General features: G+C 37.8%; 2 protein-coding genes across 3 annotated transcripts; both read left to right on the top strand.

Annotated features, from left to right (window-relative positions):
• The first annotated feature begins 42,696 nt into the window (after positions 1-42,696).
• Positions 42,697-43,227, top strand: LOC118488256 (fasciclin-like arabinogalactan protein 4). The gene has a single exon (XM_035985519.1). The coding sequence runs from the start codon at positions 42,697-42,699 to the stop codon at positions 43,225-43,227; it is 531 nt and encodes a 176-aa protein (XP_035841412.1).
• A 1,756-nt stretch (positions 43,228-44,983) lies between these two features.
• On the top strand, positions 44,984-51,219 carry LOC110944089 (external alternative NAD(P)H-ubiquinone oxidoreductase B2, mitochondrial-like). Of its 2 annotated transcripts, XM_035985197.1 has the most exons (11): positions 44,984-45,272; positions 45,345-45,507; positions 46,060-46,339; positions 47,990-48,184; positions 48,265-48,515; positions 49,050-49,269; positions 49,356-49,460; positions 49,571-49,843; positions 50,346-50,467; positions 50,557-50,676; positions 50,794-51,219. In XM_035985197.1, exons 2-11 carry the CDS (start codon positions 45,419-45,421, stop codon positions 50,879-50,881), a joined length of 1,743 nt encoding a protein of 580 aa, XP_035841090.1. In that variant the 5' UTR covers positions 44,984-45,272; positions 45,345-45,418; the 3' UTR covers positions 50,882-51,219. The 2 variants fall into 2 exon arrangements, with proteins under 2 accessions (XP_035841090.1, XP_035841089.1); XM_035985196.1 differs by having other exon boundaries at positions 45,038-45,507.
• Positions 51,220-72,089: the final 20,870 nt, after the last annotated feature.

The raw sequence follows: 72,089 nt of genomic DNA, 5'->3' as shown, positions 1-72,089 counted from the left end.
CACTACATCGCTAGTGGATGTTTAATAAATGATCATCTTCATTGACGATTTAACCCATGATTTACAAATCATTAATTTGGGCTTTGGGATCCTTAGAAGGATTCTCGTATAAGAATGACGCGTGCGATTTTAACGAATCACATCTGCCAAGAACGTTAACATGTTTACAGAGGTTAACAGGAAATCTGAATCTTTTAATCAGGTCTTACCATCTTGGTCGGGTCTTATAATGACACCTGGCTAGGTTTCACTCTTAAGATTCTTTATTTAGGCAGATTAATTTAAAAGGAATGATTTATTTCCTATATAATATCAAAATGAAATTTATAACATATATTCCATTAATCATGATAATGGTTACACACTGCCCTAAACGGGACTTTTAAATACTCAAATACCTACGCAGAGGCTTACGGAAAACAAGTCCACGCAGAGACCAAATACATAGATAGATGTCCGCACAGGGACTAAAAAGATAAGTCCACGCAAGGACTGAAATGCAATTGTCCATGCAGGGACTAAAAGTAATTGTCCGCGCAGGGACTAAAATACTTAAAACAAATGTCCTCGCAGGGACTAAAATACTCAAGGCAAATGTCCTCGCAGGGACTTGATTGCAATAGTAAATACAATAATAAATAAGGAGACTAATGATCTCGTTTCTTCCTCCCTTTTAGTAGGTTTGCTTGGCCCTTGAGGAATCCACGATTACTCTTACGTTCTTGTTCGAAGTCTCGCTCCACACGGTTTAAACGGTGTAGGATTTCTTCTTGCTCCGGTGGAGAAAAACGTGGCTGCTGCGACGGTTGCTGAACCGGAGGTCTAGGAGGTATTGGATACCCATGAGCTGAGTAATCTGGTCTCCAAGAGGTTCCATGGAGAGCATTGTAATTAGCCACTACCACGTATGGATCGGCATCATAGTTATAGTTGTAGTGCGTGTGAGTCAGCTGCTCAAACGGGTTGTACGCGGTGGAACCGCCGTACGCTGGTATAGGGTTATCATATCCGAATGGTGGCAGAGGTGGTGCAACTGGTGCAGAATTCACCTCTGCAGGGTGACTAGAAGGTTCCCCTAATTGTGGTTCTTCAGGCACTGACGGAAAGTGACTCGCACTCGAGTGGCGAGGGGTGCTGAAATGGAATTCCCCTCCTCGGGTGGACATCCGTGCGCCTGATCTTCTACGCCTTGGCGGATTTGGAATTACTGGTTGAACTGGTGGCGGTTGAGGCGGTGGCGTAACTGCCACGAACCGCGAATCCTCGGAAGGATCCTGTTGTAGTTGTTGGTCGTGAGGCGAGAAATGATGAGAAGGTGTGAAGTACCAATTACATTGGTCAAACCTCGCCTGATAACTATCGGGACCTTGATAGGGTGTTCCATGAAAGGATGACCCATCAGAGATCTCGATTGGATGATTGGGAGTACCTCTGGCAGGTTCTATGGGATCTGTATCTTCATCCATATCTACCGCATTATCTTCGGAGAAATGGTCTTCTGGTCCCAACGGGTTATAACCTATTGGTTCTTGGACATAATCCGCTGGGTTGAATTGTCCTACGAAGAAAGGTGAAGGATCGCCATAAGAACGGTGCGAAGCAGATCGCTGGAGAGGTATGAACGAAGGTTGAGGGTTACTGGGATCGTTTTCCGAATTTGGTCCAAAAGAGTGACGGTATGAAGGTGTCGAACTGTGCGAGGTAGAATGTCTTGCAGGATCAAAGAGGTTTCTTCTACGTCTCTGAGGTTCTTCACTCCTTGTACTGGAAGGAGCTCGCATGTTCGAAGGTCCGGCCTCGTGATCATTGTGAGTGATCGGCCCTTTGCCTCTTCCTCCTCTTCCTCTTCTAATTGCTGGTGGCATATTTCCTGCTTTCAAAACTTTAAATCACAATAAACAATAAAAAGACAAACTGGAATAACAATTCGAATCTGTCCTATGTTCTTGTCTAGACTCAAGTATGTGCAATTGTGTCATTGAGATTAAACACAAAAGACTAGTGTTTAATTCGCTCAACGTTGGCTCTGATACCAACCTGTCAACGATTTCCACGTGTCTCACCGGTGGGCCCAGTGGGGGATTACCGTGACGTAGTTGGCAACAATATAGTCAAATCACACAATATATATGAATGCACAGCGGAAGCATAAAGATAATTATATTTCAACCATTGTTTGTAATATCAATGTATTACGAATAGTCGAAAAGTATCCACAGGGGATCAAATAAAAATATAAGTATTGTTCAACAGACGTAGGCATCTTAAGCTTGCGAGACTCTTTATGATGCTAAGGAGAAATATCCAGCCAATTATGCTTAGTACCTGCATTTAGTCTTTTTGGGAAAATACATCAGTTTACACTGGTAAATACATTCAACCGACACTTTTGTAAAATGTTTATTAAAATTGATTTGAATGCACAAGGCACAAACTCTTTTATAACTTGGGAGAATTATTTAAATTTATAATCTTGTTAACAGATTACATGTTCCTTATGCGTTCAGTAGCCCGGATCTTGTCCGGGTTAAAGATTAATAGACACACCACGTAGCATAAAACCGTGGCGGTAAACCAACGGCAAAACTTTTATAATTATGGACATAATGTCGGGTGTACGCCTACACCCGGATGTCAAGGTCGTGGCCATTTCGTAAAATGCTGCCAAGGATATCCGGGACATGGTCATTAACCCCCTAAAGGCTTTAAGTAACAAGACTGTTTAAACGAGCCGATCAAATTTATTCAATTACCCACTCAACGGTGGAGAGTTTGATGCCCGATCAAGCGGTATGCTATATACCGTAACCCAAGCCCGTATAACGGAAAATAAGTTAAAAGTATTTACCTTTGCAAGTATAAATCCTTAATTGAATAAATTGCAAATAGCTTTTACTGGTCTCCTATTCTGGAACAAAGGTTTAAAATAACCTATTAGAATCCTAACGGGTCTTTAATTTAGCCGTAGCTTAGACCGGTCAGTTTCAAAGGATAATTACGGTTTAATCACGTGAAAGGCGAAAACCGGGAATGGAATGTGATTTGGACCTAACAAGTTTGAAGACTTGTTTTATATGGGTATAATAACCACACTCTGGATTTTGGGGTCAAAACAATATGGTTTGACCCGTTTCGGCTAGTTTATGTAAACTAGTTACGTAAGCCGAACCGTGCGCGCAAAAGGCGCAACGGGTAACCGTAAGAGTCCTACACTGGTTTCCTAAGTCAATATGCTTTAAAGAGTTTGTGGTATCCGTAGGATACCTTCCATAATGCCCGTAACGAGTTTAAATCCATTTTATGCCCCGTAGGGGTATTTCGGTCTTTTTAAAGATTAATAAAGAGGTTTCTGAGTTCTACAGGAAATCTGAGTTTCCTGAATAGTTTATAAAGTCCAAAATACTTTATTTATTATTTAAAATCGGTAGCAACTGGAATCGGGTCAAAAGACCTTGTAGAACTCAAGTTATGTCTGAAAAGGGTATATTCGGTATTTACCGAACCGTTGTCATAACCGCAGGTTATGTGCAGGTTAAATATAATTAAAAATCTTTAAAAATCCCAAAATATTATTTTACATCAGTGTGTAAAAGGTTTGATGTCGAAATCTGGGTTTAGATAGGCGTTATGCTAATTGCGCTATTTAATTACTAAAGTTTCCGTAATTTGCGCTATTTAGCATAACTCCTATTCTGGACCTCGGATTGACATGAAATTTTAGGGACATGTTTAGAAATCAGTAACTAAGGTTATGGTGCTTTCACATGTCCGAAATTCTCGTTTTAAATTGAAAAGGGCGTTACGGTCAACTTTTAAGCATTTAACGGAAAGGTGTAAAAGACTCGGACAAACAACGAACCGGTCACAGAGGGTTATACCATCATGTAACCTAGTCCTAAGAGAGTCCTAAGGCATATCTAAATCATACTTTAACGGGTCAGAACTGAAGTCAAAGCAAAAGTCAAAGTTTTGCGACTTTCGGCTCCGAACCGGGTCAAAACAGTAAATGGTCGGATCAAACAAGCTTAGACTAGTTAATATACTTATTATCATGTTTTATGAATGTTAAAACAGGTTACACACCATCTACATTACTGATTATGCATGAAATCGCAAAATAGCATTTCTGTTGACTTTTTCTAAGCACGTTTGACTCGACATTCGGACTAGTTAGAGTGGGAATCAGAGGGTGCCCTTTTAGGGGTTTAAAGCCCACATGATTACCAACTTATAACCACCTTTGATTCGACAAACCACTGGACCATTTGTGATTTATCGCAAAGTCAATCGTTAATTACGACGGATTGACTTTTAAGCTAAACTATGCATAAACTAAGCCACAAAAGGGTAGGCATACTTACAGAAGCTTGGTGCACGACTAGAGATGTTAAAGGAATGCTTTGGAGCTCCAGAGATGAACTAGAAGGCAGGTTTGAGGTGTGTTGAACAATGGAACACTACCTTGCCTTTTATAGTGAAAAATTAAGCTCAAGATCATTACAACTCACCCTACAATGGTTCATGGATGATCAGCAGGTGTCCCTGGGTGCTAGGGGACATGTAGGGGGCGCCCATGCTTCAATTAATGCATCAATGATCGTTACAAGCTCAAACATTGCATCTGTCCAAACTTTCTGCATCTGGAGGTCGTACGCGGCCCGCATTGAGGATCAGGTCACTTGGACGCAGGCCGCCTGAATCCTCATGTCAGTAAACAGATCTTCAAGTGGCGCGCGGCCCGCATTAGCTTGCTTGTTTCCTTCACGCGGCCCGCCTGGGGCTTGATTTCCAAGATTTTCAAATCTTTTGTAATCATTAACCTGACCTTTCGATTTCGAAGGGGTAACTTTGCGATTTGGCCCTCGATTATTTACAATTAAAGGCCTCGTGACTTTTACCCGCATTGTTAAGTCCCCGGTTAGTTTAATTACTATCCGAAAAGCCTTAACTTTTATTGTTGACGCTTTTAACCCCTCACATACGAATTTGATCATAACTTTCTCGTTTTAAAACGGAACTTCGCGAAATTTATATCGTATATTCTAGTGAGCGTATTGTACTGTTACAAAGTCTCGGGTTCGTCAAAGGGTCACTCAGAGGTATAATTTAAACATGTTGACACATTTGACTCCTGTAGTTTGTAATCTCTCACTTTCTTCCGCGTTTCGCTCCGTACGATCCATGATTTATTCGTTTGAAGGTACGAGCATCATTTAGGGTTACTATACAGTATATTTACCCCTCGTTGACATTTTTAAACCTCGAATTTACATACTTTCAAGGTTTGTCAACTTTAGTCCTTTATTTAGTATTTAATACCACGTGTAAACTCATGACACGTGTCAACACATTATTGGACACAAAATTTCGAGGTGTTACATCTTTGGTCCCCATGTTCCTACAGTGCCAAGCGCTGAAGATACTAAAAAGTTCGTTCCAAAACCAGTTGAAAACTACACTGAAACCGACTTTCAAAAGATCGAACTAGATGCTAAAGCGTTTAGCATCATAGCTTCAGCGCTGCCCAATGAAATATATGCTGGACTGTTACACTGTAACAGTGCCAAAGAGTTGTGGGACGCGCTTAAGGAACAGTTTGGGGGAACCGAAGAAGTCATAGAAAACAATAGGGAAATCCTGAACCAACAGTATGAAACATTTTGTCATGTTAATGGTGAATCACTGACGCAACAATTTGAGCGTTTCAGTTGTCTCATCAGTGAACTGAGGCTTGTTAAAACCACTTTTACAAACTCAACTCAAAATAGCAGGTTCCTCAGGTCACTGCCAGAAAAATGGGACACCATAGCTTTTGTCACCAGAAATTCACCTGAGTTCAAGGATCTGACCTTGACCCAACTTCACGGTCGACTCTTGACCTACGAAAGGGAGTTGAACCAGAAAAGGAAGTTACAAGAGTCAGGAAAAACCGTTGATGATTATACATTCGGTAACACTGCTCTTTTGGGTCAAGAAGAATCTGGGAGTAGTGGTAAGGATCAGGGTTATGATCACTTCATTGACATAACTGCTGGTGCAAATTTTAACAACCCTGATCCTCACTCTACAAGTTATGCATTCACTGCAAACGAAAACCAGATGTCAGACAATCTAAGCTTTGAACTAAATGATCTACAGCATTTTGACCCCACTGATTTAGAGGAAATGGACATCCTGCATCAACTGGCCTTGCTAAGTGTTAGAACTAGCAAATTTTATAAAAGAACAGGGCGAAAGTTCCCAGGTTTGCATGGGAATCTAAGGGTTGGGTTGGATAAATCAAAAATCAAGTGCTACAAGTATAATAGGTTGGGACACTTCGCTAGGGAGTGTAGGAGTCAAACTACTGGTCCCATAATCACTCATCCTAGCTCAAATCCTAGACCTCAAAATCAAGGCACTGTGCACTATGCCCAATATGCCCCAGCAGCTCAAGTGAACACTGCTCACTATGCTGCTGCCCCTGTGCCAGTGCACTATGTCCAAACCACTGTTCCACAAATCCAATATGTTCAAACCCCTGTCCCTCAGGCACAAGTGCAGCCTGCACCTCAAACCACTACTCCAGCAGCAGTACAACCAGATCAACAAAGTTTATTCACTCAAGGGTTTGTTGACTGGAGCAGTATGCCTGAAGACCTAAGTGATGAAAATTTTGCACTCTATGCTTCCAATGTTTCTTCTAATAATGAATTTTGTTTGATGGCATTAGAGTCAATACAGGAGGGGGTTGAAACTGAGGAGGAACAGCTGGATATTGAAACAGTGGATGAGGTGACTGAAGCAGTGGTTACTGCTGTGGCTGGTGAACTACTGTTGGAAGAAAGTTCAGGTACCCTGATTGAACCACTGACAGACCCATGGTCCGAAGAGAACAAGGAAGAAGAAAAAGCAGGTGAGAAGGAAGAAGGAGATGAAGTTGAAGAAAATCCTCAATGTGATTGTGCAATGATGGCTGCTGCCAAGGTATCACCTCAAGTTCTTGAAAAACTGTGTTCTGACAATCGCATTATTGCTTTTGCTAACATCAAAGAGGTGAATGAAAACCTTCGGGATAAAATCTTATCTGATGAAGTCAAATTTGAAAGATCTCTAAAAGAACTTAAAAACAAATTGGCTGAAAAAGACAAAGAGATTAGCAGCATGAAAGAAGAGCAGAGCATAACCAAAACCCAACTCCAAACTTTGGTAGAAAAATACCAAGTTTGCAACAAGGAGTTAGAGTCCACCCAGATCACATGTGAGAGATGGGTGGAATCATGCAAAGGGCATGAGGTTATGCTTGAGAAACAGATAAAAAGCAATGTGAAATTTGGGGTTGGGTATAGAAAACATGATGATGAAAACACTGCTTTTGAAAAATCTGTTTCAACCACTGATGTAACCACTGAGTTCATCCCCACAAACAAGAATGGCCAAGAAGTGAAAATCACTGACAAACTTGGTTACAAAATCACACTTGACAGACCAATGGGATCCTCTACTTTTGAGGAGCTTGAAAATCATCAGTTTAAACCAAAATGGTCTGATGAGTGTGATATTCTTGAAAATTTCAAGCCAATGGACTTTACATCAACTGATGGTGTTAAAGCTCCAAAAGCTAAAGTCATACCTCTCAAGGACATCCCAGCAGTGGTTAAAACCTCTGCTGCAAAGGAGTTGGAAAAGAGAAAGAAGAAAGAAAAAATTGATAACTTGTTTTGTGAATTCTGTAAGAAAAGGAATCATCTAACAAAAGACTGTTTCCACTTAAAAGCTTATGATATAAACAGAACAAGTGTCATAGTTCCAGCTGAAAGTTGCATTGTTTGAGGTAAAACAAACCACAAAACTCAAGCATGTGTGTATATCAAAAACTTTGATGTGAAAAAGAATGAGTACCTTGCTAAAACATCCTTGAGTCCATCGTCATCATCATATGTCAAATTCACCAAGAAACAACCACTGTTTGTACCAGTTCAAACAGCTGTCACAAAACAGCTGAACCAAACATTTGTCAAAAGAGATGTTCAGGTTACTGATGCACCCCCTGCCAATCAGTTCAGAAAAAGCAAGGAAAAACAGTCTTACCAAAGGATTCCACACGTTTATGAGGCCTACAAAAGGCCCTCTAAACCTAAAGTGAATAGGCATGCTTTTGGTTATCAGCAGGTGATTGGTCAAGACCCTCAACAGTGGTTAGCAAGAAACAGTACTAAAACTGTCCAAACCCCTGACCTAACCACTCTCCATCACTCTGCATCCATACCAGACACTACTGAATCCCCATCCAAAGCCTTGTTGGCTTTGGAGCCCTTAATGAACTAATCCTTTTACTTCATGTGCAGGGAGCTTCTACATGCTTTGATAGTCTTTGGTATGTAGATAGTGGAGGCTCCAGGCACATGACAGGATGTAAAGCCCTCCTCAAAGACTTTAAAATCCATGGAGGGGGTGATATATCCTTTGGGAATAATAGTAAAGGGAAAGTTCTAGGGTCTAGTACAGTGCAATCTGGAAATGTAAAATTTGAAAATGTCAATCTAATAGACAATCTAAAATTCAACCTTCTGAGTGTATCACAGATGAGTGACAAAGGGTTTGGGTCATTCTTCACAAAAGATTGTTGTAGGATTGTTGGACCAGAAATGGTCAAAAAGATTGAAGCAATAATCAAAACTGGTCAAACTAAACTTGTTGCTCAAAGAAGTGGCAATGTTTATGTTGTTGATATGTCAAAAGAGTGTCCTAGAGCTGATGCCTGTCTGTTCTCAGCTGCCTCTAACAAAGAGACAGAACTTTGGCATAAAAGGCTGGGGCACACAAATCTTAAGACAATCAGTGAATTTTCAAAAAAATGGTTTGATGAGAGGCCTACCACAAAAATTGTTTTCATGTCCTGAACATTGCATTTCCTGTTTAAAAGGAAAACAGCATAAAAGTTCTTACAAGTCCATTGAAGAGTCCAAAACAACCCAGTGTTTGCAAATGCTACACATGGATTTGTTTGGCCCAGTTCAAGTCATGAGCCTCAAAAAGAAAAGATATTGTTTGGTTATTGTTGATGACTTTTCTAGGTTTACATGGACTTTCTTTTTACACTCCAAAGATGAGACTGCAGGCATTTTGCAAGACTTTGTGACACAGGTTGAAAAGCAATTTGACCTTCCAGTGAAAAGCTTCAGGAGTGACAATGGCACAGAATTTAAAAATAAGAAGTTGGATGCCTTCTGGGTGAAGAAAGGGATTGTAAGGCAGTACAGCATCCCTAGAACACCAGAGCAAAATGGGGTTGTTGAAAGAAAGAACAGAACTTTGATTGAGGCTGCCAGAACTATGCTTGCAGATTCAGGTTTGCCATTAACTTTCTGGGCAGAGGCAGTAAACACTGCTTGCTATGTCCAGAACAGAGTTTTAATAAACCCCAGGCACAAAAAGACTGCTTATGAAATTCTGTATAAAATCAAACCACTGATCTCATATTTCAAGGTGTTTGGCTGCCCCTGCTTTATTTTGAACTTAAAAGATTCCATTTCAAAATTTGCAGCCAAAATTGATTGTGGTTATCATCTGGGATACTCAACCACTGCCAAGGCATACAAAGTGTTCAATACACGGACCAAGGCAGTGGAGGAGACTTTGAATGTAAAGTTCAATGAACTTTCATCAATGAAAATCCCAGCAAATCTTGCAGATCTGTTTGATCTTGAAAAATTTACTTTTGAAAATCATGCTGTCAAGACTAACAGTGCAGGTCCTTCAGAGGATACAACACCAGACTATGGGTATGAAATCATCATCCCTCAAAGGTCTGCCACAAAGGGAAAAGCACCAGCTGTTCAAAACAGTTGTCAAAGCTCAACCACTGCTACCTCAACAGTTGTTGACCAAAGTAGCCCATCCACCACTGCTTCCACATCCTCAAACTCTGCTGACAAAAGTCCTTAAATAGTGGATAAAAGTCATCAGTTGTCCACTTCATTACCTCCTATTCCACCACCTTTTGAAGCCACTGCTGGATCATCAAAGTCACCAGCAGTGGTTAGCTCAGATGATACACATTTGCAGCCTTCACCAACAAATGCCATCATACCATACCAAGGAGATTTAATCTTCTTGAGATCTCATCCACCTGATCAAATCATTGGCAACATCAATGAAGGGGTGCTCACAAGAAGCCAAACCCAAAACATTTGTCTTTTTGCTAGTTTTCTATCACTCCATCAGCCAGTCAAGTACCAAGAGGCACTGAAAGACAACAGCTGGGTAGAAGCCATGCAAGAGGAGCTCCAACAGTTTAAAAGATAACAAGTAGGGGAGCTTGTACCACTGCCAGAATAGGTTAGTCCCATTGGCACAAAGTGGGTCTTCAAGAACAAAACTGATGAAAGGGGCATTGTTGTCAAGAATAAAGCCAGGCTTGTGGTTGATGTGTGTAAAATGCAACATATAAATCACATCAATTAAGGCATAAAACTAACCCTTTTTATGTACTAATGTTGGAAAAAGAGTGTTTTTGTCTTCCTTTTGTATTTTCAGGATGAAATGAGCTCAAATTCACAAAAGAAGCAAAAAGACAACTAATTCTAGCATAAATACAAGAAAAGGAATAAAAGTAGACTGCCCGGACCCTCAACGGCATCCTCCAAAGCAAAGAAGAGAAAGCAGAAGTCTGAACACGCCCCGTGCTCAGCCAGCACGGGGCCGTGCCCAAGAAGCAGCATAAAAGACAAACTTATAGAAGCTTCCATTGCCCACCACGGGGCCGTGTCCAGCGGGCACGGGGGCGTGGTGAAAGTACAGCAGGCGCATTAATTGTAATTGCGAATTACAATTAATGAGGAGAGAGAGTGTCAGACGGGCACGGGGGCGTGTCCAGCGGACACGGGGCCGTGCCCAGCCTTCTGTTCAGCCTATAAATAGGAGTGCTTGGTTTCATTCCATCTCATCCCTTGGCACACCACCTCTCTCACACTTCATCCACCACCCACCACCACCATAACACCATCATCCATTGTCCATCGTGGAGTGTGTGAGTCGTCTCGGGATCCAAGATTGATCGTAAGAGTTCTTGACAATCAAGGCCATGTTTGCCTAAGTCTCTTACATCACTTGGTGAAGACAAGTGTTTAGTATAATACTTTTTATTTTCAATCTTTTGCACTTTTTATTTGGTTTTGTATTAATGACTTTAATAATTAGTTGCTTATGTTGAAGGTGATCTTTCCTTATCGTTTGTCCGTGGTGTCTTGGCATTATTTTACTGTCTATATAAAATAAAAGATTTTCACCATTCATATCTCCACGGTCTATATGGAGGTATGTTGGCTACCTGGTCAGGGGTTAAGGGAACGGTTTGGTAAGGGTCTTGCCCTTGTTCAGCGTTTAGAGGTCCTGCTTGGGACCTGGGTCAAATTTAGTAGGATCTCCTTCAATGCCCATAGGTATTGGATGGCGGGGATCCAAACTCTTTGACCCCCTCATAAGTTAACTACTATTAATACTATAACCCGGCTATTTAGGACTGTATCCCTGCTGACTCAGACTACTTAGCCGAGGGTAACGTCACCGCCGAAAGCGGGGCCTACCACAATTTGCATTAATAACTTAATTCATTATCTTTCAATAATCCGACCCTTTAGGATTGTATCCTTGCTGACTCAAACTACTGGGTTGAGGGTAACGTCGCCTTCAAAAGAGGGGCCTACTACAATAACTAAGATAATCTCTTAAACAAGTGCAAAAGTGCGAAAATAATCAAAGGTTATACTAATACACGTGTCGGATCCAAGTGATTCATCTTGTCTATCTGTTTTTATTTTATTTTATTTTTCAGCATTTAGTTAGTTTTTATTTTCTTAGTTAAAAACATTTTTCTCACTTTTTGATTTGATTAGACGTTGAGGATAAACCGGTATTAAAAGCTCTTGTGTCTTTGGACGACCTCGGTATCTTACCAACACTATACTACGTCCACGATGGGTGCACTTGCCCATATGTGTGTTTAGTGTTAGTAAATATCGTGTTTTATAAATTTAAAACTTGGCTAAAAGTGTAAAAGGGGCTTAAATATACATCTAAAATATAACACACTTCACGCACATCAAGTTTTTGGCGCCGTTGCCGGGGACACAAGGATTTTAAGAAAGGTAGGAATCAACGGCCTAATCATATTTTTATTTTTCTTTTTAATTTTTAGGATTTTTCTTAGTTTTTCAGCTTCTGCAGAGCTCAGCACGGGGTCGTGCCTGCTGAACACGCCCCCGTGCTCAATCATTGGAACTGGCAATCCTGTTTTAAGTCAGACAGTAAGCTGAACACGGGGCCGTGTCCACTCAACACGCCCCCGTGCCCAAGATTCTCTTACTGAAAACAGAACCGTTAGATCCCGGTGGTTGGTAATTTCTGACACAAACATGGGTGATAGTAATTCTTTTTACTTTCGGCACTCTTATGGTATGTGGTGTCGATTATGTGGAGGCGAACATGAAGAATTAAAATGTTATTTTCTAAATTATAGGCCCCACTATATAGACCCACCAATTCCTTATAACCTTAAGAGGGGCGAAAGTAAAAATAAGCACTATCTCTCCCTCGAATGCGCCCAGCCAGATATTCTAGGGGAAATGCTCCTTGACGAGTTATTTCAACTAGAAGAACTAATTCTCAATTGGTCAAAAGAACTTAGGAAGGATTTTATTGATCCGCCCCAAGATGATGACCATGAGGAAATGTTGGAACCGCATTCCGACAACCTCGTTGCTCCCGAAAATACCTTCATACCTAGAAAAGACTTGGACGATAGTCGTCCCTGTGCCGATTGTGCCGTGAAGGACTCCCCATCGACTTCGTTCGATGCATACATAGACCTGAGCGATTCGGCATACACCTTCTTTAACGAGAGCCCGGAAAAGGGTTGGACTTGTCCACCTAAAATGAAAATAGGAATTACCCTCACCGATAACCTCTTGCGTTCTCGCCTTAGTATAGGACAATTAAGGTATCTTAGGCACTTTGGGGTTGTTCCAACAAACCAAGAACCACCCGATATAAATAAGCTCCTTAGGAGCAACAAACTTCATAAAACAGTCCACTCGACACGGGGCCGTGCCCGGCCAACACGCCCCCGTGTTCACCAAAAGATTCTCTTCTGATCAGAACGTCAGAATACGGACAAACTGTGTCAGAATTTTACCTGCACACGGGGCCGTGTCCAGAAGGCTGTCGTTTTCTATAAATGCAGCCAAAAATTCTGCACATTTGGACCAACTTGGGGCAGAGATTTGAAGGAATCTTCTCTCAAACAATCCTAGGTAAGTCTAAAAGAAGTTTCCAACATCCCATCTTGTCCTTTCCTCTTCTAGCCATTTCCTTCTTTGTCATCTTTCTTCAAGAACTACCATCAAAAAGTTTGAATTCTTCAACCTTTGTGGTAGGGAACAATGAGTTTTATTCATGGAATCTTGGTAAAAACATGTTGTATAACATTGTTTAAAAGTTATTAATGTCCAAAAAGCCTACATAAATTCAGAAGATAACTTAAAAAGCCAAGATTCCTTGCTAAAAAATTCTGCAGAAAGATGAACACGGGGCCGTGCTCAATGAGCACGGGGCCGTGTCTAGAAACTGTTTCATCACATAAACTGTTTTTCGGTTTATTTTTCGTAGAATGGCGAGTGAAAACAGCGAAACATCATCCGTTCATTCCTCAAACAGCCGAAGGGGAAGAAGACCCTCCGTTGAAGCTACGCTTGTGCACTATGTGATAGCATTGAGGGAAGCTCTCGACGAAATGACGTCAGTAGAGGAGGTCCTAATTGACCGTATTAACGATCTTACGGTGGGACTCGAAAGTAGCTTCCAAGAAATTAACCTTTTGCACCAAAGGTTAAACATTCTTGTAGCACCGCCAATGGAACCAGTCCTTCCACAACAAGACTGGAACTTAGCACTCGGGGTTAACAACCCTACCGGGTGGGAAGACTTTCCCGCGGAACCTCCCATGGAACACCCACAAGAAATTCCAGCGGAAATCGAAACTCCTCAAACTAATGCAAATGAGCCCTCTTTTCTCCTTCCAAGGGAGGTGGAGGAGTGGCTCGCCGACATATGAGGAGGACCACGCCCGGAAGAAGGAGTTTCTAAAAGCCTTATCTAACCAAGATTAGTAGCTTCTTGGAAATTTTTCTAATTAAAATAAAACATAGGGCTAGAACTCCATGATTTAATATTTATGTATTTTTATCTTTAGTTTTTATGTAATGTCTCTCTATGCAATGATATGATGGTTTCTAAGGTTTGATGGTTATTAATAAATAAAACACGCTCATGGTGGTAATGGAAGAAAAAGGAACGAGAAAAATGGCCCCATGCACAAAGAACAGAGCAACCCGACACAAATCTCCATCACAGAAGGCTCAACACGGGTCGTGCCCAACCAACACGGCCCCGTGCTGAGCCACCTGCAGAAAAACGCCCAGTTCAGGTAACTGGACACGGGCCGTGTTCAGCGGACACGCCCCCGTGTCCAGGCTTCTATCTTATTTCTTTAATTTCTGTTACTGGCACCTGACCACGGGGCCGTGCCCGGTCACCACGGGGCCGTGTCCAGGATGCCAATAACATAAATCTTTGCTTTTTAACCCACTTTTACACATTCTAATCAACCGAAAACCTTATTTTTGGGACACATTGAGGACAATGTGTAATTTAAATGTGGGGGGGATGCTAAAACCTTGAATTTTGCAAATCCTAAATACAAGCCTTACACAAAACTCTATTGGAACCGCTAAACACCCCAAATTTTTTCAAAAACTTTTCGTTTTTTTTACTTGTCTTGGTTTAATTTGGGAATAACAAGTTCTAAAAAGGTTATATTTTTACAAATTTACAACCGATAGCGTCGTGATAACAAAGAACCAACATAAGAAAATTACGAAACGGCATAACAAGTCTAGTTAAAAATTCGATTATATATACTTGATCACATTAAAAACCCATTCCCACAAAAGTGAGTTTTGAGCCTTTATTGAGCATACAAATATACATCTTTAGACTAAATGCTCATTTTTCGTTTCTTGTGTGAATAGCCGCTTGGTTCTTACAACTCTAGAACTTGCCACGACGATACATTCCCGGTCCATACCAACTTAAACCCAAGTAAGTAAGTGATGGAGGCATTAGGACTAACCATATTTTTCTTTCTACACCATTATTTTTCATTTTTTTTACCACCTACCCAAAATCCCCCTAGTTAGCCCCTTTGAGCCTAAACCTTTCATTTCATTACCCTAAAACCCTTTTTACCCACCAAAAACCCTTTTTTTTTATTTTTCACCCTGTATTTTAGTAACAAGCTCGGTTTTTCGTAAGCTCGCTATTTTATGTGACCTATTAAAAAAAAATGATGAAGTCAAAAACAAACAAAAGCTATATAAAAGCTTGTTTGGAGAAATACTTCAAAATAAAAAGTCACTAAAAACAAGGTGTGTCACGAAAACCGACGCTTTTTACGATTTTCGCCCTTTTACTAACCACTAACCCAACCACCCTTTAACCCAAGCCTAACCCTTCACCCAAAAAGTCCTCTTGATATTTACAAAGGTAAAAAGTTAAAAAGGAGGAGGATTGATTGCTTGGCAAGCCTATGGAAGGCGTAAGTTCCATGCCGCTCTCGAGTGATTCACTAAAAAAAATTACACCTTCGGCCGAGTGTTGAGTGATCTCCCGTGAGGTATGTGAACTTGTATATAAATGGAATTTTAATAAGGCATGCTATGCCCGAATAAGTAATTTATCTTGTGAAACGTTCTAAACAAATCATAACGAATAGGATTGTAAATAAATAAAAATAAAACTTACAAAGATCTTGGATTCCCGACACTCTATGACAAGCCAAAAAACTTTCTCTTCTACCTATTCCATTTGGGAGTGTAAGCCACATTTAAAGAGTTTTGCTTGAGGACAAGCAAAAGTTCAAGTTTGGGGGTATTTGATGTGTGTAAAATGCAACATATAAATCACATCAATTAAGGCATAAAACTAACCCTTTTTAAGTACTAATGTTGGAAAAAGAGTGTTTTTGTCTTCCTTTTGTATTTTCAGGATGAAATGAGCTCAAATACACAAAAGAAGCAAAAAGACAACTAATTCTAGCATAAATACAAGAAAAGGAATAAAAGTAGACTGCCCGGACCCTCAACGGCATCCTCCAAAGCAAAGAAGAGAAAGCAGAAGTCTGAACACGCCCCGTGCTCAGCCAGCACGGGGCCGTGCCCAAGAAGCAGCATAAAAGACAAACTTATAGAAACTTCCATTGCCCACCACGGGGCCGTGTCCAGCGGGAACGGGGGCGTGGTGAAAGTACAGCAGGCGCATTAATTGTAGTTGCGAATTACAATTAATGAGGAGAGAGAGTGTCAGACGGGCACGGGGGCGTGTCCAGCGGACACGGGGCCGTGCCCAGCCTTCTGTTCAGCCTATAAATAGGAGTGCTTGGTTTCATTCCATCTCATCCCTTGGCACACCACCTCTCTCACACTTCATCCACCACCCACCACCACCATAACACCATCATCCACCACCATCATCCATTGTCCATCGTAGAGTGTGTGAGTCGTCTCGGGATCCAAGATTGATCGTAAGAGTTCTTGACAATCAAGGCCATGTTTGCCTAAGTCTCTTACATCACTTGGTGAAGACAAGTGTTTAGTATAATACTTTTTATTTTCAATCTTTTGCACTTTTTATTTGGTTTTGTATTAATGACTTTAATAATTAGTTGCTTATGTTGAAGGTGATCTTTCCTTATCGTTTGTCCGTGGTGTCTTGGCATTATTTTACTGTCTATATAAAATAAAAGATTTTCACCATTCATATCTCCACGGTCTATATGGAGGTATGTTGGCTACCTGGTCGGGGGTTAAGGGAACGGTTTGGTAAGGGTCTTGCCCTTGTTCAGCGTTTAGAGGTCCTGCTTGGGACCTGGGTCAAATTTAGTAGGATCTCCTTCAATGCCCATAGGTATTGGATGGCGGGGATCCAAACTCTTTGACCCCCTCATAAGTTAACTACTATTAATACTATAACCCGGCTATTTAGGACTGTATCCCTGCTGACTTAGACTACTTAGCCGAGGGTAACGTCACCGCCGAAAGCGGGGCCTACCACAATTTGCATTAATAACTTAATTCATTATCTTTCAATAATCCGACCCTTTAGGATTGTATCCTTGCTGACTCAAACTACTGGGTTGAGGGTAACGTCGCCTTTAAAAGAGGGGCCTACTACAATAACTAAGATAATCTCTTAAACAAGTGCAAAAGTGCGAAAATAATCAATGGTTATACTAATACACGTGTCGGATCCAAGTGATTCATCTTGTCTATCTGTTTTTATTTTATTTTATTTTTCAGCATTTAGTTAGTTTTTATTTTCTTAGTTAAAAACATTTTTCTCACTTTTTGATTTGATTAGACGTTGAGGATAAACCGGTATTAAAAGCTCTTGTGTCCTTGGACGACCTCGGTATCTTACCAACACTATACTACGTCCACGATGGGTGCACTTGCCCATATGTGTGTTTAGTGTTAGTAAATATCGTGTTTTATAAATTTAAAACTTGGCGAAAAGTGTAAAAGGGGCTTAAATATACATCAAAAATATAACACACTTCACGCACATCAGTGGTTCAAGGTTACAGACAGGAAGAGGGGATTGATTATGATGAAACATTCGCCCCTGTTGCAAGATTGGAAGCCATTAGACTGTTCCTGGCTTTTGCTGTCAACCACAACATGAAGGTGTTTCAAATGGATATCAAAAGTGCTTTCCTCTATGGTACAATTCAAGAAGAGGTGTATGTATGTCAACCTCCAGGTTTTGAGGATCCATTTTATCCTGATCATGTCTACAGGCTAAACAAAGCCTTGTATAGCCTGAAACAAGCACCAAGGGCCTGGTATGAAACTCTTTCCAACTTCCTACTCTCAAATGGTTTCAAAAGAGGTACCATTGATAAAACACTGTTTCTTAAATGGAGAGGGAAGGATTTAATGATTGTCCAAATTTATGTGGATGACATTATTTTTGGAAGCACATGTAACAAAATGTGTGAAGAGTTTAGAGAACTCATGACAGCTGAGTTTGAAATGAGTGCAATGGGTGAGCTGCAATGCTTTCTTGGTCTCCAAGCACAGCAAATGCAAAATGGAACTTTCATTCATCAAAGCAAATATGCTAAAGAACTTTTGACCAAATTTGATATGAATGATTGTAAACCATGCAGCACACCCATGGCAACAAATAAGCTGGTCATGTCTGATGAAAAGGATGAGCTGATTGACCAAACACTCTATAGAAGCATGATTGGGTCTTTATTGTACCTAACTGCATCTAGACCAGACATCATGTTTGCAACATGTGTCTGTGCAAGAAGTCAATCAGCTCCTAGAAAATCAAATCTCATTGCTGTAAAAAGGATCTTCAGATACATAAAAGGTGCTCCCACACTTGGTATCTGGTATCCAGCTAATGGGAATATCAAGCTTTCAGGTTTTTCAGACAGTGACTTACTGGATGTCATACCACAAGGAAGTCCACTTCAGGAGGGTGCCAGTTTCTAGGTGATTGCCTAGTTTCTTGGCAAAGCAAAAAGCAAGCAGCAGTTTCAACATCCACTGCTGAGGCTGAATACATTGCTGCTGCAAGCTGTACAGCCCAACTCTTGTGGATTCAAAATCAGTTATTGGATTTTGGTATCACTGCCTTAAAAACACCACTCATGTTGGATAGCCAGGCAGCAGAAAATATCATCAAAAATCCAGTTTCCCATTCTACCACCAAACACATCGACATCAGACATCACTTTGTGAGGGATTGCTATGAAAAAGGTTTGATTTCTCTGCATCATGTCTCAACTAAAGACCAGCTAGCAGACGTGCTCACAAAAGCACTTGATACAACCACTTTTGAAAGCTTGGTCTCTAGGATTGGGATGCTGAACATGGAATAACAAGCAACATCTTGTTTTTCTTTGAATAACAGCAACAAAATGTTTTCAGAAAATCAAAAATCCATCCTTAAAAATAGCTAAAAATGAAAATTTTCATTAAAATCCTTAAAAGTCTGCCATAACCACTGATTGTTCAAAAGTCTGCTCTACTTCAAAAGTCTGTCCACTGCTAAAAGTCAACCCCTGTTCTCTCATTCCCTTGATAATCTCTGTTGTTCAAAAGCAGTGTCTTATCCACTGATATGCTATCCACTGATAGTGAAAATCATCCACTGCTTCCTAACCACTGCCTTCATCAGTCACTTTCATCAAAGTACTGTCCTTCACTTTCACCAGGGGTTGTCATGTGGGCAGTACATAGTGGTCAGACCTTTTGTAACGGCTGCCACGTCAGCACTCACCTTCTTCCCTATAAAATCCCCCACTCACCACTAAAACAGGGTTTTACTGTCGAATTGAATTCTTAAAAATTCTCTTCTCAAAGCAGTTTTTCATCTCATCTTCCACAAAGTTCTTCGATCATTCTACTCAAAATGACAAAATCGAAGCCATCTACAAAACCCACATCCAAATCATCATCAAAAACAGCCTCTCAAAAGGCAATCTCCACTGAAATTCCATATAAATCATCTCACAATCTCCTGGGTCTTCTCACAAAACTAGGAACCACCGAAGTCTTTGATTCCATCATTAACATCATGGCAAAATGATGTGCGTGAAGTGTGTTATATTTTTGATGAGTATTTAAGCCCCTTTTTACACTTTTAGCCAAGTTTTAAATTTATAAAACACGATATTTACTAACACTAAACACACATATGGGCAAGTGCACCCATCGTGGACGTAGTATAGTGTTGGTAAGATACCGAGGTCGTCCAAGGACACAAGAGCTTTTAATACCGGTTTATCCTCAACGTCTAATCAAATCAAAAAGTTAGAAAAATGTTTTAAACTAAGAAAAATAAAAACTAACTAAATGCTGAAAATAAAAATAAAATAAAGACAGATAGACAAGATGAATCACTTGGATCCGACACGTGTATTAGTATAACCTTTGATTATTTTCGCACTTTTGCACTTGTTTAAGAGATTATCTTAGTTATTGTAGTAGGCCCCTCTTTTGAAGGCGACGTTACCCTCAACCCAGTAGTTTGAGTCAGCAAGGATACAATCCTAAAGGGTCGGATTATTGAAAGATAATGAATTAAGTTATTAATGCAAATTGTGGTAGGCCCCGCTTTTGGCGGTGACGTTACCCTCGGCTATGTAGTCTGAGTCAGCAGGGATACAGTCCTAAATAGCCGGGTTATAGTATTAATAGTAGTTAACTTATGAGGGGATCAAAGAGTTTGGATCCCCGCCATCCAATACCTATGGGTATTGAAGGAGATCCTACTAAATTTGACCCAGGTCCCAAGCAGGACCTCTAAACGCTGAACAAGGGCAAGACCCTTACCAAACCGTTCCCTTAACCCCCGACCAGGTAGCCAACATACCTCCATATAGACCGTGGAGATATGAATGGTGAAAATCTTTTATTTTATATAGACAGTAAAATAATGCCAAGACACCACGGACAAACGATAAGGAAAGATCACCTTCAACATAAGTAACTAGTTATTAAAGTCATTAATACAAAACCAAATAAAAAGTGCAAAAGATTAAAAATAAAAAGTATTATACTAAACACTTGTCTTCACCAAGTGATGTAAGAGACTTAGGCAAACATGGCCTTGATTGTCAAGAACTCTTACGATCAATCTTGGATCCCGAGACGACTCACACACTCTACGATGGACAATGGATGATGGTGGTGGATGATGGTGTTATGGTGGTGGTGGGTGGTGGATGAGGTGTGAGAGAGGTGGTGTGCCAAGGGATGAGAGAGAATGAAGCCAAGCTCCTCTATTTATAGGCTGAACAGAAGGCTGGACACGGCCCCGTGTCCGCTGGACACGGCCCCGTGCCCGTCTGACATTCTCTCTCTTCATTAATTGTAATTGCGAATTACAATTAATGCGCCTGCTGTACTTTCACCACGCCCCCGTGCCCGCTGGACACGGCCCCGTGGTGGGCAATGGAAGCTTCTACTGGTTTGTCTTTTCTGCTGCTTCCTGGGCACGCCCCCGTGTTCGCTGGACACGGGGCGTGTTCAGACTCTGTTTCTTCTCCTTTGCCTTGGGAGGTGCCGTTGAGGGTCCGGGCAGTCTACTTTTGTTCCTTTTCTTGTATTTATGCTAGAATTAGTTGTCTTTTTGCTTCTTTTGTGATTTTGAGCTCATTTAATCCTAAAAATGCAAAAGGAAGACAAAAACACTATTTTTCCAACATTAGTACTCAAAAAGGGTTAGTTTTATGCCTTAATTGATGTGATTTATATGTTGCATTTTACACACATCAAATACCCCCACACTTGAACTTTTGCTTGTCCTCAAGCAAAACTCTTTAAATGTGGCTTACACTCTCAAATGGAATAGGTAGAAGAGAAGTTTTTTAGCTTGTCCTAGAGTGTCGGGAATCCAAGGTTCTTATAGGTTTTATTTTTATTTATTTACAATCCTATTCGTTATGATTTATTTTGAACGTTTCATAAGATAAATTACTTATTTGGGCATAGCATGCCTTATTAAAATTCCATTTATATACAAGTTCACATACCTCACGGGAGATCACTCAACACTCGGCCGAAGGTGTATATTTTAGTGAATCACTCGAGAGCGGCATGGAACTTACGCCTTCCATAGGCTTGCCAAGCAATCAATCCTCCTCCTTTTTAACTTTTTACCTTTGTAAATATCAAGAGGACTTTTGGGATGAAGGGTTAGGCTTGGGTTAAAGGTGGGTGGTTGGGTTAGTGGTTAGTAAAAAGGGCGAAAATCGTAAAAAGCGTCGGTTTTCGTAAAATACCTTATTTTTAGTGACTTTTTATTTTGAAGTATTTCTCCAAACAAGCTTTTTTTTATAGCTTTTGTTTGTTTTTGACTTCATCATCATTTTTTTTTTGATCGTCACATAAAAAGGCGAGTTTACGAAAAAGCGAGCTTGTTACTAAAATAAAGGGTGAGAAAAATAAAAAGGTTTTTGGTGGGTAAAAAGGGTTTTGGGGTAATGAAATGAAAGGTTTAGGCTCAAAGGGGCTATCTAGGGGGATTTTGGGGTAGGTAGTAAAAAAAATGAAAAATAATGGTTTTGAAAGAAAAATGGTTAGTCCTAATGCCTCCATCATTTACTTACTTGGGATTAAGTTGGTAAGGACCGGGAATGTATCGTCGTGGCAAGTTCTAGATTTGTAAGAACCAAGCGGCTATTCACACAAGAAACGAAAAATGAGCATTTAGTCTAAATATGTATATTTTTATGCTCAATAAAGGCTCAAAACTCACTTTTGTGGGAATGGGTTTTTATGTGACCAAGTATATATAGTCGAATTTTTAACTAAGCTTGTCATGCCGTTTCATAATTTTCTTGTGTTGGTTCTTTTTATCATGACGCTATCGGTTGTAAACTTGTAAAAATATAACCTTTTTAGAACTTGTTATTCCCAACTTAAACTAAGACAAGTAAATAAAAAATGAAAAAGTTTTTGAAAAAATTTGGGGTGTTTAGCGGTTCCAATAGAGTTTTGTGTAAGGCTTGTGTTTAGGATTTTGCAAAATTTCAAGGTTTTAGCATCCCCCCCACACTTAAATTACACATTGTCCTCAATGTGTCCAAAAATAATGTTTTTGGTTGATTAGAACGTGTAAAAGTGGGTTTAAAAGCAAAGTTTTGTGTTACTGGCATCCTGGACACGGCCTCGTGGTGACCGGGCACGGCCCCGTGGTCAAGTGCCAGTAACAAAAATTAGAGAATTGAAACAGAAGCCTGGACACGGGGGCGTGTCCGCTGAACACGGCCCGTGTCCAGTTACCTGAACTGGGTGATTTTCTGCAGGGGGCTCAGCACGGGGCCGTGTTGGTTGGGCACGGCCCGTGTTGAGCCTTCTGTGATGGAGATTTTTGTCGGGTTGCTCTGTTCTTCGTGCATGGTTCCATTTTTCTCGTTCCCTTTTTCATCCATTACCACCATGAGTGTCTTTTATTCTCAAAACAACCATCAATCTTAAAAACCATCATAACATTACTAATCATAGAGAGACATTACATAAAGATAAAGATAAAAATTACATAACTATTAAACTTATGGAGTTCTAGCCCTATGTTTTATTTTAATTTAGCAAAATTTCCAAGAAGCTACTAATCTTGGTTAGATAAGGCTTTTTAGAACTCCTACTTCCGGGTGTGGTTCTCCTCATATGTCGGCAAGCCACTCCTCTACCTCCCTTGGAAGGAGAAAAGAGGGCTCGTTCGCATTAGTTTGAGGAGTTTCAACTTCCGCTGGAACTTCTTGTGGATTTTCCATGGGAGGTTCTGCGGGAAAGTCTCCCCACCCGGTAGGGTTGTTAACACCGAGTGCCAAGTTCCAGTCTTGTTGTGGAAGGACTGGTTCCATAGGAGGTGCTACCAAAATGTTTAACCTTTGGTGCAAAAGGTTAATCTCTTGGAAGCTGCTTTCAAGTCCCATTGTAAGATCGTTAATACGGTCAATGAGGACCTCCTCTACTAACGTCATTTCGTCGAGAGCTTCCCTCAGTGCTATCACGTAGTGCACAAGTGTAGCTTCAACGGGGGGCCTCCTTCCCCTTCGGCTGTTTGAGGAATGAACGGATGATGTTTCGCTGTTTTCACTCGCCATTCTACGAAAAATAAACCAAAAGCAGTTTATATGACGAAACAGTTTCTGGACACGGCCCCGTGCTCATTGAGCACGGCCCCGTGTTCATCTTTCTGCAGAATTTTGGAGCAAGGAATCTTGGGTTTTTAAGTTATTTCCTGAGTTTATGCAAGCTTTTTGACAGTAAATAACTCTAAACAATGTTACATAACATGTTTTTACCAAGATTCCATGATCAAAACTCATTGTTCCCTCCCACAAAGATTGAAAATTCAAACTTTTCATGGTAGTTCTTGAAGAAAGATGAAGAAGAAGGAAATGTTTAGAAGAGGAAAGGACAAGATGGGTTGTTGGAAACTTCTTTTAGACTTACCTAGGATTGTATGAGAGAGGATTCCTTCAAATCTCTGTCCCCAAGTTGGTCCAAATGTGCAGGATTTTTGGCTGCATTTATAGAAAACGACAGCCTGCTGGACACGGCCCCGTGTCCGCTGGACACGGCCCCGTGTGCAGATAAAATTCTGACACAGTTTGTCCGTATTCTGACGTTCTGATCAGAAGGGAATCTTTTGGTGGACACGAGGGCGTGTTGGCCGGGCACGGCCCCGTGTCGGAAAGCTGTTTTATGAAGTTTTGTCTTTACTAAGGAGCTAATCTATATCGGGTGGCTCTTGACTTGTTGGAACAACCCCAAAGTGCCTAATATACCTTAATTGTCCTATACTAAGGCGAGAACGCAAGAGGTTGTCGGTGAGGGTAATTCCTATTTTCATTCTAGGTGGACAAGTCCAACCCTTTCCCGGGCTCTCGTTAAAGAAGGTGTATGTCGAATCGCTCAGGTCTATGTATGCATCGAACGAAGTCGATGGGGAGTCCTTCACGGCACAATCGGCACAGGGACGACTATCGTCCGCGCCTTTTCTAGGTAAGAAGGTATTTTCGGGAGCAACGAGGTTGTCGGAATGTGGTTCCAACATTTCCTCATGGTCATCGTCTTGGGATGGATCTAAAAAATCCTTCCTATGTTCTTTTGACCAATTGAGAAGTAGTTCTTCTAGTTGAAATAACTCGTCAAGGAGCATTTCTCCTAGAATATCTGGCTGGGCGCATTCGAGGGAGAAATAGTGCTTATTTTTACTTTCGCCCCTCTTAAGGTTACAAGGAATCGGTGGGTCTATATAGTGGGGCCTATAAGTGAGGAAAAAACATTTTAATTCCTCATGTTCGCCTCCACATATTCGACACCACAAACCATAAGAGTGCCGAAAGTAAAAAGAATTACTATCACTCATGTTTGTGTCAGAAATTACCAACCGCCGGGATCTAACGGTTCTGTTTTCAGCAACTGAATCTTGGGCACGGGGGCGTGTTGAGTGGACACGGCCCCGTGTTCAGCCTACTGTCTGACTTAAAACAGGATTGCCAGTTCCAATGATTGAGCACGGGGCGTGTTCAGCGGGCACGGCCCCGTGTTGAGCTCTGCAGAAGCTAAAAAAACTAAGAAAAAATCCTAAAAAATTAAAGAAAAATAAAAATATGATTAGTCCGTTGATTCCTAACTTTCTTAAAATCCTTGTGTCCCCGGCAACGGCGCCAAAAACTTGATGTGCGTGAAGTGTGTTATATTTTTGATGAGTATTTAAGCCCCTTTTTACACTTTTAGCCAAGTTTTAAATTTATAAAACACGATATTTACTAACACTAAACACACATATGGGCAAGTGCACCCATCGTGGACGTAGTATAGTGTTGGTAAGATACCGAGGTCGTCCAAGGACACAAGAGCTTTTAATACCGGTTTATCCTCAACGTCTAATCAAATCAAAAAGTTAGAAAAATGTTTTAAACTAAGAAAAATAAAAACTAACTAAATGCTGAAAATAAAAATAAAATAAAGACAGATAGACAAGATGAATCACTTGGATCCGACACGTGTATTAGTATAACCTTTGATTATTTTCGCACTTTTGCACTTGTTTAAGAGATTATCTTAGTTATTGTAGTAGGCCCCTCTTTTGAAGGCGACGTTACCCTCAACCCAGTAGTTTGAGTCAGCAAGGATACAATCCTAAAGGGTCGGATTATTGAAAGATAATGAATTAAGTTATTAATGCAAATTGTGGTAGGCCCCGCTTTTGGCGGTGACGTTACCCTCGGCTAAGTAGTCTGAGTCAGCAGGGATACAGTCCTAAATAGCCGGGTTATAGTATTAATAGTAGTTAACTTATGAGGGGATCAAAGAGTTTGGATCCCCGCCATCCAATACCTATGGGTATTGAAGGAGATCCTACTAAATTTGACCCAGGTCCCAAGCAGGACCTCTAAACGCTGAACAAGGGCAAGACCCTTACCAAACCGTTCCCTTAACCCCCGACCAGGTAGCCAACATACCTCCATATAGACCGTGGAGATATGAATGGTGAAAATCTTTTATTTTATATAGACAGTAAAATAATGCCAAGACACCACGGACAAACGATAAGGAAAGATCACCTTCAACATAAGTAACTAGTTATTAAAGTCATTAATACAAAACCAAATAAAAAGCGCAAAAGATTAAAAATAAAAAGTATTATACTAAACACTTGTCTTCACCAAGTGATGTAAGAGACTTAGGCAAACATGGCCTTGATTGTCAAGAACTCTTACGATCAATCTTGGATCCCGAGACGACTCACACACTCTACGATGGACAATGGATGATGGTGGTGGATGATGGTGTTATGGTGGTGGTGGGTGGTGGATGAGGTGTGAGAGAGGTGGTGTGCCAAGGGATGAGAGAGAATGAAGCCAAGCTCCTCTATTTATAGGCTGAACAGAAGGCTGGACACGGCCCCGTGTCCGCTGGACACGGCCCCGTGCCCGTCTGACATTCTCTCTCTTCATTAATTGTAATTGCGAATTACAATTAATGCGCCTGCTGTACTTTCACCACGCCCCCGTGCCCGCTGGACACGGCCCCGTGGTGGGCAATGGAAGCTTCTACTGGTTTGTCTTTTCTGCTGCTTCCTGGGCACGCCCCCGTGTTCGCTGGACACGGGGCGTGTTCAGACTCTGTTTCTTCTCCTTTGCCTTGGGAGGTGCCGTTGAGGGTCCGGGCAGTCTACTTTTGTTCCTTTTCTTGTATTTATGCTAGAATTAGTTGTCTTTTTGCTTCTTTTGTGATTTTGAGCTCATTTAATCCTGAAAATGCAAAAGGAAGACAAAAACACTATTTTTCCAACATTAGTACTCAAAAAGGGTTAGTTTTATGCCTTAATTGATGTGATTTATATGTTGCATTTTACACACATCACAAAATCAAAGTACAAAACTTTGTTCACAGCCGATGCACCAATCTATTTGGTGACCCAAAGGGAGTTCTGGAAGAATGCAACCCTTGAAAAACAAGGAGACACTGCAACCACCATACACTCTTCTATAAAGGGTAAAAAGGTCCAAATCACGCCACAATCCATTTCAGAGGTCTTTCAACTCGATGATCAGAAAGGTAAAACTTCTTTCACTAAAAACGAGTTACAAACTAACTTCATTGAAAGAGGGTATGAAGCCACAATGATGACGAAACTTACCTTACAAAAAGGTTATTTTCCGTCTGCAACCAGGTTTTTATTTCATACCCTCCTACTATGTGTTTCAAACAAAACCACTTCTTTCAATGAAATCCCTTTAAAGATTCAAAATCTGGGATATGCAATTCTTCAAGAAGAAAAATTTAACTATTCTCGGGAAATCTTTAAAGATTTGGTTAATAATGTTGAAACAAAATCATTCTTACTGTTTCCAAGGTTCTTAAGTTACTATTTTCAAAAGAAATTCAGTAAGGATGATTTAGCTATAATAAATCAAGGTGAAATTACTCAAATAAACAGTTTAACAACTGAAACTTTTTCAAGAATGTTAGCACCTTGCAAAACACAAGCAGAGGTGCCTGAGCAGAATTTAGCAGCTACCACTGCTCCTCAGGTATCTGCTGCTGAGCCCACTGCTCTAGGTGATCAAAGCAGCAGACCAACTGTTTTGAAACCCACACCTACAAATCCCAAAAAGCCAAACAAAAAGAAAAATCAAAAACCCCCCAAACCAATCAAAACGGCAACTCTGGAGGATGAGATACCAGAGCCACTGCCTGTGACAACACAAATGTCACAAGAAACCACTGCTGCTTCCTCCTCACAGCAGTTGGTACAAATATCTCAACCCATAACCATAACTCCTCCTGCTTCTTCACAAAAAGAACAGGTTGTACACAAAGGGCCACCACATTATGATGCTCTGGAAACACTCGTTTCCATCATCCACAGCCCAATGCCCGGGGCAAATCCTCTTTCTACAACCAACTTCACATCCACAATTCCACCAAAAACACAACTTCTGTTGGATGCAATCGATTTGAACCAGGCATTACTCAGTCCTTCTCAATCACCTGTTAATGAGAATATACCTCAACAACTGACTGAGCCTGATGTATCATTCCTTGCTAACCCACCAACACAACATGAGGAGGTTACACCCCTGGAGTTACAAGTAACTCTTGGTGGTAATCCAAGTGAAGCAGCCACTACAACTATTGAACCCACTGGTTTACAGTTTGGCAGTGGTTACATCAATAAGACTTCCTTGGAGGCAATTCCTTTTATAGCACCTCTGCCAACCACCAGTGGATTTATTTATCCTACTGGCAACATCAAAAGGTTGTCAAGTGTTGAAGGGAGAAGACCCCAGTACCAAGAAAAGGGGGCATCAGTGGTTAATGTTTGGAGTATACTCCCTACCTCTACCACTGATAAAACCACTGTTAGTAGGAAATCAGATGATCCCATTAAATTGGGTGATGATTTAAAATATCAGGATTTGACGGAACGAATTGAAAAGTTGGATACATCTGTTGCAGATCTTAAAAACATGCTACAGCAGGTGTTGAAAACTCAAAAGATGCAATCCACTGCTGTTCCACCTCAAGCACCTGCTCCACAACAAGCATCTGCTACAAATGAGCTCTGGAATCTATTTCAACCTTTTCTCCATCATCAATCACAACTAGCAGATCAGCAACATGAAAAACATGTTCAACAGCTGAGAAATGCAATGGAGTCAAGGTTCAAGAACACTCAGGCTGATCTAAAGGCACTCAAAACTCAGATCCTGTACACTACTGGCACTGCTCCTCCACCAGTTCTATTCATTGATCAACTTCCCCCAGATAATGCCAAAAAGGGGGAGAAAATTAAGGAGTGGAAAAAGAAGCGAATAGAGGATGGTATCTACCTGGCACCAGAAAATGCAAACATGACCAAACAGATCCCTTTGCCAGATGGAAGCAAGAAAATAGATATGACCACAAATGCACTGGCAGAAGCAGTTGCAAGTGTAAAAAGGGATAGAGAGGCCAAAAGGAAAGCCAGGGTGGATTATCCGGATCAGGGTACTTCAGGGTCAAAAGATGATGAAAATCTTGTTGATGAAAAGAAGAAGCCTACAAGAAGAGTAAGGTTACCCAAATCCATTCCAACCAGACGTTCAAAGTCTGTTCCAAAACCACCTAAAACAGCTTTTGTAACTCCTGTTGTATCCACTACTGTTGGTACTTTAGTGGTTTCAACATCTGCTCCCACTTCAACACACACCACTTCAACACACACTACATCCACTGCCTTACCACCATCACCACCAGAAACAAAATCACCTCCTGTCAAAAGACAGAAGACAGCAGTTGTTATAACATCTGTTGTAAAGACAACAGTGGTTGGAACACCAGTTGTTTCAACAACTGTTTGTCAATCACAAATCACTGCCTCTACATCCACCACCACTGTTCCATCCAAAACATCATCAGTCACTCCTCAACCAAAGAGGAGAAGGCTAATTCTCAAAGATGATGACACTTCACCATCCCAAACATCTTCAAAATCTTTAGCTCTTGTCACAATACCAAAACCAGTTGCTATCTCTTCAGTTCAAATGCACAAGCCCTTACCTCCTGCAGGTGTTCAATTTCCTCTTGAACTAGAAGCTGTTAGAGAAGAAATAAAATCTTTTTACTATGAGGATGACCCTGCCAAAAGGAGGTTGCCATCAATAAAAGGATATCCCTGGCCTAAAAATGTTGATGAATATTTGAAGATCAAGGCCAGACAAGCAGAGGATATCTCAAAGAGAAACACACAAGGGAAATCTGACAGAGAAATTTCTAGACACTATCAATATTGCTCACACAAGTCAGCTCCCTAGAACGATTTGCAAAAAATGTCAGTCAACAAATTTCAGAAAGAGCAGCTGAAACTTTGAAGAAAGACTACATTGAAAGCATCATGGCTCACAAGATGTACAAAGGAGATAGATACATGTACAAAGAGTGGAGTGTTTCTGAACTTGAAAATGAAGGAGCAAGAATTCAAGACATGATAAAAAGGAAAGTCACTCACACTCCTCCTGACTGGGCAAAGTTTAGAAAGAATGTACCTGACAAACAGGTAGAACTGAAGAGAATGAGAGAAGAACTGGTTACTGCTGAATATGGAAACAAAAGACAAATTGCTAGATGGAAAGAAGATGTGGTCAGGACAACCTACAAAAGGTTGGAGGAATTAAGAAAGAAAGATCCAAAAGTTCCTCAAAAGCCTGACTATCCTGAAGCAGAGGTTTCAAAAAGACCATCAAAGCTGCAAAACAGGAGAACCACTGCTCCAACTGGTGCAGCCATCAACAAAAGAAGGACACACAAACAGTTGGGAGCTGAAACAGTTCAAGAAATTCTTACTAGAAAAGCTATTGTACAAACAGGTGCATTGGTAATGTTGAAAGAAGAATTTGAACTGGAAAAATCTGCACATACTGCTTAGCCAGTTATGAACAGGCCAGCCTCACCTAATACCTCTGCAAATAAACATCTCCCAAGAAACCCACCAGTGTCAAAAATACAAAAGTGGGAAACTGACAAACAGACCTGCGTATTGACCTTGCTCAGGTCTGGTGGAGAAGTGGAGAAAATATCAAGGGAACAAGCTCTTGGCCTGAGTCTTGAAGATTTGCAGGATCTCCTTGATCTTCCACTTAGCAGGGATGATGAAGACACAGATGCCCTTAACTTTGAACTGCAGTTTAAAGGTCAAATAAGGGAACTGTTGATGAGGCAATAAATGTCCACAATAATGAAGAGTTTTGGCATTATCTGTTCCAGGGGGAGATTGTTGGGATTGAACCCTATCAGAGGAACAGATAATTAAAGCCAAAACTGGATCAGAGCAGTGGGTCCTAAATAAGCAGATGTTTTCATACAAATCTCTCCCCTTGAAAGTGATTTCAACAACTACTGACCTCCTATCTGCTGATCTTGCTAAATGCTGACCTACAACTGTTGCTCAAGTAAAAACCTGATGAGAGACTAAAGCCCTGCTGATTCAATCTACTGCCTTGAGTCAAGCACTGCTGATCCGGACAAGTACTGCTGGGTTCACAGCAGTAGAAGGTTGCAGCAGCTGATCCATAGTCGGTTTTGTAATGTAATGTAGTTAGCAGTAGTTGACACAGCAGTGTTTGTATAGATAAGAGGTTAGAGTTTGTTAGGAGGTTAGATGTCACTTTCATGGTGACGTCAGCTAAGATGCTCAGTAGTTTGCAAGTGCCTATAAATAGTTCAGTACTTTGTACTGTTCTATTAGCTCTTTTGCACAATCGTCTTCTTTGCACGAACAAACAACTGAGCTCTGGCTGAGGGGGAGTTTGCATTCATTCATCAATCATTGTAATCGTTATTGAAATAAATTCAATCTTCCGAATTCATTGTGTAAAGATGTTTGATCAAAGTATTACTCTCGTTTGATTGTATGCAAAGTTTGTTTTCATCTTAATTCCGCTGCACACTCATCCACTTTCACTTTAATTACAAACACAAAATACAATCAGAATCAAACTCAGATCCAACACGAACCCGTTTAAATACGTTTTAAGCTACGTATGACTAATCCAACTCATGTTTTATGAGCTGTAGGTAAAATTCTAGTACCGAAGGACGATCAAGCTCAATGAAGAACCGAACACGATCAAGAAACAAGCTTCTGCACGTCGCTACTTAGTTTTTTTTATGACAACTCAATTAGACTATGTTGTATAACTTTTAAATTGTGAAAGTTTTTAATAAACTCGTATTGTCATACGTATGTGTAATCGTATAAACATGTATTTATACGAAACTTATATAAAATATTGTATAAACCAAGCAAGGGTGTTACAAATAAAAACGGTTTAATAATGTTTTTGGATTAAAACATACCTTTTAATTTAAAATGTGTATTTTCGCTGAAAATATATGGAGTTTGATAAATCATACCTTTCGAGATAAAACGTTTTTGATGAATGAATGTTTGGAGGAGAAATTGGGATGGTACGGTGTTTCCGAGGCGAAACAGACCGTAAAGTTGGAACGAATCTACCTGGTCTCAAGGGAGGGGATTTCAGGGGATTCGTACAACTTTGTATATTAAATTGTCATATTAGTATGATATATATATTGTACGTGAGGCAGACATCATTTGGTCTCAAAGTGGACCCTGCGCCCATGATGTCGTTTAATCGATTAAGTAAATGTACGCGAGGAATTGTTGGTAGATCTATCGGGTTGACAACCCCGTCGTGACCGGTCGCCCCGTGTCAAACGACGAATTTAGATTCTGGTTATTGTCTAGCATTGATTATCCCTGCATCGTAAATATGTTGGTGCCTATGTCTGTCGACTTCGTCTTGTATCGAGTCTTGTAATAGATTGGTTAGATCAGGGCACGTTGTTTGAGAAAATTGTGAAAAGTATAGGTTTTGACCATTTCGCACGAAATGGACAAGAGTCCATTTCGTACAAAATGAACTTGGTCATTTTGCATGAACCATTTCGTGCGGATTGGACATGCCTATATATATTTGTGTCTTGGATCTCATTTGTAACTTTGTGATTCCGGTACCGAGGTGCTGCCGAAGTGTCTCCAGGCTGTAAAACGTTGTTTTATCAATAAACAAGACAATTGGAGTGTATATAAAGCTGTTTCTAAGTCGATACGTATGTTTCCGCCTTTCGTATTGATTAGAACTCTTCTAAATGACTCGTTTTGGTCATGCAAACGATCCTACAAGTGGTATCAGAGCTCAGGATGATGAGTTCTTACCGAATTCAGCTTGATTTCTTCATATTTCTGACTTCTACACCTTCTTTTCAAAATTAAACAAATTTTCACGGTTAAAATGGATGTTTTTCTCCACATTATAAGCGAAACATAGTTTTAACAAATCCTTGAAAGTTTCAGACCTAAAATCAGCTTAAAACTTGATCAATTTGACAAAACCATAGCCGTTTGGATGACATCAGCAGCATTTCGCACGAATTGAACTTTCCATTTCGCATGAAATGAGTTTTTGTAGTTCATTTCGCTTGAGATTTGCTTCATTTCGCACGAAATCATCATTTCGCTCGAAAGCAGGTTCATTTCGCACGAAGTCTGAAAATTGACGCTATGAATTTAATATACTAAACTTGGGTAAAAGCTATAATGTCGGGTTTTTAAACTACGACGGATGACCCATGGATTTTATTAAGGAAGTAAAACGGATTTTCTAAAAATTATATGGATGTTTTAAAATAAACACATAATGAGAAAGTTTTCCTTTGGAATGAATTGTTTGAATGTGAATATGTGAACTCACCTTCCTTTGTGTTGACACTTGATTTTAACGTTTTCTACAGGTACTTGAGTTCGGCTTCGGGAATTATGGCGTATCTTGTGTTTGTTGATGCATGTTTTGTCACTAAAAATGTTGGACTGGCTTTTAAACTTTCTGGGACAATGTAATAAGATCCGTGAGGATCAATGTAACACCTAGATACACGTCACATTTCTGGAAGAGTTTCCAACAATCTTTGGGCACACGTTTGAACTTCAGTACGGCTTACCATCCTCAGACAGACGGTCAGAGTGAGCGTACTATTCAAACGTTAGAAGACATGCTGCGGGCATGTGCTATCGATTTAGGTGGTAGTTGGGATAAGAACTTACCCCTAATCGAATTCTCCTACAACAATAGCTACCATACCAGCATAAAGGCTGCGCCTTTCGAGGCATTATACGGTAGGAAGTGTAGATCGCCTGTTTGTTGGGCGGAAGTGGGAGAGGTCCAATTATCGGGACCAGAGATAGTTTTCGAGACAACGGACAAGATTGTCCAGATCCGGGAACGTCTCAAAGCTGCCCGTGATAGGCAGAAAAGTTACGCTGATCCAAAGCGTAAAGATTTTCACTTTGAGGTAGGTGAAAAAGTGTTACTAAAAGTATCGCCCTGGAAGGGGGTGATGCGTTTTGGTAAGAAGGGTAAACTGAGCCCGCGATACATAGGACCTTTTGAGGTTATTGAACGGGTCGGGTCAGTTGCCTATAAATTGAACTCACCAGAAGAGCTCAATGGAATTCATAATGTGTTCCACATCTGCAATCTAAAGAAGTGTTTCGCTGATGAATCATTGGTGATCCCACACACGGATGTGCATATAGATGAGAGCTTGAAGTTTGTGGAGAAGCCTTTGTCGATTGAAGACCGACAGGTGAAAAAGCTCCGAAGAAAACATGTGCCAATAGTTAAAGTTAAATGGGATGCCCGTAGAGGTCCCGAATTCACGTGGGAAGTTGAATCCACGATGAAAGAGAAATATCCCTATTTATTTGAGTAAATCTCGGGTCGAGATTTATTTTAAGGGGGTGAGAATGTAACACCTCGAATTTTTGTGTCCAATAATGTATTGACACGTGTCTTGAGTTTACACGTGGCGTATTATATTTAATAAAGGACTAATGTTGACAAACCTTGAAAGTATATAAATTCGAGGGTTATAAATGCCAAACAAGGGTAAGTATACTGTATAGTAACCCTAAATGGTGCTCGTACCTTCAAACGAATAAATCATGGATCGTACGGAAGCGAAACGCGGAAGAAAGTGAGAGATTACAAGTTGCGGGGGTTAACTGTGTCAACATGTTTAATTATACCTCTGAGTGACCCTTTGACGTACCCGGGGCTTTGTATCAGTAAAATACGCTCACTATAATATACTGTATAAATTCCGCGAAGTTTCGTTTTAAAACGAGAAAGTTATGATCAAATTCGTACGAGAAGGGTTAAAAGCGTCAACACTGGAAGTTAAGGCTTTCCAAATAATTAATAAACTAACCGGGGACTTAACAATGCGGGTAAATAACACGAGGCCCTTAGTTGTAAATAATCGAGGGCCAAACCGCAAAGTTACCCCTTCAAACCCGAAAGGTCAGGTTAATAATTACGAAAGATTTCGTTATTAATTACCAGATTCTGATCATGATTACAAAAGATTTAAAAATCTGAAAATCTTGACCTCTCGCGGGCCGCATAAGCTTTTAGAGTAAGTTGAGGCGGGCCGCGAGCCACCTCTTTAACCACGTCTGATTTTAAACTTCAGGCGGCCCGCGTTAAAGTTTGCCTAATCTCCCATGCGGGCCGCGTGGGACGCCCAGATGCAGAAAGTTTGGACTTGCATGCCTTTTGAGCTTGTGAACGATCATATGGCCAATAAGTGAGGCATGGGCGCCCCCTACTCGACCTATGACACCTTGGGACACCTGCCCATCATCCATGATCACTTGTAGGCTATGGTGTAATGATCTAAAGGCAATTTGAACACTATAAATAGGCATGTTGTGTGCATAAGTTTCACCACACCACAAACACTTCTCTTGATCATTTCTGAAGCTCCCAAGTCTTCTTCTAGCATTCCAAATCGTGCTCAAGCTTCTGTAAGTTGTTTAGAGCATTTATGGTCTTGTTTGCTTAGTAATATAGCTAGAAATCAAACCGTCGTAACTACGGTTTGACTTCAAGATAAATCCTTAATGGCTCAGTCTCATGTCGAATCAAAGGTAGTTATTTGTTGGTATTTAAGTGGGTAATAAACCTCTGAAAGGGTTCCCCATGATCACCACTCTAACTAGTTCAAATGTCGAGTCAAACGAATGCTTAAAAAGTCAACAGAAAGCTATTTTTGCGATTCTTGCATAATCTGTAATACAAATAATATACAACCTGTTTTGACACTTATAAAACATGATGTTAAGTATATAAACTTGTCTAAACTCGTTTGAATCGACCATTTGCTATATTGACCCGGTTCGGAGCCGAATGTCGCAAAAGTTTGACTTTTGCTTTGACTTCAGTTCTGACCCGTTTTAGTACAATGTAGATATGCCTTAGGACTCTCTTAGGACCAGGTCACGTGATGGTATCACCCTCTGTGACCGGTTCATTATTTATCCGAGTCTTTTATGCATTTCCGTTAATTACTTAAAAGTTGACCGTAACGCCCTTTTTAAAATAAAATGAGTATTTCGGACACGTGAAGGGACCATAACCTTGCTTACTAAATTCTAAGCATGTCCCTAAAAGTTTCATGCCAATCCGAGGTCTAGAATGGGAGTTATGCTAAATAGCGCATTTATAAGAAACTTTTGTAATAAACGGCGCAATTAGCATAACGCCTACCTAAACCAAGATTTCGTCACCAAAACTTTTACCCACTGTATTAAAATAATATTTTGGGATTTTTAAAGATTTTTAGTTAATTTTAACCTGCTCATAACCTGCGGTTATGGCTACGGTTCGGTAAATACCGAATATGCCCTTTTCGGCCGAAACTTGAGTTCTACAAGGTCTTTTGACCCGATTCCAGTTGCTACTGATTTTAAATAATAAATAAGATATTTTAAACTTATTAAACTGATCGGGAAACTCAGGTTTCCTGTAGAACTCAGGAATCCCTTTTAAAAGTCTTTAAAATGACCAGAAAACCCCTACGAGGCGTATAATGAACCAAAACTCGTTACGGGCATTATGGAAGGTATCCTACTGATACCACAACCTCTTTAAAGTATATTGACTTAGGAAAACAGTGTAGGACTCCTACGGTTACCCGTTGCGCCTATTGCGCGCACAGTTCGGCTTATGTAACTAGTATACATAAATTAGCCGATACGGGTCAAACTATATTATTTTGACCCCAAAATCCAGAGTGTGAATATTAAACCCATATAAAACAAGTCTCCGAACTTGTTGGGTCAGAATCACATTTCCATTCTCGGTTTTCGCCTTTCACGCGATTAAACCGTATCTATCCTTCGAAACTAACCGTTCTAGGCTACGGCTAATATAAAGACCCGTTAGGATTCTAATAGGTTATTTTAAAACCTTCGTTCCAGAATAAGGAGCCCCAGTAAAAGCTATCGGTGATTTAATTGATTAAGGAATATACATTGCAAAGGTAAATACTTTTAACTTATTTTCCCTTATACGGGCTTGGGTTACGGTATATAAAATACCGCTTGATTGAGCATCAAATAATTCCATCGCTTAGGTGGTTAATTGAATAGTTTGATCGGCTCATTTAAACAGTCTTGTTACTTAAAAGCCTTTGGGGGGTTAATGACCATGTCCCGGATATCCTTGGCATCATTCGAAGAAATGGCCACGACCTTGACTCTCGGGTGTAGGCGTACACCCGGTATGATGTCTATACTATTAAAAGACGTAGCCGATGGTTTACCCGCCTCGGTTTTACGCAAATGTGGTGTGTCTATTGATCTTTAACCCGGCACGATCCGGGCTACTGAACGCAAAGAAGGAACATGTAATTCGTTCACAAGATTATAATTTTAAATAATTCTCCCAAGTTATAAAAGAATTTGTGCCTCGTGCATTCAAATCAATTTTAATAAACTTTTTACAAAAGAGTCGGTTGAATGTATTTACCAGTGTAAACTGACGTATTTTCCCAAAAAGATTAAGTGCAGGTACTACACGTAATTGGCTGGCATTAGCTCCATAGCATCATTAAGAAGTCTTGCAAGCTTGATGTCTTATCTGTTGAACTACATTTTTATTTATTTTGATCCATCCTGTGGATACTATTCAACTACTTGTGATACATTGATATTACAGTAAATGGTTGAATTATATTTATCTTTATGCTTCCGCTGTGCATTTATATATTGTGGTTTGATTATATTGTTGCCAACTACGTCACGGTAATCCCCCACCGGGCCCACCGGTGATACACGTGGAAATCGGGGTGTGACAATCAAACACAACTTTATCATGTCAAGGTTATGTCTGTCGTGTTTTGAAACGTTAAGATTAAAATCTACGTTTTAAATAAGTAATATTGTCCAACAAGAGAGGACCAGAATACACATGGGAGCTTGAATCAGAGATGCAAAGGAAATATCCACACCTGTTCCAGTAGACCTCGAGGACGAGTTCTAAAACAAGGTGGGGAGGATATAACAACCCTCCTAAAATATTTTCGACACCCCTAAAATATTTAGAATGCCCCTATACGTCCTAAAATACACCCCGAATACGTATAATGGCCCTAAATACCTTTATATAATTAAAAATAAAATAAAAGCAAAATTTGTGTGGCGCTCGCTGGCCGCGAAGACCCTTAAGGTCTCTTACGCGGGTCGCGACAGTTCGAGATCAGGGCGACACCCTGAGCTGCCACGTGTAAACATCGTGTCAAGTCTATAACCAACGAATCAGCATAGCTAGACCCTACACCCCTACGTCGAGGGCCGCAAAGCCCTTTGTTGAATCTTACGCGGACCGCGAGAAACCTAGATCAGCTCCTATAAATTGGGAGTATCGGCCTTCAGTTGCAATCCGCTCACAATTCGATTCTCTCTCAAAATTCTGAAGTAGTAATAGTAATACTGGGCATTATACCCCCCTAAATAACGAAGTTCTGCCTCGTTGTAAGTATCATAACCCCCGGTTACGTATTAGATACGCTGTCCGATTGATCTAGCACTCCGTAACGGCTGTCGAGGCTCTGCCCGACGTAGTCGTTGGAGTTCTATCTCGGGGAGGGTATAACTAATGTAAATATTGGGTTATTATACTAACGCGTGTGCCTTGTTTAATTAATAGATTTTAACCAGGAAAATCACAAGAAAAACCCTAAAGTTGCAATGTGAGTGATCTCCTTTTTGTAAACCTTTTTGCAAACTATTTTTACAAAACCTTAAATATTTTACAATGTGATTAGCAGTGATTGAGTCTTTGTAATTCTTCAATTACTGCCGGTATGTTGGAGTTTTGTATACAAAATGTGGAACATGTTACCATTGGACAACGAGATAGCCAATGTGTAATATGACCCACCAGTCAGGATTGGCAGTACTGAATGAGTAATTGTGTAGATATAAACATTGTAATCGCTTTCAATACTGTGAAATGATAAAACTCTTCTTGATTAAATTGGGATTCACTCACCAGTATTTCCCACTGACAAAATATTTATAAACGTGTTTCAGGTAACAAAATGTGAAAGCCAAATAGAAGCCAGCTGTACAGCACTGAAGGCTTGGAAAAGTGGCTATAAAAAGTTACCAAAAATAATGAAGATGTTTTTATTTAATAAAATAGGGTTTATCCCTATAAACATGTTTGTAAACTTGGGTTTTACCCCAGTATGTTTATTATTATAAAATGTGGTGTTTTACTCTGATAAAATATTTCCTAACTACGGTCCTGATGAAATTTCCGCCGCCAAATAATGATAAACACCGACACCACCGTCTCTGAGTAGGCCACGGCCGCCCGCCTCCCGAGGCAGGGGTCGGGGGTTGCGACACAGTTGCATGAAGAGTTCAGTTGCACAAAGAGTTAAAGTTTCTGTTTTCGTGTATTTTAGCTGGTTTGAAGTGTTTTAAGCATGTAAGTGCAATATATAAGTATAATGTATAACTAAAGTGCATGTATAAACTGATGTTGCAAGTATTTTAAGTATGAATTTGCGTGTATAAGCATGTATCAAGTTTGCACGTATAACACGAGTATGTAACGAATGTATAAATATGTACAACATAATTTGTAAAATGATCGAGTTTTATTATGATCAAAGCCTCGGATTACAATGTTTGGAAAGGAAATACGAATACAAAGAGGTTACAAGTTTCCATAAATAGAAATCCAAACAAACTTTCTAAATAAGGAAAGTTCCAAAATGCGAAACGTTACATTTTAAATCAAGATTAGAGTAGGAGTTGGCTACAAAGCCAATATTTACTACAAAGTATAGGAAGTCATAGGATAGTGACATGTGACAATTAAGTTTTTTAATAAAAAGGGCATTAAGGTAATATGATAATTATTTTATTTATGGAATTTATTTGATTATTAACTAACTCGTGAGAATTTTAAGGTAACTTAATATCTCATTGGTTTCGTATTGGAGGTTATCAAAATTACTGGAGGTTATCATTTCATACGATTTTCATATCTTCTTCATAAATCAATTGCCTGATAAAAATAATGGCTTCTTCAACAAGTTCTTGATGATGTATTTTACCAGTTAAAAGGTTAATGTTAATATGTTATAATTCCCTTGGTATTAAATGTTGTTTTAACTAATGAAACGCAGTTCACCGAGAGATATTGGTATTGTGTTTTCACAGGTGCAGTTAATAAACGCAGTTCACTGAGAGATATTGATGTGTTTTACCAGATAAAACACAATGTGACAAACCAGATGAAATACACTGTCTTGACGTTGTGTTTTATCAGTTTCTAGCTTCTTCACATTGTGTTTTATCATAGTGTTGTGTTTTACTATACTTGAAGTTGGATATTGGATGTGTTTCATAGTAGTGTGTTTTAGTGATAAAACACAATGTGACGAACCAGATGAAATACGAATTGAATGTGCTTTAGAAGAAGACGATGAATTGCGAATGGAATGATAAACATGGTATCAATCGTGCTTATATTTCAATCTGAATTTGTTATCTTAATCCATGATTTTAACTATTTTTTATATGTAAAAAGGTTTTCTATAATTGGTTTTAGAGAGAGAGAGAGAGATAGAGAAAATCGCAGGATCGTAGAGGTGTGTTATTTATGACAATTATTTGATTGATTTGAAACACGTGAAATGATAAGACTACCCCTAACTTTTTATGACAATTAACTAATGACACAAATATTACAAAAATGTCACTGACTTGATCTCAACCATTAAACACACTCATTGATGGCTCAGATCGCTTCTCACACTTTGTAGAAAAAACACACTTTGCGCATGAACCCTACTCATCAAGATTAATCCAACAATGAAGATTTTTCCTCTAAAAGAATACAATTACCATAAATATGATTTGAGGAAAGAGTTTCTAAATGCTTCATCCGTTTGGTCTCATCTCTAACACTATGTTCCAGAGTTTACTAACGGAAGGAAAGGAAAGGAAACAGAAAGAAAGTAAAAATATTTTGTGTTCCAGAGTTTCATTTAAGGAAGGAAAAGAAAGGAAAATAAAACATGTCGTGTTCCCGAGTTTCATTTAAGGAAGGAAAAGAAAGGAAATGACAGGAAAACTAGGCTAAATTCTTTAATTTTTCTTTCCTTCCGATTTGGGAGGAAGCGGTGGGAAAGTCATCTTTTTTTTTTCCTTTCTCGTCCTTTCCTTTCTCACCTTTGCTTTCTTTTCTTATCCCTCGGTAAGTTAACTCGGGAACAGAGCGTAAATTCATTCTTATTCCACTTCTTGTTAATTTCACAGCCCAATAGAAACATCAACAACTCAGTTTATCAATAACGAAACGAAAATTAAAAGTTGCAATATCCTTTGTAAGAGTAGTGATACGTATGTCAATTGTGCACATATGCTTTCCATACCCATTAAATGTTTGATCTAAAAGACAAAACTTGGTAAACCCTTAAGTTATAGTATTGAATAATCCATATTTTATACTAGGTTAGAACCCTGTGTATTACACGGGTTTAATAAATGTAATTTTATATACTAAATTAAAACAGTTATTCTTTAAAATCTCGTTTATTACACGAGTTGAACTTAAGAACCCCATGTATTGTACTGAATAAATGTAATTTTATATACCAAATAATAAAAATCCGTGTATTGTAAGGGTTGAATAAATCTAATTATAAATACTAAATGATAAAAAAATTATATCTTTAAAAACACTGTGTATTACACGGGTTAAATAAATGTAATTTTGTAACCTTGTATACCGCATGCGGGGCGAATATATACTAAATAATAAAAAAAAATTATATCTTTAAAAACACCATGTATTACACGGGTTAAATAAATGTAATTTTGTATAGTAAATAATATGCTATTGGATTCGTTTAAAAAATCATAAATTTGGTTCGGTTTAATTCGAATCAAATCACAAACTTGGTTAAGTTTAATTCGAATTGATTAGAACCCCAATTTGAAAAATCAAAAACAAAATTATATTATTAGCTTCTCTTCCTAATTAGTGTTTTTTAGAAAGTTTGATCTAATGTCTAATAAGTTATTTTGTAAATTTTGTTTGTACTTTAAATTTGTTATATGAGCGTATTATTGTTTTTTTTTTAGTTTAAGATTATTGTTTTGTGTTATTATTTAAAAAATATCTTTAATTTATAACTTAAAGTTGAAGATAATATATTATTAGAAAAAATAGAATGATTCTATCCAATATTCAAAGTAAGATAAGATTTAATATTAATTGATTATTTATTATTTAATTAATTGATATAAGATAAGTATGAAAAGACAGGAAATTACAAATGTAGACGTCTTCAATGAATGACACGTGTCACTTATTGGTTTCTTTTATTATAGTAGATAGATTAGAGTAAATTACATTTTTGGCCCCTGTGGTTATATCACTTTTACTATATTAGCCCAAAATAACAATTTTTAACATATCTACCCACATGGTCTCTATAACTAACCATTTTGGCCCCTAAGTCTAACCAAACCCCAAGTCTGGTTAATTAACTGGCACATGACTTGCACATGATGTCTAAAAATGTAATTTATCCTCCCCTTTTATGATTTTAAAATAAAACCCTAGGTTTTTTTTTTCACTTCATCTTCTTCCTGATTTTTTCACCACCTCACTTGGAACAAATAAAAATGGCTGTCTCTATTTCCGCTTCTGTATCTGTATCTATACCTCTCCACATTTCCAATATTACCCCTCTAATCACCCTCTATTTACTCCTCCACACCACCCTCATCTCCGCCGTCAACATCACCCACCTCCTCTCCCCATTCCCAGATCTCTCCGACTTCTCCGACCTCCTCACCACCACCACTGTCGCCACCGACCTCTCTGCCAGCACTTCCCTCACCCTCCTCGCCGTCCCCAACCCCATCCTCCGCTCATCCGACCTCCTCCGCCGTAACCCACCCTCCTCCTCCATCTCTGACGTCATCCGCTACCACATCCTTTTACAATACCTCTCCCCCTCTGACCTCCGCCGCTTCCCCGCCTCCTGCAAACTCATCCCCACCCTCTTCCAAACCACCGGCCACGCCACCAACGATTTCGGCTACGTCAACATCACATTCAACAATCAAACAAACACCACCGTTGTCAGATCTCCGGCAGCCTACTCCCAACAACCCACATGCATATTACCATCTTTGAAATGTCTGGTCTGAAATTAGGGGTTTGAAGTGGAGATTTTTATGCAAGATTTGTGGATTTATGAATGGGCTTATGAGTATGTACAGAAAGACGAATAGGAGACGAAGAGGATCTGAAAGAAAGTGGTGTTGTGAAGGAGATGAGTGAAGATGAAATAAGATGAAGTGAAAAAAAAAAGTTAGGGGGTGTTTGGGTTAGCTTATTTAAGTTAAAAAGGACTTTTCGTGAGAAGGACTTATTAACTTATGAGTTTTTAAAAAGGAATTTTTAAAAAGGTGTTTGGGTTAGCTTATGAGCCAATAAGTCAATAAGTAGTTTTTTTTAAAAGGTGTTTGGTTTAACTTATTCATATTCATGTAAATGGGGATTTAATGGGGATTTTGTTCATAAAACTTTTGGGGTTTGAGAAATGAGAAATCATGACTTCTCAAAAAGCCCCTTATCAAGAGTAAACTAAAAATCATTTTAAAAGTCCTCATTTTGTCAAACACTATTTTAACAACTTATAAACTTATAAAAAAGTTAAAAGTTGGGGGGAGGGGGGGGGGAAGGAATCCCAAACACCACCTTAATATAGGGTTTTATTTATTAAGTCATAAAAGAGGGAGGGAAAATTACATTTTTAGACATCATGTGCCAATTAATTAACCAGAGTTGGAGGTTTGGTTAGACTTAGGGGCCAAAATGGTTAGTTATAGAGACCATAGGGGCAGATATGTTAAAAAATTCTTATTTTGAATTAATATAGTAAAAATGATATAACTACAGAGGCCAAAAACGTAATTTACTCTTTATATTATATTATGTTGACTTTAATTCGAACCTATGCTCTATTTTGACATTGCTCACTTCATGCCTTCATGGGTTCACACCCATTGCATTCCATGGGTTCTGTTGAATAGTTAATTAATGATCTTAAGGTTTCTCTAACTTTGATGTTCAAGAATCTTAACTACATCATATTAGCATATAAGCTGTTTCTCTGATTTTGAAAAAGAAGAAAATCAAATAATTGTTTTCTTATTTAATGTATCATCAAGCAAAATATAATAAAGACTAGTCGGTGAAGTAAAACAGAAACCAAACTGTTTATAACGGTTCGGTTTGGTTTTGAATTTCAACGATTTGGTTTCGGTTTTTGATAACCAGAAAACCAAACTAACGGTTTGGCTCTTGATTTACCCTAAAAACCGTCAAAACTGGACCGTGAACACCTTATTATTATACATAAGGATATCTTAGTTATTATTATTTGATAATTCTAAATTGAAATTATTATTACTTAAATTTCTATAGATGTAAGTATTTATTTACGTGAGTATATGAATTGGTACCTAGCTCATCACTTGCTTTGGATACCATGACCGAAGCCCACTCAAGTCAAATGTTTTTCTTGCTCAACCTAACACCACCACTCCAAAAAAAAAAACACGATATTCTAGTCCATCCATGGCATCGATCACATGAATATAGCTATATTTATGGTTCCCTCGACATGGCGTTATATAAGCTATAACAAACCGATATTCGGCTATAGTTTTCGATCGATGTAAAGCACATATACTGATATCCCTTCATGCATATCTCTTTTGTATACCGGGCGTTGGTATATCATACTGCTACCGTAACAAACCAAACTCATAACATAACAAACAGAACCAAAAACTCGCTACAAAGCACGAAAAATCCCACTAAAGGAACAATTATTATTCTCTAGAATTTCTGCTTTGCTAACTTCTAACGATATTCAAAAAGCGAATCTTCATTATAACGTCAGCAAAAATATACAAAAGTAAATAAAATATATATGATGGACCCGACCTTTCTCGTGTTTGAACGAACATGAAAATAAATAAAAAAATAAAAAAAAGGCGCAGACCACGTGGCACGATCTCCAGCCTGTAATAATTGACTCCAAAGAAAACGGAATAATCCCTTTCCGTTCACCGTCACAGATATCCACGTGTTCAATTCTCTGTCATCCACGTCACCACCGCACTAGCCGCCCCGGGGAAGATTCGCCTCTTTCCGACGAAATAGCGTAGAATAGTTGTAAAACGTACAATTACAGCAAAACACTTCCAACTTTCTCTCTCCCTATATTCACATGTGTATATATGTGTATGTATAGGTGGACGATCCTGTTGTTGTTGTTGAAGTTTAGATCTGAAATTGTGAGAGTTTGACTAATTTTGAAGACAGCAAATGAAGAATTTGAGTTTCTACAAGAGGTTCTCGAGCTCCTTTGGTGAATATCCTTCGCTATCGAGGTTTCTGGTGGTTTTTGCCGTCAGGTATTCCGTTAATTTCATTGTTGTTGATCGTACTTTTTGATTCGTAATCATATATGACTTTTTTTTATTAATTTCAGCTTAATTTCTCCAATTTGACAGTTATTATTGGTTTCCAATCATCTAGGACGTTTCTAGGTTTAGTAGTTTCAGCTTAATTTCTTCGATCTGGTAGTTATTGATTGTAGTTTTATTATTCACAATCATCTAGGACGTTATTGAGTACATTTAATTTCAGCTTAATTTCTTTCAATTTTGATAGTTGTTGATTGTACGTTTTGTTCACAATGATCTAGATGTATTTGATCTGGATTATAGTGAAAACTGAATAAGATAGTTGCAGGCTTGTTCAATTGTTCATTAATTTTGTTACATCTTAATGTTTGAGTTTTGTGATTGAATTATTGCAACTTGTAAATGATGTTACCTGTTTCTGATCATCAACTGTGAGGTGTTTGAATGAACTTTAGTGTTAATATGTTGGATTATGGTTCATAATTTCATATTCATCATTCCAATCCTTGATTTCCAATTATTTATGTGATATAACTTTAGTGGTGGGGGTCTGGTGGCTTATTCTGAGGCGAATAATATACAAAATGGTGCGAAGATCGATGAGTTACCGGAAGCAGGTAGTGAGAAAAAGAGGGTAGTGGTACTTGGAACTGGTTGGGCTGGAACAAGTTTCTTGAAGAATCTCAAGAATCCTTCATATGACGTTCAAGTGATATCACCAAGGAATTATTTTGCATTCACACCTTTGCTACCAAGTGTTACAGTTGGTACCGTTGAAGCTCGTAGTGTTGTTGAACCTATTCGCAACATCGTCAAGAAGGTAATTAATTAATTACCAGTGGTTTATAGTTTATACATGAATTTGCCTAGGCCTGTAAGTGAACCGAACGATTCGTTCATTTAACTGTAACCGAACACGAAAACGAACATATAATCGAACACACTTTTTTGTTCATGTTCGTTTATTAAGAAAACAGGCATGTTTGTGTTCGTTTATGCTCGTTCGTTTATTAAAACCTAAACGAACAGTCACGAACGTAGACGAACATAAACACACTTAAACGAACATAATTTAACAAACAATAAACAACCCCAAATGAACGTAAATGAACACCAATAAACATAATTGACTAAATATAAATGAACATAAAGTAATTTTTTATATAAACTAGTGGGTTACACCGCGGCGAAGCGGCCCAGTTTTTAACAAATTATAAATAGAAACATAGACGAAGGGTAAAAATAATGTTAATAGTAGAATTTCGTTCGATATTGGTTCGGTCTATTACATTATCGTTACGATATGACACGTGTTTTAGAAAACCTAAAGCGTTGAATATATGTAAATCTACGTAGCGGGAATTCGGTTGGGATCGATGTTGTTCGTCAAGGTACCGGCACTCGATATAACAACCGAAAGAGAAACAAAAAAATGAAAGCCGTGATATGGCTAAAAGGATATCAAAACGTGTTTTACATCAATCGAAAATAATAAAAACGAATACCCATACTAATGCCAGCGTTGTTTTTTTTATCGGTATTGGCCTTGTTCGTTTCATTACTTGTATAATACCGAGTGCGATTGAAACTTAAAAAACAAAAAAAAAAACCTAAAAAAATGACAAAAAAAAGACAAGAAAAAACAAAAACACTTAAGTTTTTTTTTAAACGGCCAACAGAATCAATTCCGAGAACTCTCGGGGCACCCCTTGAATCAAACGAAGTACTCCGAGAGTAACCTTAATCCACCACCAATTCCATAAAGTTTTGCTTTGTGAAATGTGAACAACAATAAAAATTTAGTGTTAAATACTCAAAAGTTACATACATAACTATTCCTACGGATGTGTTGAATTAATAGTATATAATATATAATATAACAATTAGTGATTAATTATGATAACTTTCAGTGGAAAGCCCATTTTTATTACTAAAAAGTCCGATTTCCCATTAGTTATATTTATATAAGTAGTAAGAAAGTTCCTTATGTTAAAATTTTATATAAATATAACTAGTTATGTATTTAAATTGAAACGAACATAAACAAAAAATGAACATAAATGAACGAACAAAACGTTTGTTCATGTTCGTTCATTTAACTAAATTAACATAATTGTGTTCGTGTTCATTCGTTTATTAAATAAACGAACTTCCCGCCGAACAAGTTCACAAACAGTTCATTCTCTGGTATATTAAATATACATATGAGCACAATTATTATTATTTTTATATAAAATTTTGGTACAAATAAACAAAATAATGTATAGTATTCATATATAAAAATTACAGTTATACGATGAATGTTTGGTTCGTTTACAGGCCTAACTTTGCCACTGGATATCATCTTAATATCAAATGAAAATAACGAATATTAACAATTTGTGACCATATATGCACAAACAAGCTTCTTGTTCCGAGCTGAAATAGGTGATGATTAGCTACTAACTAATGCATGTTTAATCTATAACAGAAGAATTTGAATGTTAATTACTGGGAAGCTGAATGCTATAGGATCGATGCAAAAAATAAGAAAGTTTACTGTCGTTCAAGTCAAGAGGATAAAGAAGAATTTGTTGTAGACTATGATTACCTGGTGATCGCAATGGGAGCTCGTGTTAATACGTTTAACACTCCTGGTGTAGAAGAAAATTGTCACTACTTGAAGGTAAACCGTGAATCGCTCTTTACAAATTCTTCCACTTACATAATATAGTTTGACTTATATATTTGACCAATTGGATTCAGGAAGTTGAAGATGCTCAGAAGATCAGGAGGACTGTGATCGACTGCTTTGAAAAGGCAAGCTTACCTACTTTGAGCAATGATGAGCGGAAACGAATTCTTCAATTCGTTGTTGTTGGTGGTGGGCCCACTGGAGTGGAGTTTGCAGCCGAGCTTCATGATTTTGTGTCGGAGGATTTGGTGAAGTTGTACCCGTCGGTTAAAGATTTAGTTAAAATAACGCTTCTTGAGGCAACCGACCATATCTTGAACATGTACGCCTTTATTCGGGTTACATACAGCCAATATTACTTTAGTTTTTCATTTCTGAGTAAAATGCCCGTTTCGTCCCTCAGGTTTGACCAGTTTTGCAACTTTCATCCAAAGGTTTGTTTTTCCGCATCTGGATCCAAAAGGTTTAAAATCTTGCCATTTTCATCCGGCTCGTTAACTCCATCCATTTTTCTCCATTAAGTCAGGGGTATTTCCGTCTTTTTTGTTAACTTAAAGGGTAAATCAGACTTTTTCAGGGGTGTTCGGTCTTTTTACATAAAGTGAAAAAGACCGAATTGCCCTATAAGTTAACAAAAACTACGGAAATATCCTTGACTTAACGGAGAGAAATGGATGGAGTTAATGAGCCAGGTGAAATTGGCAAGATTTCAAACCTTTTGGATTCAGATGCGGAAAAACAAACCTTTGAATGAAAGTCGCAAAACTGGCCAAACCTCAGGGACGAAAATGGCATTTTACTCTTCTTTTTTTGCTTTATGTTTATGCTTATGCAATAACTTCCTTATTTCATGCAGGTTTGACAAACGAATCACAGCTTTTGCAGAACAAAAGTTTCACAGAGACGGTATAGATTTGAGGACCGGTGCAATGGTTGTGAAAGTGTCGGATAAAGAAATTTCAACCAAAGTGATTAAAACCGGAGAGATCGCTACTATACCCTACGGAATGGCAGTCTGGTCGACTGGTATTGCAACTCGTCCGGTTGTAATGGATTTCATGAAGCAGATTGGCCAGGTATTTTCCACTGGATTTCCATTTTCGGTTTCTATTTTCATGATTACTATATCTTGTGACAAGATTTGTGATCCTTACGTATATAGGCAAATAGACGTGTATTAGCTACCGATGAATGGCTTCGAGTTGAAGGGACCAACAGCATATATGCGCTTGGAGACTGTGCTACAATTAATCAGCGTAAAGTCATGGTGCGTTATTACACATATACCCTTTTATGTCATTGTTGATGAGCTGAAATACAAAATATGAGGAAAATTGATATATTATTGAATAATCATGCAACAAACACGTGTATCAGGAGGATATTTCGGCCATATTTCAAAAGGCAGACAAGGACAACTCGGGAACGCTTACGGTTAAAGAGTTCCAAGAAGCACTTGACGACATATGTGACAGGTATCCTCAGGTGAAACTATATCTGAACAATAAGCAAATGAGCAGCTTGGTCGATCTACTTAAGGAATCCAAAGGAGATGTTGCAAAAGAATCGATTGAACTGAACGTTGAAGAATTTAAATCGGCTCTTTCTCAAGTGGATTCACAGATGAAGAATCTTCCTGCCACAGCTCAGGTATGACATCATTAAATTAAGAGTAAAATGCCATTTTCATCCTTGGGGTTTGACCAGTTTTGCGACTTTCGTCCAAAGGTTTGTTTTTCTACATCTGGATACAAAAGGTTTAAAATCTTGCCATTTTCATCGGGCTCGTTAACTCCATCCATTTTTCTCCGTTAAATCATATGGGTATTTCCATCTTTTTTTGTTAACTTAAAGGGCAATTCAGTCTTTTTCAGGGGTATTCGGTCTTTTTGCATAAAGTGAAAAAGACCGAATTGCCCTTCAAGTTAACAAAAAAGACGGAAATACCCTTGACACGGAGAAAAATGGATGGAGTTAACGACCTGGATGAAAATGGCAAGATTTCAAACCTTTTCGATTCGGAGAAACAAACCTTTGGACGAAAGTCGCAAAACTGGCCAAACCTCAGGGACGAAAATGGCATTTTACTCTTAAATTAATCATTAAGCTATAGGTCTCTTTTTGCTCATGCGGTTTAGTGATGGTTTCACAGGTTGCAGCTCAGCAAGGTTCCTATCTTGCTGATTGTTTCAACCGCATGGAAGAATGCACGAAAAATCCCGAAGGTCCTATTCGTTTCAGAGAGTCTGGCAGGCATAGATTCCGTCCCTTCAGGTTTGATCTCGACATCTTTGACTATTGAAAGTCAACATGAAGTCTGACTTTGGGATCGAACACTTAACGCCTCATGATTTATTATGCAGGTACAAGCATCTTGGTCAATTTGCTCCATTAGGAGGAGAGCAAACAGCAGCACAACTCCCCGGTGATTGGGTATCTATTGGTCACAGCTCTCAGTGGCTTTGGTACTCTGTGTATGCAAGGTAACCCACCCCCCCCCAAACATCCGAGTAACCCAGACACCATTGAATAATAAAAGCTGAGTTGACCTAAGACAGTAGTTTGACTTTGTTTACTTTTGTTTGACCTGACATATGCAGCAAGCAAGTCAGTTGGCGTACAAGGTCGTTGGTGGTGTCAGACTGGATGAGGCGTTTCATCTTCGGGAGGGATTCGAGTCAAATATGAGTTGATTTCAACGTATGCGATATATGCATAATGATAAGTCCCTAATTTTCTGGTTGTCATAAAGGCAAGTTTTGGTGCATGATCCATACATTTTACCCGATTCATTTTTGTTTTGTAAACATATGCTGCTGCTCTGTTCTTTGTTATGTTTTCTGTTAATAAGAAGCAATGTCATAAATCGTAAATCAGATTCAGACAAGAGTTGCTAACAATATGCATGGCGGAATTGTAGGTTTCGATTCGATTTTGTTGTCTTGATGTTCTTTAATATTTTTTACAAATCTTTTTATATCACATGTTGACACGGATGCAAAATAAAATTCTTGGGTTTGCTCTAAGTTATGGTGATATTGGTTACTGTTTGCAGTTGAGATTGTACCATTTTGCAAAATAAAATTCTCGGGTTTGCTCTAGAGTATGTAACTTGTATATAATTGGATTGTCACTTAACATTTGTTTTCCTATGTACTATTTATCAAGAATGGTTAATTATTTGTATTGGATTTTTGGTACGGATAGTCAGATACCAAGATACGTCATCGGTGGGGAAAAACAACTTTTACACAAGAAATCCAAAACCCCACCTTGATGAACACTTGTAGCTACAAAACACACAAAAGTTATGTTACTATATATCCGTGGTTCCAGGGACACTTCTAGGTGGTAAAAGTTGTTTTTCTTTAAACACGTGTTAAAGTGGAGGTGAATTATAAAATTTCAAAATACTTTTTAATATATCAACTAGAAATATCAAAAATTTACTCTTTACTTTTTAATATATCATCAAGAAATATTACCCGCCGCAATGCGGCCGGTGCTAGTTTTATATACATTGTGTAGCTGAAGACATACCATCCACCTCATGCAAGTTGCCTAGCTAAGTTGTAGAAAAGTTTATCGAGTGGATATGTTGCCTAGCTAGGTTATACAAAGGTATGTTGGCGAGTTATGTTACTAACAGTCAGGACCGTTCCAATGTTTTTGTAGGCCCTAAGCGAATTACAAAGTCAGTGCCTTATTGAATTAGAGTAAAGAAAATCATCAAATCAACTCTTTTCTAAAACTAACCTAATTTTGGGGCCCTAATTTCGCCCAATCCGAAACCAGTTTCACATTGTTTACTCAAAAGACGCCGCAAGTAACGAGGGTTGGTGTGTTGCACCGTTGCTTCTGGATTCTAGAATGAAGTGTGCAACCTAGAGTAAAATCCTAAACCTTGGGCCTAGAAACTTTGTTTAAATGGGCCAAAAACAAATCTATTATATGTAAAGAGAAAATTTGAGGCCCTTGTTTTTTGTGACCCTAGGTCTTAGCCTAGATTGATAAGCCTAACGGGCCAGCCCTGCTAACAGTAAGCCAGTTAGTAGATAACTCGACCCAAAAGTGATATTCTAATGTGTGGACGTGTTGTTGCTGCCATATCTTCCAAGTCTTGAGCATTTCCAAAAGAGTTCTGTCATATTATGCCTTGCACCTTCTCTTCCCAGGCAAGCTGGTTGGAGTCCGGTGCAAGAAAAACATAAAAAATTAGTATGGTATTTATAAACATGTAAATCCTAATTACCAATTGTTCTATGGATGGTAGACATGGGTGTTGGAAGTATGCTGGAATTTGTCGGTTTACAAACATTTAGAGCAAAGTATGCTGGAGTATGTCGCATTACATTTACATTTTTTCAGGTTTACCTATTTGACCCTTTGGTCTAAAAAGCGCAACACGCTTCAAGGCTTTTAGCCTTATAGGTCCCAAAAGGTGAGGTGTGAGGCACACACATAACGTACACAAGGGTATGTTCTATGTGAAACTAAATAACCTTTATTTACCTCTACAAGTTGCCTATCTCTCCATCTATTGTACATATCAGGCTGTGTCGAGTAAACCTTTCATAATATCAACCCTTTGGTTTGTTTTTACGTATCAGCCTCACATACCTTAATTTTGATCCAGAAGTACATGAAGCACCGTCTCAAGCCCCCGATGCATTTTCCTTCGCGAATCACTCATCATGCGTGTTTACTCATTTGACGTCCTTTTCTAATGTTTACCCATTTAACGCATTCACCTTGAACTATAACTTAAATATGTATTGGATTCCAACCTATGGATGCTAGAGTTAGTTTAAACCTTTAGTGCTAGAATAGTACAGTTTATTATAGTTTTGACATCTAATATGTACTTTTTTAACATCAGTATCATGGCTGGCCTATAGAATCGAACCACGAAAAGCCAAGTGATCAAATTAAAATATACTGCCATTAACAACAATAATCAATTAAATGAAGTATTTACTACAAGGACTAAAATATGGTGGAAAACAACCACTTTGTCAACTCAATCACTAAACATATTAAAAAAGTCGAAGCAATAACAGAACATAATTTAAGGTACACTAAATAAACTGAGTTGAAATGATATATTTCTATTCGATTTTAAATAAATATCACCTACTTCCGCATACAATTTAAAAAGACATCATTTTTTCACAAAATTTATCAAGTGACAACAATGTCATTTTTTTCAAAGATTTACCATACAACTAACTGCTCCAACATATATCAACAAATACAACACTTATAACTCAATGTTTTATTAACCGGTTCAAACCGACCGGTAGTACCGGTTGAACCGGTTAAACCGTCCGATACACCCGGTCAAACCGTTTCTAAGCCTAATCCGGTACGATATAAAAACTAATTGCTCCAACATATATCAACAAACACATCACTTATAACTCAAAGTTTTAAAAACCAGCCAGTAGTACCCATTGAACCGTCCGGTACACTAGGTTAAACCGTTTCTAAGTTATAACTCAACAAAAAGTCATGAACCTCTAGTCAACAAACATACGACTTCAAACATAAGAAGTGTCAGAAACTAACAATTTCAGTCTTGAATAAGCATTCCGCGTTCGATTCGTCCAATTTCAAAGCATAAACCTGAGAACCCAAAATCCCCAATTCCAAAAACTGCCGCAACCAAGAACCCTATAAAAGCAAAGCAAACATCAATAACGATAACCAAATTAACATAGGCACAAATCAAAATAACTAACACAATTTGGGAAAACCGCTCGCAAAAGTTACAAGTCATTGCACAAAGTTATTACTAATTTATAGTATTAGTAGTAAAATATATATATATATATATAATTATAATACTTTCTTTGACTAACTAATCTTTTTTAGTTTTACTAAATGACATTTATTGGTATCACTAAGACCATTCGTTTTTGTGTGGAGGGGCATGAAAATGAAACGTCATGCGACATGTCAGCACGCGTTAGAAAAGTGACGTGGTGTAATGACACATTTGGTGTGGAGATCCTCAAGCCCCAATAACAACGCCGTGCTCCACGCCAGACACGGGGTGACTAGCTTGGTGTGGACTGGCTTCCATGCCAGATTTTTACGCCCACACCGTGTGGTCTAATGACACATTTTTATTGTAACTTAGACTTTGGTCCTGTTTATGTTTTTTTTTAACATTTCTATATTGGAACTGTGAACTTTAGAATAACATAGTAAATATCAACTGTTGAAACTAATTTACAAGGAGAATACAACAAATTCAATTGATTGTATTTTCATAACTTGTAGCTCACTCAAAGGATCAAGAACACAATCACTAGGTTCAATAACTTTCTTCACATATTTGGCCTTTTTTACCAAACCTTTGATAGCAACCAGCTCCACTCAACACACATTCATTTGTTGGATTATGAAGAAAGCCAAGATAAAAATGGGAGTGTATAAGTGTACAAGATTAATTTGGTCTCCCTAATTATTAGATTTCTTTACTTTTTCTCATCTATCTCTTTCTTGTAACAAATTATACATGTATGTCCATGTAACATTCTATAATTCAAGCAAAATATTTAACCACGATGTATACTAAAAGTATTTAAAACTTCTTGAGTAAATATACAAGTAAATATGTGTTTCAGATTGGTTCTTGTTTAGGGTGGAAGGGGCACCTTCGGTGACTACTCACCGAAGTGGCTACTCACCGAAGTGGGGAAGAGAAGAGATAGAGGAGGGGGGGGGGGTAATGGTAGGCCCTAACCCCTTCCAACCAATCACACATTTATTTTTATTTTTTTTAATAAATTGTTTACCACTCTTCATGTGTTTGAGCACTCCTAGTAATTGAGTGTAAAATAAGGAGTGGAGTGGGAAGTTAACATGACATGACATTATTGGCTAGAGAAAAAGTTTATCACTCCCCATTTGGGGAGCACTCCTTCCACCCTTATGATTATGTATAACATTTTCATATGGGTCTCCCCTCCCCCCCCCCCCTCTATATATATATATAGGGGAGGGTTTAAATGAGAACGTTAAATATTGTGAGAACCGTGAGAACAAATGAAAAAATCGCGAGAACTTGGTCAAAAAAGAATCAAATTTAAAATTTTTTTCTATACTTATCATTATTATTCGAATACAATGTTAGAAATTTAATTTACACGGTTAAATTTACGTGAATTCGTAAATAGAGAAAATTTACACATGTGTAAGTTTGCCATTTACACATGTGTAAATCTGTTATATTTACACATGTGTAAAAAAATTAAAAATAGTGATTTTGAAAGGAGAAATTAATTATTTGATGTTGTAAATTCTTTTTTTGATGTTGTATCTTAATTACAATGAGGTTTGTATTAAAAAAATTGGTTTTGATTGGTTTTTTCATTCGTTCTCACGGTTCTCGCAATATTTAGCGTTCTCAAGATAACCCTCCCCTATATATATATATATATGGGAGGGTTTAAATGAGAACGCTAAATATTGTGAGAACCGTGATAACAAATGAAAAAATCATGAGAACTTGTTCAAAAACAATTCAAATTCAATTTTTTTTTCTACACTTATCATTATTATTCGAATACAATGTTAGAAATTTAATTTACACATTTAAATTTACGTGAATTCGTAAATAAAGAAAATTTACACATGTATAAGTTTGCCATTTACACATGTGTAAATCTGTTATATTTACACATGTGTAAAAAAATCAAAAAAGAGTGATTTTGAAAGAAGAAATGAATTATTTGATGTTATAAATTCTTGTTTTGATGTTGTATCTTAATTACAATGAGGTTTGTATTAAAAAAAAATTGGTTTTGATTGGTTTTTTCATTCGTTCTCACGGTTCTCGCAATATTTAGCGTTCTCAAGATAACCCTCCCCTATATATATATAGGGTAAGGTTCATGCGAGAACCACCTTTATTGCGAGAACCGCGAAAACCAATGTGAACACAACCTAAAATAGCTAAAAAAAACCTAACCCCCACCCCCAAAAAAAACCTCACCCCCCCCCCCCATCCCCCAAGCTAAAATGCTAAAAACTAAACCCCCAAAAAACCTAAAAAAATCTAAATTTTTTTTTTATATTTTTTATGTTAAAATCGCTACTTTTAGTAGCCAAAAAAAATTTTTTTTACTACTAAAAATAGCGATTTTTTTATAAAAAATATTTAAAAAAAATTGTGTGTTTTTTAGCTATTTTTAGGCATTTTTGGTTGTGTTTACATTGGTTCTCGCGGTTCTCGCAATAAAGGGTGGTTCCTAACGGATCTTTGTCATATATATATATATATATATATATATATATACACACACACGAGAATTAGGTAAACTAGATTTATAGTAACCAAAATTAAATTATATAGGCTGATAATAGTCTGTATAGATAACTTGACTAGTTGCACTCATAATTTTCACTTTCGTCATGAAAGGTAACCTCACTTGAATAATTGTCATATATTTACACTCGATTCTACTTTATTTTGCTCACACATAAGTTGTGTTTCCCATCTCGTTCATGCTCCTCATTGTGAGCGAAATCGAGTGGAGATCTATGTCGATATTCAACTACGAATGCCCTTAACAACAAAAGTGAAATTTATAAGCGTCATTGATTAAATTATTTGTATAGATTATTATCAGTCAATGAATCATAGTTTGGATTACTAAAATCCAACTTGCTTAAGTTTATAAAGCAGAATTAATTACATGGTTAGTACTTGTCGTTTACCTATTTGTCATTTTTATACCTATTTTTTAGAAATTACACTATTGGCATCAACTTTTAAAAAATTATTTCACTATTGATACATCACAGGTACTAACTATTTAATTAATTCTACAACCACAGGTACTAATGGTGAAATAATTTGTAAACGTTGGTACCACTAATATAATTTCCAAAATTAGGTATGAAAATGAAAAAAATAAGTAAACCACAAGTCGTAACCATGTAATTAATAATTCTTAGACCATGCGTAGTGGGTGTTATTTTTTCAAAATTTGCCACCAATCATGCCCAAACACGCCCCCTCCCCACCCCTAGGCATTATTGGGCGTTGTTGATCAAAAATTCCCCCTAGGCGTTTTTTAAATAATGCTATGTGCAAATTTAAAGGACCAATCATATTTAATCTTCTTTTTTCTTGGCCAATAGCTTTTTTTGTTGGGTTTTTTATTTTTATTTAATTCTCCACACCCTTTAAACATAATACTCACATCCCCACTACATCCATTTTAGAAAAACGCCCAGTAATGTCCCTTGCTGACTATACTGCCACATGGCGGAAAACGCCTAAAGGTGGGGGCATTATTCACCCTTACCACTACGCATGGTGTTATAAAGCATATTGGTTAACTTAACATGTGATGAAGATGTTGTGATTGGCGTCATTGGAAATTTAATTAATATTTGTTTAAATGTATATAAAACATACTTAAGTTATGTACTAGAGAATTGGACTTAGTTAATGTAAAACCCAGTTTTAGGGATGGTAAATTTTAATTAATTTAATTAAAATAAAATGTGTTCAAACGTGTGCAATGTGTTAAATATAAAGTGTGCTACAAATGTGTGTATGTGGACGAATATGTGATACATTTTTCAAGTCCACTAACTAATTATAAATTAGCTAATATTAGGTCGTTATTATAATTGGGTTAACGATAAAAAAAAGTACATGTGGATATGTTTGGCATGGAGCTTTTAAGAGCTTTTAGGAGCTTCTAGCTTTAACTTTTAAGAAAAAGCTCATACTCAATAAAAAGTCTTGTTTGGTTGAAGGAGCTTTAAGCTTTTAGGTTAGAAGCTTGAAGCTTTTGGTTGAACGCTACTACTAGTAACGTTTAGAAGGAGCTACAAGCTTTTAGGGAAAAAAAATTACTATTTTAACCTCTGAAAATAAGGAACTTTTTAATGCACCAACTTTCTAAATTTTTAGTTATGTCCATTTTTGTCATTTTATACATTTTATTAAAAGCTCCAGCTACTCTATCAAACACCAAATATATCTAAAAAGCTACAACTACTAGCTACCAACTACAGCTACCAGCTTCCAGCCAACAGCTACCAGCTTCCAGCCTCTAGCTACCAACCACCAGCTACTTTTGCCAAACATAGCCTAAATTTAAATTCAAAATAGATGAGATGCAACCAACTCAGGGTTGCATATCAAACACTCTATATCCCATTCAGTGGCGAAGCTTGAGATTTCCGACCGAGGGTCGAAAACATATATACCCAAAATTTTCTATAAAATGGGGGGTCAAAAACGTATATACCCAAAAATTTCTATACGAAAACTACATAATCTCCACTACTGAGCGAAAAATTCGGGGGATCGGCCGCCCCTTCCCGCCCCCACTATCCTTCGCCCATGATCCCTTATCATCGATCAACCCTCTCACTCATTGTGTGTGTTGATTGAGGTGTTTAAAGTGTTGATCAGTTCTGTTTAGACATAATGGAAAATATGAAAACATACCTTTAATTGCATCAGTACAGGCCAGCAGAGAATCCAGATGGAGACGCAGCAATCTAATGATGGTGATGAAAAAAACCGATAAAGGGTAATCGGTTATGGAGAGGAGGTCGATTGATGTTATGAGAGTAATTAGGTTATGTGTCTCCTTATATATATGCACCCAAGAGGAAACCCTAATTAGTTAATAATGGTAATGAGGCCCATCAACAATTACCAACTAACTATTTAATAGGTTATATATTTTGATCCATATAATGTAAATGATTATAATGGCTACTAGATTAAATGTAATATAAAAATATATTTAATCTTACATTCTTCCACTTAGCCGAGTAATCATTTACTATGAGTATTAGATAAGTCTGATCAGGAGTTAACATTCATTTTAGCCTTAAACAAGAACTATAGCAGAGAAATACAGCCGTTGAATCATTATGCGACTCAGGACCCCTATTAATCATACTATAGCCTTAATTTAAAACCTAATCGTCATGATCAAAATATGCATAAGCCCTTTGTTTGATTTGTAACTTTATTTGTCTATATGCCATTATGTCGACTTGACATATTCTTAGAGACATACAAAATCAAACTGATGAGGAAAATTAACTATGTCACACCCCGACCCGTAGCGGAAAGGTACGGGGCATGATGATTGCCCATAGCTCATGACAACTAATTATTGTTTCAATATTTAAAGCATATCCATTTAAATAGTCACATATCATATAATAATCAAAATTGTTCATACATTATTCAATACAAACATACTAAGATTTCAATTTATTTTCCTAAGGCCCATGCTATGTGTCCACATCACTTGATCATCAACTTTGAAAACCTGCACCACGTTAGAAAAATATATTTTTGGGTCAACAATTAAGTTGGTGAATAATTTCCTCCGTTTTATAGAAAACACTTTTATATTTATTTCTTTTTAAAAAATATTTTTAACATGCACCTCAAGGTTAGTGTGTAAATGGTCTCATATCATCAACATAGTAAACATATCTATAAATCCAAATTTACCAAACAAGAATACACCACCAATAACAACACAAACAACCAAAATATATAGACTCCTGATAATAGCGTGCATTAGGCTCAAGCCCCGAGGAGCGAGTCTAATACTGTTGGCGATACTAGGCTACAACCCATGGTCGTGGGGAACCTAGTCAGCCGTGTGGATCCACTAGAATAATAGCATGCAATAGACTTGACATCAGATAGCATATAGAATAATAGAATACGCATAAGACGTTCACATAATAACACTTGATCATAGCATGTTAAGTAAATCGAAAAGTGTAACGTGATGCACCCCAAAATTTGTAAAAGATTAAAAAGGGGAAATGGAAGAAATTACTCACAGGTTGCGAAGAGTTAATCCACGAGAATTACAGCACGAGTATACGAGGTATAACAATTGACTAAATCACCCTAGAATAAATATAACCAAGATTCTAAATAACGAAATACTTGAACGAAAGAACAATATATTAATTTTAGGAAATTGGGTTCTTCTATTTGGGGACTTTAAATTATATAAAATAATTATTTGACAAAATAACCAAACCAATATAATTTTATGTACATATAGATTTCTATAATTATTTACCATGAGATATTTTTAGAATTATCAATTTAATAGGGTTTAATAGTTTTGTAAATGCCCATTTTTAAGCAAATTCAATAAAACCATCTAATAATTTTTATATCGCAGATTAAATGATTATCACATATTATGATTAATTATAAAGGAATTTACTTGTTTAATATTTCCATAACTTCTTTACTTAAATGATTATAAAAAAAATAATGAAAGATTTATATAAAATTCCCACTACAATTATATAATCTATATAAATCAGTAAAAATATTTATATAATTTATTTGTGAAATTCTAGTATTTTTTTTAATAATTAAAACATGTATAAATCTAAATTAAATTCATGAATTCCCAAAAATCAAGAAAAATTTATATAGAAATTCCCTAGTGTTGATATAATCTGAAATAACCAACAAAAATATTTATTGAATTTGTTAGAGATTATCTTGTATTTTTATTTGATTTATCTAATCATTAAAACATAAATAATTCATCAAAATTCCAATTGACATCTAAAAATCCCCAAAATTTACACCCAATGTGTTAATATGATATATAACAATAGTCTACTTTCAATTTCATCAAAACACATGTCTAAACCTATAAGCCCCAAAATCTATGCATGAAGAACCCTAATTTCAACTAAAATTAAATTCGGATAAATTAACCTTCCATCACTAAAATTGATAGAGGGCTTTTGTAGAGCACGAAAAATTAAGCAAGTTAGGCTTTGGAATCATCTGAAAAGGTTGAGAATTGAAGGAGATATCGCCACGTGAAATTTGGAGCCCTAGAATGTTCTTCGATCAAATTCGTGATGTAGAGATGATGAAGTGGAGAAATTTCAGTGGGGTTTTATATGGTTTTATTAGAAGAACGAATGGTAAAAGTTTCGGGACATAATTTGAAGATTTGATACAAAACCCAATTGTGTTCTTCAAGCTTCTTTAATGGTGATAATGTTTTCAATCAAACACTTAGTTTGTGGATGATTCTTGAACGAGGTGATGATTAGTATTACCAATCCATGTAAATGCATATTTAATGAATCCTTTACTGAGTTTAAAGGGGCGTGTAACAGTAAGAAATTGGAACGGACGGTCGTTCCTTTCTTCTTCCGCGTTCTAACATTTCAGTTGGGTGGGAAGAAGGAGAGCTGGGCGCTACTGGGTTGCGGTTAAAGCTATTACAAGGTGAATAGGTTCACAAGTTGCAGTGGTGTTCTAGTGGTTTAAATGTGCGTTTATTAACCTAGGGATCCGGGTTTGAATCCTGTTCTCAGCAAAGGTTGTTCTTTTTTTTTTGTCAATTGAGATACACTATCAACAAATGACAGTTCAGTCCCTCATGTTTCTAAACATTGTTAACTGGATATAACTTACCACTTAACTCAGTTAGGATGTTCCCTTTAAAACTAATCTACTTAATCAAAATATATACTAACTTAACTAGGTTTACTAACCTAGTTAGCTAATATAGTTTCCAATAATTACAAAACAACCCCTCAACTTGTAACTTCTTATAACTAGTGAATTTAACTTCGTTAATGTCTTCCCTTATATAAATCTAACCAAACTAACTAAGTTTCTTTATAAAGTTAATGTTTTTCATTCGGTTTTAATCCAGCGTGATACGTAACGATTACTTAAATAATAAATAATAAAAAATAATAATTGAAAAGGATCCGGTTTTGCAATCCGGGTCGAATTTTGGAGACCCGATTTTGACGGATGTTACAGTCTCCCCAACTTTTGGGAATTTCGTCCCGAAATTAGGAGAAGACTGCTCGTATAGGATGAAGTGTAGGGTTTTCCATAGACTTAAACGATATCGATTTGATTTGGTAAAATCATTAGGAACTCGAGTCTTAGGATCGGGATGTCCCTTAGAAAAGTCAGGTAACTAATGTTAGACCCACGTTACTGAGAATACGCTCAAACTATGCCATAACAAAAGGTGTAAAATTTTAGAGGCGGTAGCGTTCCTGACAAGGGTTATATACCCTAATTATAGGAATCGCTTTCAAATGCCAAGGATGCAGAAAATGAAGAGTGTTAACTGTTATGTACAAGATAGCCGGTTATAGGCTCTATGATCATTACAATCACGAGGCTCAAGATTGGCGTATCAAAGATGTATTGTAGCTAAAGAGAAAATCACGTCCCAAAGATGATTTGTAACACGAGAAAGTTTGCAACCGAGACGCAAAGGATACTAGTGATGCCAAAACTACAATCTGTGTCACGACCTAGGACCTTGATGTATTTCTCATAAAATGCGACAATTTGAGTTAGATTAGCGAAATCATAGAATTTGAATCTCCAATCACAAAACCAGAACAACTAACTAAAACTATCATAATTAGTCTAACGTTGTTTTTGAAAATTTGACAGAGACACTTATATATAGGAAGTATCAGTGGCGTATCCACCATGTCTCTATCAAATTTTCATCCACCTCGTTATTCAAATCATGATTAACGACACAAACACAACTTACATAGAACTTCTCTCGACCAATCTAACGAGGGTTTTGATAGTTTGATAAGAACACTTATATATAGGAAGTACCAGCGGCGTATCCACCATGTCCTTATCAAATTTCATTGGCTTCGTTAGTGGTTTTAATTGGTTCTATGCGACGACTCAACTTACTAATTAAATAACCACAACCAAACCACAACCAACTAATGTATGAGTCTCGAACCCAAAAAGGGTGCGACTAAATGGTGGTAGTACCTACATCCATAGTTATGGGGAAAAGGGTCAGTCTATGAATAAGTGAGACGATACCCATATCACACAAACTATGGGAAAGGTAAGCTGTGATGAGTGATGATGTGAAACTGCAACAACATGAACTAGCCATAAAACAAATCACAAATGCATAACATAGTGATACATAAAAACGTCTGAGTAAAGGATGAAAACGATGACAAGTAGTAACATTGAAAGCGTAACAACGATGCAAGCTATCAACGGTGTTGATTAAGAGTTGATATTTGTATCGATTGGCGTTAGTGCGAACGCCAAGGATACGAAGTGAGAGTAGCAGGTAAAGTCGTTAATGAGGGAAAACTAAACATGAAGTCGAATGGTGGAGTGGATGAAGTAGCAGCATTGATTTACACTTCCATGAGATAGGTTTTGTCTGCTGACATAAAGATATACCCGAAATAATATTTTGTCATCTTTGAACATTACATAGTTAAAGTAATAAACCGGTTTGAGTTCTCACTTCTTCTTCAAATCATAGCCTCTCGTTTCTTTTTAAAGATATTGTAATACTCTATTAAATGCTTCACGTTAATCTAGACATATCTAGTGTGTTGCAATGTGAGTAATATCTAAACGAGTATAGACTTGAACTTACATAAGGCTTCTAATTAATGAAGCGTAAGGAAATAATTTCATTCATCCTATTATCCTCTAAAGAAGAGCAGTATTGTTTGTTACACATGTAAGGACCCATTTAAGGTTAAACTTATGGAACGAAACTAATATCCCATTGGGTCTATCTCGGCATGTTATGATATCTATCACATTAGAGATATCTCTGAGATCTATTATATCAAAGTTTGTGTTAACAATGCTTTGACTTATGTAACATATACTTGTCAAAAGAATATCATCTATATAGACAAGTTTATCTTAGTTGCTCCCACTCATCTTGAGGTAGGTACATTAATCCACTTGATTGTTGATGAAAATAATTACGTTAAGATTTTATCACATTATGATGTTTGCATTAACCCATACATAGATTTTATTGGCTTACAAATAAAGTGTTCTTTAACCTTCAGTTTAGAATTTTCAGGTTGTTTTATGAACTGTAAGACCCCGAAAATATAAAACTTTATATTGGAATTATAAAGTATAAATAAACCAGAATTTACTAACTAGGAAATTTTAACCTAGTTAACTACAAGTCTAGAAGTAACTTATAATAGGGTTAAAACAACCAAACTTTAAGTTAAACAAAACTAGAGGGACTTATGTTGTTAAATTTGAAACTAAAGTTAATAAAACAAAAAAATAAAACACACCAAACACACAATTGAGTGTGCCTGGTCGATCAAGAAGCAGGGGGCGACAAGGGGTTTGTAACAACCAGAAATTTGTTTCGTGATTTTCGTTAAATAAATCACAATTACCGAGTATTTATATTTAAACGTTTATGCTAAAATACTGGTTTATTAAAAACTTTTACAAATTAAAGTGATGCCACCTATTGTGGTTTAATTCGCCGATTTAGAATAACGGCGAGACAACTTTGCGGAAGCTTCATTAACGCGTGTTCGGTTCTTGCTCGACGCTTGATCTTCATCCGGGGCTCTCGACATTCACCTGTGTTCAATACCAACTTAAAAGTTAGTTTTGATAATCAAATAACTGAGGGTTGGAACATCGAATTAAAGAAAAGCAGGAAAATCCCAAAATTAATCCCTTGATCCTAGAAACAAGAATTCAAATCCAGCCTCCACCGTAACTTACGGTGGTCACCGTAAGTTACGGTGGCCCCTGATTTAATATGTCCCCACCGTAAACCAGTAGAGAACTGGCGTAATGATTTCAGCCCCCCACCGTAACTTACGGTGGGCACCGTAAGTTACGGTGGCCCCTGTATCAACCCTTTCCTTTTTGCCGTTTTTGACACGAAAACAGTCGTATCTTTCAATCCGCTTGTCCGATTGACCTACCGTTTCTTTCTACTTAATTGTAATTTGATTCTCCACATTATGGAGTTAAAATCCAACATCCGGTTTAACAAAATTTCAGACTTTTAAGTCTTCGGCTTATTACCCTTTTTACCAAATTTTGACCCGTTTAGGTTTTTATCAAACAAACATGTTTATTTGATCCTTAAACTCATGAAATTCATAATTTCCATATCTCCTATCATATTAATTTCAAATCACGGGATTCTTACATAATAAGAACCCGCATTATGTACATTTAAGCATCAAACTCTCTCTTCTCTTCCTACACTTCATACTCTCACTTTAAAATAGCCTCTTACATTCCACCACAACTATTCTTGTGGTGGATTTAACATAATGAGCCGCTATCCTTATTTTTACCCATAGGATAGTTATTTTACGTGATTGACTCGTTCATAGACATTTGACCCCCAAGGTTGATGCCTACAACTCTTACACGTGTCAACGAGTTACACAATAATAATACTAGTATTTAAACGACTCCTAAGGGTCGTTTGCCTGATTTGCCTATCGAGGGCATTTTCGTCAACTTATTTCTTCCTTTTACGACATAGGTCCTTTTGCTAAGGTATTTGAACCTCATTGCATTTTTAACTATAAATTTATATATATGCGTACCTGGCTCGAGTCAACATATAGACCCGGTTTATACCTCACGTTGAGTTAACCAATATTCTATGGCGTCGCAAATATCCAAATTGCTAATCGCTCCTGATAACATACGACTTAACAATCATGTTAGTCGATATTGTCAAATGGTGTTATCATTACCATTTGACCCGTTTGGACTATAAGACCAAAATAAAAACATGGTTTTAAATTTCCGATTTCACCCATTTGCCCCATTTACCATAAGCCATGGTTTTTATCATTTACACTTGTTCTGACTTGTATCAATCATGTCGGAACTCTTATTTTGGATATTACATCATTCGCATTTATAGTTTATAAAATAAACACGTGTCCTACAAAAGGGTGTAAGTTTTACTTACGTCGTATCCAAGCTACACTTTTCTTTTCCTTCTTGATTCGGTTGACCCGCTTTCTCCCCAAGCTCCACCTAGCTTGTTAAGCGCCAACTATTATTCGTCATTCACAAGGTGGTTAGTTTAATCATGACTTAGTACGATTATTCCACCTTACGCATTTCTATATCTAATTATCATTCATCACATCGTAGGTCAGTTTGCCTTTTTAAAAGTCAAATGCCCATTAGTATACTAAATGCATATTTGAGTTCATCAACTAGTTTTTTGCATTCTTTAATTACCCCGTAGGCGTTATCTTTAGGCCACCGTTTTAACCAAAGTTCTAACCACGTTTATCACATTTCAATCACTTTAATCAGATCAAGCGATTATCAAGACTAATTTATTCATTCATTTCACAAGAACAAAAGGGTTCTCATCTATAAGTGAGACCCGTTCATCATATCACTAGCATTCATCCCAACATCTTATAAAAGTCAAGTTCTTCATATGAACTAATATGCTACACTATTTCATATGCCTATTTATATGAACGAAATTACCAATTTCATCATAACATACAAAACCCATTTCAAGTCATGCATGAGCTTTCACTCAAACTTATAATTTGTTCAAGTATCTAACTTCAACTATCAATTATGACGATTTTTAGAACAAATACCTCGTCATCTTTACTACATAATCAAAAACCCACTTGTCTAAAAGTGGTAATTCATCAAATTACTCGAATCATAGCATGTTATGTATGATTTTCACTTAGGGTTTCGTTCCTAAGCAAGTATACATCACTAGTCTAGCCATAGCTTCTCTAATCCATGCCTAATTCGCGATTAGGATGATTATCAAATTCATACAACTTCACCAAACATCAAGATTTTACATACCTTATGATCCCCACGACTTGGTGATCGTTTATACGTGTTCATGCATTTGATTTGAGCTGGATTTGACCTTCAATTTGTTGATTCTTGTTGAAGTTAGGGTTTGGGCTCCAAGGAGCTCTTCCTGGTCGATCTCCACACACACCCTTAGTGTGTGTATTGTGTGTTATTACTTGTTTTAATTAAAACAAGTTTCCCACTTGGTAAGTATTAGTCCCTCATGTTTTTATTTTGATCAATTGAAGCTAAAACTTACCATTTATCACTTAGCCGCATACTAGTAACTAGGTTAATTATCCCTAGTTAACTTAATAGGTTCGGGAGGTTATAACCCGTTATATTTTAAGTCCCGTTAACTCAGACCTTTCCTAACTTTATTTTTCTCAAGCTTGTATTTCCCCCTTTTAATTAATATTAGGACTATTTGTTTAAGTTCTAATATTCACTGGGTTCAATTTTACCATTAACGGTATCTTACCCGTCTTTTAGGATTAACGTGGTTTGATTATCAAACCCGTTTTCGGGGTGTTACAAGTCTACCCCCCTTAAAGAGGTTTCGTCCCCGAAACCTTTCTTACGTACTTTACTAGTTTCGATCACCCGAACCTTAGCTTCGGTGATCACTTGAGCATTGCTCGCACATAATACTCCTACCAGGAAAGTATGGTAATGTGATTTTGGTTTCAAAGCGTATGCGCCTTTTATGTGTATGGCCTCGCATGCCGATAATTTCATTTTGTATTTCTTATTCTTGTCATTTATTTGACCGAGTTGTCATCTGATCGTTCGGTAGTATTTACTTTCATTATGTTTACTTCAAGTTAGTCTTATTTCAACAGACGCTTTATATAAGTGATAAGTCGTAACACTACTCCGACTTTGAAGGGTTTTACCGGCCAGACTTATTAGTCGCCGTCATTATACTCCCCGTCATTAGGGTATATCTTATGGCCAACCCGGCCTTTTATGATCTCTCCGCTTTTGACCCATTTAGTTAACTTAGCGAAACCTATCGCTTTTATACTATCGACCCGTAGGTTCTTTCACTTAGCTTCGTAGGCTATTTCTTTAGATTTTCTCTTTTTTTTTACTACGTTTAATCCCGTAGGTTATGATGATCCCGTAGATCATCTTTTATTCGTATTCATGTTCGATTGTATATATACCTATATAGTTTCAAGGCATCCCTTGTTATGTTTGGAATCATTTGTTTTCGCTTTTTGAACTTTAGTTGGTCTTGACCGTAGTCTAAGGCTTCATTCGTTTACTTTCGGACTAACCTTCCGACTTATGACTTCTGACGTTGCTTACGCGTCAGTTTGTCCTACGCTCACCGTTTCCCCGATTTATAATTATATTTCTTTTAAACCCTTTACATAGGTTCATTAATATTCCGCACTTTTATTTATTCGATTCACGCTTACTTACATTAGCAAGCGTCATCATTTATTTAATTCTTTTGACTTGTTCATATGAAATTGCATTGCTTATGAATGAAAATTTTCATTCTTTATTCAACCCGTTCAACTTTAAAATAGTTGAACATAATTTATCAAAATTTCAATTTACAACTTCTTATCATCTTTTAGTCATGACCCGGAACCCGAGTCCTTTGAGTTTCCATCCGCGTCCCCATTTCTCAGTCTCCGTATGTGTTTAAATCCTTACCCATTAACCGGGTATTTTACCGAAGTCTTTATTATTGCAACCCTCCCGGTATGCATTAAGACTTTGCTTCATTTTTATATTCTGACTTTGTCCTCAAGTTTGACGTTTTACAAAAACGACCCGTTTAGAGACATATTCGCATTTCCCGGGTTCGAGTGTAAGTACACTCCTTCCCAATGCATATCTTGATTATTCTACATGTTTATATTCTTTGGGTTCGAGTGTAAGTATACCCCCTCCCAATACATGTCTACATCATTTTACATGTTTGCATTTTTCCGGGTTCGAGTGTAAGTACACCCCCTCACAGTGCATATCTTAATCGTTTTACATGTTTGCATTCTCCGGGTTCGAGTGTAAGTACACCCCCTCCCAGTGCATATCTTAATCATCTTACATGTTTCTTTGTCCCTTCTCTCGGGCTCATTATCCTAATATAATATGCTTCCGTCACTCGGCTGTGTGTTTACATTATGATTCAAATATTTTGCTTATCTGATTCATTTGGGTACTTTTTAATTTGTCCCACTCACCCTGTCCTTACTACATCGGGTGTAAGCGTGTCCATCATAAAAAAGTTCATGGTATCTTGTGTTCACTACCTACTTGGCCAGAGTAGGCGATCAACACATGACATACATGACCCTTTTATAACTTTCACATAACACCCCATGTAAGTAACACCTCTATTTATTTCTCTTGGAAACAATATCCCGGATAGATTTTTCTATCCGGGTTTTTCCAAGTTTCTAATTTACATATGCAACAATCGTTCTCTACATGTTTGTTGCATATTACTAATTGTGCGATTATATTTAAAAACGCGCACCTGGTAATGCTTGCCCCGACGGGCGTTCCTTGCTATTAACCTTGTTCGCGGTCGTCACGCGATTTAGCCCTCGGTGAGCATGCTCCTCTTGTCATACTTCGGACCGTTCCTCTATCATATCTGTAATTTATTCAACTCTTCTCACCTTTAAATGCAAGTGTCCTTCAATTAAGACATTCACAAGAGTTAGTAATGTCAACTTCAATAATCGCCCGTATTATAATACAAGGCTTTTTCTACCATACGCGTCAACACGCGTATTTTCATCTACCATCCAATCCTTTTAATTGGGGTAACGTGTATCATACGATAGCCCTATGTGTTGTTTACAACACTTTACTACGCTAAACCATTAACATACTTGTACTTACCGGATTTGTGATCAAGCCTCGAACCGAACACCAATCTTTATCAAGAGCATAAGGTTTAAGTCCAAGCATAGTTTTCCCACCATACTTGAATCTCTTAAACCAAGGCTCTGATACCAACTTGTAACAACCAGAAATTTGTTTCGCGATTTTCGTTAAATAAATCACAATTACCGAGTATTTATATTTAAACGTTTATGCTAAAATACTGGTTTATTAAAAACTTTTACAAATTAAAGTGATGCCACCTATTGTTGTTTAATTCGCCGATTTAGAATAACGGCGAGACAACTTTGCGGAAGCTTCATTAACGCGTGTTCGGTTCTTGCTCGACGCTTGATCTTCATCCGGGGCTCTCGACATTCACCTGTGTTCAAAACCAACTTAAAAGTTAGTTTTGATAATCAAATAACTGCGGGTTGGAACATCGAATTAAAGAAAAGCAGGAAAATCCCAATATTAATCCCTTGATCCTAGAAACAAGAATTCAAATCCAGCCTCCACCATAACTTACGATGGTCACCGTAAGTTACGGTGGCCCCTGATTTAATATGTCCCCACCGTAAACCAGTAGAGAACTGGCGTAATGATTTCAGCCCCCCACCGTAACTTACGGTGGGCACCGTAAGTTACGGTGGCCCCTGTATCAGCCCTTTCCTTTTTGCCGTTTTTGACACGAAAACATTCGTATCTTTGAATCCGCTTGTCCGATTGACCTACCGTTTCTTTCTACTTAATTGTAATTTGATTCTCCACATTATGGAGTTAAAATCCAACATCCGGTTTAACAAAATTTCAGACTTTTAAGTCTTCGGCTTATTACCCTTTTTACCAAATTTTGACCCGTTTAGGTTTTTATCAAACAAACATGTTTATTTGATCCTTAAACTCATGAAATTCATAATTTCCTTATCTCCTATCATATTAATTTCAAATCACGGGATTCTTACATAATAAGAACCCGCTTACACTTAAGTTCTTATTTTGACCCGTTTAGAGCGAATTATGTACATTTAAGCATCAAACTCTCTCTTCTCTTCCTATACTTCATACTCTCACTTTAAAATAGCCTCTTACATTCCACCACAACTATTTTTGTGGTGGATTTAACATAATGAGCCGCTATCCTTATTTTTACCCATAGGATAGTTATCTTACGTGATTGACTCGTTCATAGACATTTGACCCCCAAGGTTGATGCCTGAAACTCTTACACGTGTCAACGAGTTACACAATAATAATACTAGTATTTAAACGACTCCTAAGGGTCGTTTGCCTGATTTGCCTATCGAGGGCATTTTCGTCAACTTATTTCTTCCTTTTACGACATAGGTCCTTTTGCTAAGGTATTTGACCCTCATTGCATTTTTAACTATAAATTTATATATATGCGTACCTGGCTCGAGTCAACATATAGACCCGGTTTATACCTCACGTTGAGTTAACCAATATTCTATGGCGTCGCAAATATCCAAATTGCTAATCGCTCCTGATAACATACGACTTAACAATCATGTTAGTCGATATTGTCAAATGGTGTTATCATCACCATTTGACCCGTTTGGACTATAAGACCAAAATAAAAGCATGGTTTTAAATTTCCGATTTCACCCATTTGCCCCGTTTACCATAAGCCATGGTTTTTATCATTTACACTTGTTCCGACTTGTATCAATCATGTCGGAACTCTTATTTTGGATATTACATCATTCGCATTTATAGTTTATAAAATAAACACGTGTCCTACAAAAGGGTGTAAGTTTTACTTACGTCGTATCCAAGCTACACTTTTCTTTTCCTTCTTGATTCGGTTGACCCGCTTTCTCCCCAAGCTCCACCTAGCTTGTTAAGCGCCAACTATTATTCGTCATTCACAAGGTGGTTAGTTTAATCATGACTTAGTACGATTATTCCACCTTACGCATTTCTATATCTAATTATCATTCATCACATCGTAGGTCAGTTTGCCTTTTTAAAAGTCAAATGCCCATTAGTATACTAAATGCATATTTGAGTTCATCAACTAGTTTTTTGCATTCTTTAATTACCCCGTAGGCGTTATCTTTAGGCCACCGTTTTTGTAGGATCGTTTGCTTACCCAATGAGTCGATCAGAAGAGCACTTAGACTAGTTCAGAGGCGGAATTCATTGAATTAGTCTTCGTAAAGCTTGATTTCACTATTTAACTGTCTCCTTTATTGATCCGCTAACAAGTTACAAGATCGTTGAGACAAACGGACAGGGCTTCGCCTTTTCACACACACATCCGTACTCCCCTCTATCTTCACTTGCTTGAACCGCTCATTTGGACCACTTATATAGGAGTTATGGGCCGCTCATATGGACATGTCC

This window comes from Helianthus annuus, chromosome 16 (genome assembly GCF_002127325.2).
Source record: "Helianthus annuus cultivar XRQ/B chromosome 16, HanXRQr2.0-SUNRISE, whole genome shotgun sequence".
Classification (NCBI taxonomy): domain Eukaryota; kingdom Viridiplantae; phylum Streptophyta; class Magnoliopsida; order Asterales; family Asteraceae; genus Helianthus; species Helianthus annuus.
This window is presented reverse-complemented; position numbering and strand designations above follow the sequence as displayed.

Excerpts from the sequence above, each read along its gene's own strand:
- LOC118488256 (XM_035985519.1), top strand. The coding sequence starts at position 42,697 with ATGGCTGTCTCTATTTCCGCTTCTGTATCTGTATCTATACCTCTCCAC.
- LOC110944089 (XM_035985197.1), top strand. The coding sequence starts at position 45,419 with ATGAAGAATTTGAGTTTCTACAAGAGGTTCTCGAGCTCCTTTGGTGAA. Across the intron at positions 48,185-48,264 it reads AAAATTGTCACTACTTGAAG|GAAGTTGAAGATGCTCAGAA; the intron begins GTAAACCGTGAA and ends AATTGGATTCAG. Across the intron at positions 50,677-50,793 it reads TGGTACTCTGTGTATGCAAG|CAAGCAAGTCAGTTGGCGTA; the intron begins GTAACCCACCCC and ends TGACATATGCAG.